The sequence below is a fragment of the Solanum lycopersicum genome, chromosome 1 (assembly GCF_036512215.1).
Source record: "Solanum lycopersicum chromosome 1, SLM_r2.1".
In the NCBI taxonomy this organism is placed as follows: Eukaryota; Viridiplantae; Streptophyta; class Magnoliopsida; order Solanales; family Solanaceae; genus Solanum; species Solanum lycopersicum.
In genome coordinates, this window is record NC_090800.1 from 72,940,618 (window position 1) to 73,012,706 (window position 72,089).

General features: G+C 32.6%; 4 protein-coding genes and 1 pseudogene across 7 annotated transcripts; 4 read left to right on the top strand and 1 right to left on the bottom strand.

The window, feature by feature from the left end:
- The first annotated feature begins 1,554 nt into the window (after positions 1 to 1,554).
- On the top strand, positions 1,555 to 3,844 carry LOC101264756 (acyl carrier protein 1, chloroplastic). Its single transcript, XM_004229146.5, has 4 exons — positions 1,555 to 1,929; positions 2,667 to 2,762; positions 2,988 to 3,110; positions 3,480 to 3,844. Exons 1-4 carry the CDS (start codon positions 1,864 to 1,866, stop codon positions 3,603 to 3,605), a joined length of 411 nt encoding a protein of 136 aa, XP_004229194.1. The 5' UTR covers positions 1,555 to 1,863; the 3' UTR covers positions 3,606 to 3,844.
- A 6,756-nt stretch (positions 3,845 to 10,600) lies between these two features.
- SODCC.1 (superoxide dismutase [Cu-Zn] 1) lies at positions 10,601 to 15,445 on the top strand. Of its 2 annotated transcripts, none has more exons than NM_001247102.2 (8): positions 10,601 to 10,663; positions 11,693 to 11,781; positions 11,865 to 11,966; positions 12,054 to 12,149; positions 12,477 to 12,508; positions 12,590 to 12,665; positions 14,722 to 14,775; positions 15,113 to 15,445. In NM_001247102.2, the coding sequence occupies exons 2-8, from the start codon at positions 11,706 to 11,708 to the stop codon at positions 15,133 to 15,135; spliced, it is 459 nt and encodes a 152-aa protein (NP_001234031.2). In that variant the 5' UTR covers positions 10,601 to 10,663; positions 11,693 to 11,705; the 3' UTR covers positions 15,136 to 15,445. The 2 variants fall into 2 exon arrangements, with proteins under 2 accessions (NP_001234031.2, NP_001298013.1); NM_001311084.1 differs by having other exon boundaries at positions 10,607 to 10,663; positions 11,670 to 11,781.
- A 2,889-nt stretch (positions 15,446 to 18,334) lies between these two features.
- On the top strand, positions 18,335 to 32,942 carry LOC543548 (dehydroquinate dehydratase/shikimate:NADP oxidoreductase). 3 transcript variants are annotated; one of them, NM_001247122.1, is given in 12 exon segments: positions 18,556 to 18,643; positions 18,906 to 19,144; positions 20,429 to 20,485; positions 21,090 to 21,195; positions 21,661 to 21,879; positions 26,905 to 27,251; positions 27,598 to 27,661; positions 27,797 to 27,902; positions 27,984 to 28,121; positions 28,259 to 28,407; positions 32,174 to 32,336; positions 32,425 to 32,942. In NM_001247122.1, coding segments are annotated over 12 exon segments (1,638 nt in total). In that variant the 5' UTR covers positions 18,556 to 18,634; the 3' UTR covers positions 32,466 to 32,942.
- A 12,315-nt stretch (positions 32,943 to 45,257) lies between these two features.
- On the bottom strand, positions 45,258 to 46,148 carry LOC109119711 (uncharacterized mitochondrial protein AtMg00810-like). The gene has a single exon (XM_019212625.1). It carries the CDS (start codon positions 46,146 to 46,148, stop codon positions 45,258 to 45,260), a length of 891 nt encoding a protein of 296 aa, XP_019068170.1.
- A 23,034-nt stretch (positions 46,149 to 69,182) lies between these two features.
- The window catches only part of LOC138347179 (uncharacterized), a 3,720-nt pseudogene continuing 813 nt past the window's right edge, over positions 69,183 to 72,089 (top strand).

A 72,089-nucleotide genomic window follows, 5' to 3' on the forward strand; every position in this document is an offset into this window, starting at 1 on the left:
ATACTAGATAAAAGTTAGCATCCCAAATTTTGAAAGATTGGATATATCACAAGGAGAATATTTTTAACTTTGAGGAATTTTGATTCAAAATTTGAGATCGATTTGGTGGATTTCTTAAGGAATCAAGCACACATGTATATTGATTGTATTCATGTATATTCGAGTGTATCTGTTCGCTCTTATACGTTTATATCAGTATATTTGTGTTTTTTTACGGTGTATATATTATCAAAAATATATTCAAAGAAGTAATTTAAGTGTAGATGTGCCTTGTTATCATAATATATCAAAGTATTTAAGTGTATATGTTACTGATTATAAATTTGTATCAATTTACTCAAGTGTATATGTTTCTTGTTATACTTTTTATATCAAAAATGTATTTGTTTTTGTTTGTACCTTCTATACATTTTACATTTGTATCAATGTATCAAATGTATATTTTTCCTTGTTATTCATTTTATATCAATATATTTGAATATTCTATAGTGTCTCCATCATTAGAATCAAGATGTATTTATATCAATGTATTTAGGTGAATTTCTTTTTCCGTAACAACTGCAAATTTTATATACCAATGTCTTTTAGGTAATAATCAGTTGCTATAAAATCAACGAATAAGAAAATATCTAGTAGTGAAATTCTTTTTTTTTTAATTATGGAAATAGTCTCGCAAGATTTTAAAGTCTCGCTGATTAGAAAGATTGAGATGTTAATTCAGCGTTGCTAAATTATTTTTTTTTAAAAAAGATATTATATTATAATTAATGCAATGCATCTCGTAGCCACTTTTATCAAAAAGATACTTTAAATACATCTATAAATTGTACATATTAATTGAATTGTTGAAATTTTTTTCAAATTAAGTTAATTGTTCAATTTTCAAGACTACTTTTAAATTATTTTTTTTTTCAATTTTACCCTTCATTAGTTAGTATTGGTATTAGTTATAAATTAAAGTTTAGTTATTTTAATCATAATTTAGAATAAGTGTAAAAAAAGGAAAGTTAAAGCCTAATTCATCTCTTAATCTTCTTTTCTTAAAGGTATAAAGCATATGAAGTTCTCAACAATTCAATTAATTTTAAAAATGAAAAAATTACATAAATTGGTATATTTTAATAAATAATTCATGATTTTAACGATACTTTTATTTATTACCATTTATAGCAATATTATGTTAAATCTGCAATATGAATTAAAAGTGAATTATGTATGCAATATATATGAATTATAATTGTTTTTTGAAATTTATTATGTTTATTTGGTAAAAATTTGACACACATTTTATTATAAATGTATTAAAATGTGTGATAAATGTATCATCCATCATTAAAACTTGTATTATGTGTGAATAATAAATTGTTTTTTATAATATGTATTAAACTTGTATTATAAATAAAATAATACTGATCAATTAAAAAAAATTATTGTTGCTATAACTGATAAATATATTATTATTACAATATATTTATGTAAATTTCCATTTTAAAAAAGGGAGTAAAAGACAATAATATAGCTATATATTGTAATTAATAAAAGAGCAGAAAGTCCTTATTTTAGCTAATACTTTAAATATTTCTGGTTTTCTTTTCCAAATGATAATAATAATAATAATAATAATTTAACCAAATAATAATAGTAATAAAATTTAAAATAATATTTTGTGAAGTTAATCCAAATACTCCAAAATTTCGATACTACCAAAGCAGAGCAGCAAGGATCTTCTGAAAACCCAACATGAAAAGCGCTCTATAAAAGCAAACCACTCTTCTACGCCCTTCTGTATCATTTTTTTACTCATTTGCTCTCTTCGTGTTCTCCGCCACTTCCTCTCAGATCCATTTTCTTTAGATCCCATCAATGGCTTCTGTTACTGGATCTTCCTTCGCCATCTCTTCCCTTTCCTCCTCCTTCAACCCCAACAAGGTCTGTATTTTTCGTTTTCACTCTTAAATCTACTGTTTTGGTGGTTTATCTTGTGTTTTCTGTTTGAAATCTCAATATTTGTGATTTTATTGATCTGTTTTAGTTTACTATGGTATAGATCACATGCGTGTTGATGTGTTCTGTTAATTTTGAGGTGCTGGTGTTTAAATCTTTGTCTGTGAAGAAGATTCATTTCTTTCTAGATTCTGAATGATCACCAGTTTTAAAATGTTTCGGATCTTGTTGTCCAGCTTGAGCTGTTGTGTGTTTTTTCAGCGATTTAATGAATTTTTTTCATGATTGATTTAGCTGTTTTTTAGCAGTGATGTGATGTGTGTTTTTAACGATTTAATGAGGATTTGTTTGAAATATTGGATTTTGCAGGTTGAATGTATGATTGTGAAAGTCTGACCTTGTAGTTTGCTTGTGATAGATCTATTTATGATTTCATGTTATAGTTGTGAAGATTCGTGAAGTGGAAAAAACTTTCATTTCCCGTGATTTTGTGAACTTTTTTTCTGTGATGTATCTATTAGTTATATGTATGGTTGATGAAAATTGCTGAAGCAAAGGTGTCTGTGAACCACAAAAGGAAAAGGAAAAGGAAATGCCTATTGGCTTAATTAGAGTGGTTTCTCATAATTTAGCTTAAACAATCCTGTATCGATGTGTTTTACTTTTCCTCTGTATTAGATGTGTTATATCTCTATTGAGCTTGTTCCTTTTGAATTGTGCAGGCATGTTTGAAGACATCCTCCCTTTCTATCAAGGGAATAAGCTTCCCTTCCCTCAGAGTGAAGCCAGCTACTCGTCGCTTCAGCATTAGCTGTGCGGTATGTTTCTGCTTCCTTTTATCAGAGCTAGAATCCAAACTGTTCAAATATTCCTTTTTTTTTTGTGAGGGAGATTAGCATTTCTATTTATAGAACAAGTAATGCATGTTTAGTTGGGCTGGTTTAGTGCTATTTTTGCTTAATTGTTGCAAGATATCAGTGATTCTTCAGTGAATAGTCTTAACCCTATGCTATTTATTAACAATATAAATTGTATATGTGCAGGCTAAACCAGAGACAGTTGACAAAGTGTGTGAAATTGTGAAGAAACAACTGGCTCTTCCCAGTGATTCTGCAGTCAATGGAGAGTCAAAATTTATAGCACTTGGTGCTGATTCTCTTGACACGGTATGCTGAATTTAGAACAAACTTTTAAAGTGCTAGGTCCTGGAATGTTTTGTTGGTTAAAATGGTCCTTGAAACGATTATAAGTGTCTCGATGTGGGGGTTCACCTAACATAATTTGAATTCTAATGATAAGGTGGTATTGCAGGAATGTAAATATAAATTAGGGTGCTTTCTTTTAGAAACTGTAAATCATTTCAGAAATGATCAACCTGAACATCTTAAAATATGACGTTATGCAAGAGACGCCAAGCTTTATTCTTATTTTCTGCATCTAAAACATCCTAAGCTATAATAACGTAGCTTTAACTGCTTGGATTGTGTGAGATTTGCTGTAATTGATTTAGTTATTGATATTGTCATTCCGTGCAGGTTGAGATTGTCATGGGACTTGAGGAAGCATTTGGAATCACTGTGGAAGAAGAGAATGCACAGACTATTGCAACAGTTCAAGATGCTGCTGACTTGATTGAGGATCTCGTCGCCAAGAAATGTTAAGAGAAGAGAAAGTTGAGTTGTAGTAGCTTGGTAGGAGGGAAGGAGGTGTCATTTTGGTTATAAGTTTGCTTTTTATCTATTTAGTCATATCAGTTAATGGTTTATATCGAGTTTTCTATTGCAGTCTTGTTCCAATGAGCTTAATAGGATTTCTTTCATCTGAGAGGAACTCTCATTCATGCTTGTTTGTTTCATTTTCTGTAAGACTGATCTTATTTAAGGACATCCTTTGGTAAGTATCTATGGTTGCTTTTTTCTGTTCTGGTTTAAAAGAAATGGGTAATTTCCATGAGAGTAGTGATTAGTATTTTAACGAAAGAAACAAACAGAAAATGAAGAAAGTGTTGTCATGTAGGTCCAAGAATTATGACAGTTGTTCAAACAACCCTACAAGGTGTTAAAAAAGATCCCCTCCCCATTGAAGATTAAGGTACATAGCTATAGGGAAAAAAACTAGTTTGGATTCAAATTCACTATATCAAATAATATCTGCACTTGAGAATATCAATCCATAAATATGAATTCTCGTATCCTAGTCGTGTGCACCATCTTTTCAAAAGTTGCACTTGATAAAGATTTGGTGACTAAACTTTCTAATTGAACAAACCTGTTCCACGTTGATATCATTATTTGGGATTGATAAAGATTTGGTGACTAAGCTTTATAATTGAACAAATCTGTTGCACGTTGATATCATTATTTTGGAGTTCATGAAAGAAAAGTTTTGATTGAATATGTTTTGTTCTATGTTCTTTTATGGATCCTCTTTTTAATTGGGCTATTGCATGTTGCAGCAGCATCGCCATTCTTTTGATAAAGTTGCATCATTATCATACAATATTGTTGGCTTCACACAAGTACATTTCCGACTTGCTTTATAAAGTGAGTTATCTTTGTATGATTTGATTGCCATCTACAATAATAACTGAATCTTTCATGGGAATAAACATGTATGGATAACATTTTTATCGATAGGAATCTAGAGCCGTCAAAATGGGCTTTGCCCGCAAGGTCGATTCAACCTAATCTTTGAAATAAGTGGGGTTGGGCTTAATATTTTTGGCCCATTTATGAACGAGGTTTTTTAGCCCGCCCCAGAGGCCAGCCCATGAGCTATTAATTTTTAAAATATTTATATATATATTTTTAATAGTGTTTTATTTGTAAAAATTTTATGAATAAATATTTTGAAAAATAAAAAATCAAGTATTTTATATTATCATCTTGCATGGTGAATTATAGATGAAGATTAACTTCTTAAGAAAATAATATCACATGTTGATTCAAATATGATCGATGGTGGAAGTAGAAGCGGAGTTGTAAAACATTAATTAACGAGTCATGTAATATTTAGAAATTTAGATTTATTAAGTATTTAGGCTGCCTTGTGTTGCTGGAAATCTTTTAAACCAACTAGTTTTTTGTGAAAGAAATGCTGGAAAGATAACATTTATCCGCTAAATCTTATGTTAGCTATTATGTATTTTTGTAAGTATTCACCAAAGTGTGTGATTCATAAATATATTTTTGTAAGTATTCACCGAAGTATCTGATTTATAAATGAATTCTTGTATGAATTGATGTCGTGTTCATAGAGGTCAACATTCGATACTTTTTATAAGAGAGTAATATTGTTTATTTTTTGGTTGAAGGGTCAATCCGTCCCAACCTGTGGCTTGCTTAGGACTGGGTTGAGCTGCTATGTTATTGATCCTTTATTAAAATGGTCAACCTGCCCAAACCCATTTAACTCTCTAGTCCATTAGGATTTGATTGAATTAATATGGACCGGTCCATTTTGACACCTCTAGATGAGATGAATGCTCTATATATTCAAAAAAAACTTGATAATATTCATTAGGATAAATATTTAGGAAAAATAACTTAAATACACAACTATAATTTTTATATTCTCTAATTTTCCCTACTTTTTTTTAAATATTACATAATTCCCCTTTTTTTTATTTTAGTGTAAGTTTTTAGATACATTACATTCTCTCTCCTATAATACACATTTACCCATTTTAATGCCTATTTTTTCTCCATTAAAACACTCAACCTCTTAAATCGATTTTTGAATTTTAAATTTTATCCATTTAAACACTCAACCTTTTAAATCAGCTTTTTGATTTTGAATTATTAAATTTAATTAATTTTAAATAAAAGACCAAATTTTGAAATTTTTGAATTTCAAAATTCAAAAAAATGAAATTTAAAAAAGTAAAAATTTCAGGAAGCAGGACAACTTCCCTTAACTTCTACCATTTTGTTCTTACTCCATCAAGTTTCAGTTCTTTTTTTTCCATAATCATCTTCATTCTTCTTAACCCAGCATATTTTATTCTTTTCTTCTTTTTATTCTTAATCCATCATCGTCTATTTCTTCTTAATCTGTAATCGTTTAAACCCAACATCTTTTTATTATTAATCCATCATCAATTCGTATATTCTTCTCTTTTTTATTTTTGTTAATTGTTCTATTACATCATATTAATGGATCCGTTAATTAATAGAAGGATATATGATTCCGACGATGAAAATTGGAAAGAAAATAGGAAAAAGGTGCATGATCCTATGTATCTTTAGAAGGATTCAAACAAAGACTCTGGCGAAACATCAAAATCAAAGGTTGTCAAAATACAACAAAAAAAGAAAAAAGAAGCAGCAAACATTGTTGTTAGGCCTACATTGTCTCGGGTTAGTATTTTGGTACTTAAAACTGTTGTTAAAATTAGTAAAATTTTTAAGGAATCAAGTATGCTTGCTGATACATTTGAATAAGTGTGTATAGTGTTTTAGATGGTGAATTGATACATGAATTTGTTGTGTATCATAATATTTTATATGTATCATGAAGTTTTGAAAATTGTTATAATGTATCATTCAATAAGTTTAGTAAATGCGTCATCAACTGTGCTTGATGATACATATGGAATCAGTGTGTACAGTGTTTAGTCAATGCACTGATACATGTAGTAGATATGTATCACATGTTTTGCATGAAGTATGAATTTCTGAAAACTGATATCATGTATCAGTAAGGTATTAGTTGTTTAGTTGATGTACTGATACATGTTTTGAAAATTGTTATAATATATCATTCACTAAGTTTAATAAATGCGTCATCAACTATACTTGATGATACATATAGAATCAGTGTGTATATTGTTTAGTCGATGTTTCTGATAGATGTATTAGATATGTATCACATGTTATAATATTTTAGTTAATTCACTGATACATGTAGTAGACATGTAGTAGACATGTATCACATGTTTTTCATGTAGTATGAATTTCTGAAAACTGAAACCATGAGTAGAATTTCATGTAGTATGAATTTCACCATTAGCTAATTCTATGCCACTCACCCAAAAAATTCTTGAGTCCTCAATATGAGTAGAATTTCACCTGCACTCATCCCAATCATGGTTTAACTCAAGTCTTAATACTAAAACACCAGCAAAAAGTCCAAGTCATTTTAACACAAAACAATGGAAGGAAAAAAAAGGCTAATTAAAAAAGGAGAAAAACAGAAGTCTTCAAAGTACAAATTTCTTTCTTATAACCCAAGTGTGCTTCCAGAAGAATGAATCCTAAAACTGAAATAGTACAAATTAACACAGAATTTGAGCTCGATGTCGATGAATCACCTATGCTATTCATTTATTATGAGTTGACATTCATATTGTCTGAACAGACGATTCCATAACCTACTAGTATAAGCTCATCTACTGATAATTCTTAGCGACGGTTTATTGATCTACTCCAACACCTCACAGCAAAGAGAGATTAGCCACATGCCAATCCTCCCAAAACTTCAACTTTTACTGCCTATATCTCTACCCTCTTGCAGCACTCTTTCCTTGATACATCAATATCCAACTCGGCTGCAATTGCTACTTTGAGATTAGAAAACGAAATTGAATCTCCAACAACGATTCCATCGATTTTGTAACTTTCATACTGCAATTCGTTCACCCAAATTCCGGAATGTCTCATCAAAATCGAAGTATTCATCTTGAAAAATCCATTGTAACAACAATAAAATTAATGTAGTTCGAAATTTAACAGATTGTTCACAAAAAATGTTTTCAAAATAGATGATATAATCTTTGATTTTCAAAATTTGAAATTAATATCCAATTACGTGCTGATTTTATGGTGATTAATGATCTGTTACCTTAAATTAAGCTGTTTTAGTAACAACATTAATTGTACCGTTTTTTCCCCATTTTTTTCTCAACAGTTTAAACTTATCATGTATCACTAGAGTCTAAAAGTATCACAGAATAACAAATTTAAGGGATTTTTTGTAAATACTAAATTTGTCGGAACAGAATGTAATTATTGAATTACACTATGGGATTCCTTAAATTTTTACTAATATTTATATCATGACTAGCAATTGATTTTCTTTTAATATCTCAATATAAGAGTAAAATTGTATCTCCATATATATCAATTGAATAAAAATATGGTACTTCAACATCAAAATATTTTAAAATATTTTTCATTTCATCAATATTCAAATCAAATTTGTAAAGCAATATGACAGAATCTAATTTTCATAATAACAAAGATAAACAAGTCATTTTTATATTTCACGTATAAAATTTAATGAAGGCGATTTTAATAAGTCAACATTGCTTGATTTAATTCAATTGAAAATTACAGACAAATTTTTAGAATTTGTGTATTCTTCAAGCATTTTGAATCCTTGAAGGACTTTTTTGTATAATTAGTTTTCAAGTATGTTTGTACTAAACAAACAATTTGTTGTTTTAGAAATTAGACTCAAATACTTTATTATAATAGGTTATGGTCCACATACTTTTTCATCTTTTTTGAGATATGTTTATTTGAAGTTGATCTTAATATTAATTTGGAGTTAATACCTCAGATGGACACTCAACTATGCACTCTTCTCTCAGAAAGTCACTCAACTTTCAATTTTCAGTCAAAAGTCACTCAACTATGCACTTTTTTCTCAGAAAGTCACTCAACTATGCACTTTTTTCTCAGAAAGTCACTCAACTTTGAATTTTAACTCAAAAGTCACTCAACTATCCACTCTTTCCTCAGAAAGTCACTCAATCTATTAAATTATTTTTTAATTATAATTTATTGATACTAATTATTTATATAACAAACCAAAAATTTTAAAAAATAAATTAAATCAATTAGTGATCCACCCACCTAACCCGACTCATTAAAAAATATGATATGACCCATTTTATTTTATCTTTAATCCTAAATTAATCCCTCTCTTTAAACCTTGAATTAGGATTAAAGACAAAATAAAATGGGTCATATCATGTTTTTTAATGGGTCGGGTTACGTGGGTGGATCACTAAATGGTTTAAATGGTATTTTTGTTTTTGATTTGTTATATAAATAATTAATATCAACAAATTTTAATTAAAAAACAATTTAATATATTGAGTGACTTTCTGAGGAAAGAGTGGATAGTTGAGTGACTTTGAGTTAAAATTCAAAGTTGAGTGACTTTCTGAGAAAAAAGTGCATAGTTGAGTAACTTTTGAGTGAAAATTGAAAACTGAGTAACTTTTTGAGAGAAGAGTACATCGTTGAGTGACCATATGAGATATTAACTCATATTAATTTATATAACAAATTAATTGATTGGTAAAATTTCAAGTTCACTTATGCTAGACTTTTTTTACCTTAATTAACATCCAAACATACTTTTCACACTTATGAGTTGACTTTTATACCCAAGTTCAATTCGATTATCATGTCCAAATCCAATTTCATACATTGATAATTCAAATCATAATTTAAAAACACGATGTGTTATGAGTGGCACCAAATATCTTAACCCATTTTAGTAGAAAAATTAAATAAAATATATAGATGAACGCATATATCAAGCTTATGTATCAAAAATAAATACTATCTCCATTCATATTAATTGCCATAGTTTTCATTTGTAGAGTCAAACTATAAAAGTTTTGATTAACATTTTACGATATACCTTTTTCATCATATTGATTGCAAAAGAAATTTCAATTTATAATAATTTTTCGTATAGTTTTTGAATATCTAATTTTTTTAATTTAAAATATCAAATTTATGTAATTTAATTTAACTTTAAAATTTATTCAGATTAACTTTTAAAAATTATAACATAACATATAAAAGTAAACGAAGAAAATATTAAATTTTAAAACTCGGTACCAAAAAACTCACCAAACTAAATAAGCACCAATATTAAATAAAATAGTCAAAGATAACATATAAAAGGAATATTTATATTGTAGAGGTAGAGTCTTAAGTATAATTTAAGCCCCATAACTATAGTTTTTACGTATAATGACGAGCTGCTACCATTTAAATTATCTTGTTTATATTATTTGTGAGTAAGTTTTTATTATTTTTTTATGACTAGAGAAATCGGCGATTGCTATTCTTTAGATGTGCACAAGGTAAAATCTTGTTTTAATGCAATAGCTTGCAAATCACACAAGAGATAATTTGAACTAAGCAAACCAGCGCAACGAGCTCGACTCAAAAGACAAACCCTTTGCTTTCGTTGACAAGAAATTTTAAATTTTTAAATAATTATATAAATTAAATCGTACAAATTCTACTATATAAATTTCAAATTGTATAAACTCAAAATTTCAATCCACATAATTATTATTAAATATTCAACATCAATAATAATTAACTGAAATTATAATCATAATTAATAACTAATTAATTAGTATATATATTTGCTTTTTGACTATGTAATTTTGAAGTTTTAATTTTAAAATAAAAATTTGTAGAGTTATTTGTTGTTGGACTTAATAGTCTTACATTCTAGATAGTTCCTAACACGTGATTTGAACGTAGACCAAAGGCACACGTAGAGGTCGTTGGCAAAATGAATACGGCGCTAATCACACACTAGCCACCTACCCACCCCTCAAATAGGTCAGTAGTCAGTCCATTTTTTCTCCAATATAAGCAAAACACTCTTTACAATTATCGAACTCATCATTATCAGCACTCATATTGGACTTCTCTCTCTCTCTCTCTAAGGGTGACCTGAGGTAATTCAATTTTTTTCTTCATCTGTTTTCGATAGTGATTTTTGATTATTCATTTGATTCGCTTTCTCTTGATGCAACTGATCTCTCTTTTATGATGAATGAATGTTGGATTCAACTTGTGATTTTGCAGATCTAGACTTCTTTTTAGGACTTTCGCTTTTGAATCTGTCGCTGTCTGCCTTTTGAGTTTATTTCTATGCTGATTGTGGTGGAGGCCTATTGTTGAGTAGATATTAATTTTATTAGGGAGATAGAGAAAGAGAAGCTTAGGATATCATTTTTACCTTGCTAAGAGGCGGATCTAAGATTTAGTTGCAATTTTTTTTTATGGATTTTTAACTGTACATGTTTATGTCGTTACTCTCATTCCGCCTTTATGGATGTGTGGTTCGATCTAATTAGAGTTTGAGTTTAGAATTATTTGCGTTATCGATTTGGACTAATGCATAGGCATAAATTGTATCACCTGCAAAATGCGTGTGTAAGCAAATCCTGCTGCAAGTATGTGTTTACTGTCTTTCTTATGGGGCTTGGGTGAGAACATGAGGATTTTGCGATGGTTCGGGTTGAAGATAACATTGTTTAGTGTTTTAGGACGAAATTGGTGTTTTCTTTGTTTTGTTTTATTTTGAAAAAAACAACACATTTGGGCTTGTTTGGAAAACTAGAGGATTGTTTTTTCGTAATTTCACAACAAACATGACCAAGTGTTTTTGTATGTTACCTCTTTTAGATATTCTTATATGGTTGAGATGAAGAAATGGAATGCCTAAGGTTTTGGATGTCAATTTTTGTGATCGACTTGTTTTCGAGATGAACTATATATTGCCTGGGTTGTGACTGAAAGACTTTCTTGCTTAATGTTTCTAACTGATTGGCCAAATGCGATTTTCTATAAATCCAAACTTGTATATGGAAATGTTGTCTATCATCTTATGAGATGAGCTGCATGTTAACTTATTAATGTGCTTCGTATATGCTCTTACATGTGTAGCCTTGATAACAGACTCTTGTATCATAATTTTCTAGATCACATACAAAAATGGTGAAGGCCGTCGCCGTCCTTAACAGCAGTGAAGGTGTTAGTGGCACCATCCTCTTCACTCAAGATGGAGATGGTAATTTACTTTAATAATTGTAAAATGGTTTCTTCATGCATCTATCATGGGTGACCGGTCTCTAACTGATGTGATGCATACAGCTCCAACCACAGTTAATGGAAATATTTCTGGCCTAAAACCTGGACTTCATGGCTTCCATGTCCATGCCCTTGGTGATACCACAAATGGCTGTATGTCAACAGGTAATTTTATTTTATCTATTTGAGACTCTGACAAATAATGATTTTTAGATGTTTTGAGTTTTGAATTTTTTCTTGGTTAACTTGCAGGACCACATTACAATCCTGCTGGTAAGGAGCATGGTGCTCCTGAAGATGAGGTGCGTCATGCTGGTGATCTTGGTAACATCACAGTTGGAGAAGATGGTAAGTGTTCCTTGTTTAATAATTTAACTTAATCTGGTTGTAGTTATCCTTATTCATTTCAAATCAAATGTCTGCAATTGAAGATTTTTATCATCATCTATGCCTAGTGTTTTTGGTTTGACATGATGTATAGTTCATTTGGAAAAATTAATTCTCTTGTAGTAAAGGTTTACCCATGATTTTATTGTCCCGAAAACAACAATTATTTTGCATAGTGAAGCCAAAATTTATTTCAGAGAGGTCAATGCTGCTCTCTCCCTCTCTCTCCTTGCGTAATTCCAAATTAGTTAGCATCACTAACGATGTAATCATTGCAAAAAATTTCAGGTACTGCATCTTTTACTATTACCGACAAGCAGGTAAATTCTTTGTTGAACTCTAAGCTTTAGACTTGCTCTAATATTTGTTCCTGAACTAATTGGCAAGCTGATTTGTTGCAGATTCCTCTCACTGGTCCACAGTCCATCATTGGAAGAGCTGTTGTTGTTCATGCTGATCCTGATGATCTTGGAAAGGGTTAGTTTCTCTACTTCAGTGACTAAACTTTAATGAGCTGAGTACGACATGCTTTTATTATTACAACAGAATGTGAAAGATGAAAGAGGATAAGAAAGTAAGAAATAAAATACATATAACCTTGACACTCAACCTTTTATTTTAGTTTGAGACCATCAACACTCGTCCATAGTGCTTGACATATAAAAACCCCATTTCCATTTAATGTGTTTTCTTCAAGAAGTATATCTGGGAGATTGGTGTATTATAATGGAAAGTATTATGGATTGGAGAAGGAAGAAGTCTAGGTGTGATTGTGTCATATCTTATAATTTAATTTTGAAGAAAACGATGAAAGCTCATTTAAATAAGACTAGGTAAAGTGAAAGAGAAAGGGGCTCTGAACCATGACCACACTAGCAAGGATCCACTAGGTTCATTTAAATAAGACTAGGCAAAGTGAAAGAGAGAGGGTTTCAATCTGAACCACGACCACACTAGCAAGGATCCACTAGGTTCATTTAAATAAGAGCAGGCAAAGTGAAAGAGAAAGGGGTTCAGTCCTACCCATGACCTCCCTAGCAAGGAGCCACTTCTATCATTTTCACATCTCCCAAGCACCAATAAGATTTCATTTTTCTTCTTCAAAGAATTTACCATTCTCCGTATATTGAGCTGAAAATTAATGCCTGGTAATTGCTGACTCAAAAATCAAGCGGGAACAGGTGTGTGCATTTCTGAGTGATGTTAAATCTCCTTGAAGAATCAGGATGTTCATATACATTCTCTCAAGGAATGAATAGGTGCTATCTTTTTTTTCTTTTTTTTTTATGGCCATGCAATTCCTGCGGGCTGGTGGTGCAATTGGTGGATAATGGCCTGCCCCTCTACCATTCTCCACTTATATACTAGTATTTTATCCGTGTATAGTTCGAACCTATGACGTGCACCTAATCTACACATCACATGTTGCGCTCTTTCCACTAAACATACCTCTGGGGGCAAGAACGAGTTCCTGTTATACAGGTTTTGTAGTTGAATTCATATCTGGAATAGGACATTGTATGGACTGTCTGTGAGATGTGGGTTGTTGGAGGCTTGGAGCTAACACTGGTCAGTTTGTAAAATACTAGCTGACAAATAGTCTGCAAGGTTTTTTTGGACAATTTGTTCTAGAAATTCTTTCACTCCATGATGCTTGGTTACCTATTACCATTTAATTATGCTTCTCCTCTCACTTACCTTGTCTGTATTTGTCAAAAGTCTCGTCTCTTAAATGCAGTCTAATAGAAAAAAACCTTTTTTTAATGTTTCTGTAAGGGGAGGGACAGAGAGAAATGGACTAACATTTGCAGATGTTGGATATAAATTGATTTTAGCCTGAAGCTGAGACTTGTGATTGATTGATTGTAAGAAAGGTGGACTGAAATCTAATAAGAAAATGCATTACAATGATAAGCTATTGAGTTCTATTTTTGCTTAGAGTTAAGTCATTGTGAGCCCTTTGCTTTATCCATCTAAAATTACTTCAAGATCCTTCAGGATTAAGGCTGGATAAGAGCCTGTTTGGATTGACTTATTTCAAGTGTCTTTAAGCCAAAATAACTTTTAAGCAATTTTGGAGTGTTAGGGTATATAGCTCTTAGTTTTAAACAGGCTCTAAGACCCATAGGTTTTACATATCCTTTAGTGTGTGTGATTGGAATGGTTGAACTGCAAGGAATATGTTCCTCATTGTGCAAATTGTGAGATCTCGAATGCAAATGTTCGAGGATGACCAAGTATCAACTTGTTTCAGAAAATTGAAATTAGGGAAGTGGACTATAGTTGCAAATAATCAAGTGGGCGTACAGTGATATATGAGATTAGGATTATGCACAAAAGAGTTATGCTCTATTTAGCTACGAGGTTTAGTATTCTATTTGCATCCAAACAAATTTGGTGTCTGGTGTAGGAGCATTGAAAATCCTTTCATCATGGAATAAAAATAAGACGGTTAAAATATAATTTACTTTAACCATATTTGTAACCCACTTTCACTTAATCTGACTTGAAATTTATTTTCCTGCTGTTTTAGGAGGACATGAGCTCAGTAAAAGCACCGGAAATGCTGGCGGAAGGATTGCTTGTGGTAAGTACTAATTGTCTTGCATCTGGGACTAGATCCATTGATTTATGTGTCTCATTTAGTCATTTAACTATGTGTCGTAATTACATTGATCAATTGCTGATAGGTTAGTTCAATCTCTTTGATTTCTTTTTCAAATGATTCTTCTGGGCTACTTGTTTTGAGTAAAATAGAAACATGCAAGATTCTTTTGCTTTCTAATCTAAGTTGTCCATTTGTCAATGTGCTTTCAAACGACAAGTTGAATCATTTGCTTTTTGAGAATTATATAGGCAAGCCTGGTTTTGTTCTTAATTATGTTTGTAGTAGTAATAACATGTGGTATTGTCACTCTTGTCAGGTATTATTGGCCTCCAGGGTTAACTGCTCCGGTGAGGTGAAGATTCAGCAACTAGCGGTGGTGTCTGTCTTAGAATAAAGTTATATTGGAGCTGCTGAGCCTTGTTTTCTATGTATTTATCATTTGACGCCTTTTGAATTGGGGTTGAACCATTCATAATACATGACTGTAGTGCTGCTTTTCAGTGGATGTTGTACTAGTTTTTGCCGATCATTAACCATAAAAAAACATGGGCTGTGTTAGCTTTGCTGGTTTCTTAAATTTGAGTGGATGGTTTGAAAACTAGACAAAATTTAGATGAATTTGCAGATTACAGTGCCTGCAGTTTTTGTTCATAAAATTGTATTTCAACTGACTTCTCAGATGGCAGAGTATTTGCAAAATGATCCAAGGCTTACATAAACATTGTGTGTGGAATGATGTTTTGTGAGGTTTACGTCTGAAGATATTGGTGCAGCTACAATCTCTTCAAGCAACAAACATTAGTTATAATGCTAGCAACAATTCTAAAACTATAACTAGATTTGAAAACTCAAAGCATTAAACCAAATAAATTTTTTCAAATGGTTGCTTCTATTACACCTACTTCGTCTGTCTTATTCTATAGAAAAATATAACCAACATGTATATATACCTGCTCCACATGCACCAATATAGGAAAAAAAAATATTTTTTATATTTTTGTGGATTGTGCAATAATATGGAATAACAAACAATAACATCCATCAATCTTGTTGTTTTACATCCCTCATCACTTCAATCTACAACATATCAAAGAGTTTCTACATTTTTTCTAATTATAACCTCTTTCATTCTTTGGAATATTTGAAAAAAACAGAAACAGAAAAATCCAAAAATTAAAAGTACAAATAGAAGTCCGCCGAAGGAAATCAAAGAATTCAAATATGAATAGAAACCAGCCTTATGATTTTTATGCATCTACTTCTTTTGTAATTAATGCACTGATAGAGACGTTAGTGAAACTGTGATCAGTTCCTTTTTGTATGTATAATCCTTTAAAAGACGAATAAAATCCCTTCTTTTTAAGCCAAAGAAAATCATTTACTTCAAAACGTCATTAAAGAAGCTCGAAGCTAAAGTTTTAAAAATCGACTTATAGCAAACTTACTTCATTTCAAGTGAATAATATCTCAAAAGAACTAGAAAGTTCGAGTATGAAATTAGGATAAAATTTGAGCTAGTTATGGATTAAATTGTATGCTTAGTTGTATAAAACTTATGTTTGAAGTTCTATTTGTTGTTGGAGTTGTATAAATTAGTATGAATATCGTATAGAAGTAGTATATAATAATATTAAATTTGTAGAAACCTAACCTACATTTTATATAATATTTATACACTTGACACATATAGCAATACCGTCTATATATTGATTTTATATACAAAATTATGAACAAAAATTTCAAGCATTGAGCATATACACACATTTCATACCATTTTCATAGAGAAAAAATTGAAGTGAGAATTTCACATATATTTTGCAAAAGAATTCCTGATATGTTTTGTCTTATTATTAGGTATATATAGACACATCATTCTCCCAAATTTGAAGGAAAAATTACACATTTTGATAAATAATTATTAATTTTAGCGATATTTTTTTTATATTTATTAATATTTGTAGCAATAAATAACAATATTATGATAAATCTGTAATATGTATTAAAAGTGAATCATGTATGCAATATATATGAATTATAACTGTTTTAAAATATATTATGCTTGTATAGTAAGAAATTGACACGTTGTATTATAAGGGTATTAAAATATGTGATACATGTGTTATTTATCAATAGAACTTGTATTATATGTGTTTTATAAATTGTTCTCTGTAATATGTGTTAAAACTATATTATAAATATATTAAAAATATTTAAGTGAAAAGAAAATATCATTGTCATAAAGAATAAATATTTTCTTCAAATTTGAATGGGTATGAAGTTGACCCATAAATCCTCTAGTTGCCAATAATAATGGTCATTCGTCATTTTTTGTCTTAAATTAGGCCCATTCTCAATCAATTTGGGTCGATGGTCCAACCAAAGACAATTTAATTTGGGCCCATCCTCGATCTAACTAAATTCTCCACCTAAATTGGGCCCATTCTCAATCTACTAAATTCTCACACAAAATATTCAATGCTATCGTGTATTTTTATTTGTCTATTTTTACGCTGTATTTAATTAATATATATATAATTGGTGTATAAATTTAGATCTTGAAAATCATATTGGAAAAAAGTAATTAATGCTGACAATCAAATGGAAAAATAATATAATTATTTTTTCTTTAAAATATTAAACGTGACAAGTGAGAGTCAAATTTTAATTTTGAAATATATGTATAAAACAATAAACGAAGGGAGTATTTTTATTTTTTGACACACTCCTTATGTTTTCTTAAAAATTAAATTACCCTCAATAAATTTGTACTGTATTTCTAAATATGAATATGTTTACAAAAACAAATAAGATATCCTTAATTTTGTAAAACATTACGTATTTTTCTTTTTCAAAATGAAAAGGTAATAAAACATCAAATAATAAGAATCAAGGTTAGTAGTAATAAACATTAAAGGTACATTTTTGCGGTCTATATAGGAGGGCAAAAACAAACTACTTTAAAAAATTATATTCCATATTTGTTTTGAAATATTATTTTATAAAATATTCGGTAGGTACATGCATTAGATTATAGTTGGGGTAATTATTCAATGACATTTCTATATCATTTTTTTAAAAATACAAATATTTTTATGCAATGTAAATAAGTTTGCAAGGTATATAACAAATTTTAAAAATGAAATAGATGGAGAAATATTTTATTTCACTTCGATAATTATAAAAAAGATCCATAATTAAATTCTGTATACTTTAAATTACACATGACATAGTATTTACTTTGAAAAATCTAACTTGTTTAATACGATTCACTCTTAAATTATTAATTAAAATACTTGTTATTAAAAGTTAATATGATATTTCATCTCTAAAACTAAAATCAAATCGCCCATTATTAATTTCATAAGTATTCTGTATATACGGATAGAGAGGCATCTTGTAAAAAGCATATACAATAAAATATAAACACCAAAAAGAATATTCCATGAAACTAAAACTGTATACAAGTGGCAACCTATTGTACTTATTAAAAACATTTAAATAGTAGTAATTATTATTCAATTTTGTACTTTATTTTTCTGATAAATTTTTGAAGGAGAATATTTATAATCATGGAAAAAGCATAAAAATAAAATATAATATAATTTATCCCTACCCTATCCTACTTCCCAATTTTCTATGATATAAATATAAATCTAAATAAAAACCACACATATACTCTTTATCTTTTTTTTTTTTTAAAATTCTTATACATAAATAAAATAATAAAATATAAATACTTGTATATATCTATATCTTTGTCACTTGGAATATTTCAAGCTGGCTGCTGAGGCTACATTTCTGTTGTTTACCCATCTGTGTGCTCTAAAGTTGGTTGCCAATGGAGTTGGTGAGTCATTTAATACTTTATTTTTCAAATAATGCAAAAATAAATAATAAAAAATGATTTAACAATTTGAAATTGAGTTGGTTTTCTCTTCTCCACTCACCAAACTTTGTTAACACTTCTACCAACCCACATTGGGTTTTTTTTTTCCTACTCTTATAAAACTAAAAAAGAACACTTTTTTTTTTCTGGGTTTTGATTCTTGAATTGTGGGTGTTTGAGATTTTTTGTTGTTTTTTTGTTGTCGTGGGTGTGGGGTTGTTAGGTTGTAGATTCTGGAGTGAAGAAGATGGAGGGTGAAGCAATGAGGAAGAATCAAACTCTAATTTGTGCACCAATTATGGCTGATTCAGTGGATCAAATGTTGATTCTTATGCAAAAGGCTAAAATTAGTGGGGCTGATCTTGTGGAGGTTCGAGTGGATAGCTTGAAAAGCTTTAATCCTCGCCCAGATATTGATACCCTGATCAAACAATGCCCTTTGCCTACTCTCTTCACTTACAGGTTTCAATTCCTAATTTCTGACATATCTGAATTGAGTTGTTAAAGTTTGTCCTTTTTTGTTATAGCTAGAAGAATTGTAAGACAGAATTATATAAAAAGTATCCGAGACCACATAATTTGTGTCCTCAAGTAATTTAATCCCCTCATTGTTCCCAAGGTTATGAATTATTTTCACTCAAGATAAAATCGATATAGCTATTATTGGTGTAGCGGTTCCTCAAACGCCAATAACTTCGTCGAGCTCAAAGTCAGTAGCAAATCACACAAAGACTAGAGTTATGTCTGTAAGAAAATGTGTAGAAGAAATTCAGAAAATTCGATGCAGAAAATTGAGAGAAACCAATGACCTCCTGCCACTGAGACTTCTTCATTCTCATCAACAAGGTATCACGCGTGATACCTAAAAAGAAGAATAAGAGAACTACTTACTGATTGGGAATTATAATAAACCTTGATGCAAACTAGGATGACTGTTGCTAGCCTGCATTAAAAAATATCGTTTCACTTGTATATTTGGGGTAAAAACATGTTCCTCTCTAACTAGAAAGTTGCAAAGATTTTTTTGGTTGCTTAATGCCACAGCACAAATGTTAACTTGGTATTATCTCGGTGCAAAATTGATTAAATGATCTTTTTGACTTGTTCCCACAAACAAAAAAGGTGGTAGTGAACCTGTATTATTGATCAAGATATCGACTATTCCCCATCGATCAACCACCTGCTGGTGTGATACTTGTGAGGTGCAGTTCAGCTGGCAACAGTGTGATAAGATCCTTTCTTAACTAATACTACTAACAAAAGAGAGAGCTTACAGTTTTCATCATGGATCCCACATCTTCTTCTTTCGAAACATTGCCTCCAAAAACCACTATTTATATTCAACAAAGGGTAGTATGAACAGTTGCTACTGTGTCTTATCAGAAAAGTCACAATCCATTCAATGTGAAAGGGTACCATTCAAATTGCATCCTTTCTCTTGGTGTCTTTTCGGGAAAAAACTTCATTTCCCATTCACACCTTTTAAAACCCAACAACATTAAGGATGTTGATCAAGATTTATCCCTTATTCCTTGTTTTGCTTCGAAATCCAAAAAATAGGAGAATAAGCCTTAGTTGGTACAACAACAACATACTTAGTGTTATCTCATAAGTGGGACATATCATGGTGATACAAATATAAGGAGCACTGCAACATAGCTTAGACCTTCCTAAGGGCAATTACTTTTTCCGTGGTTGGTCCCTTTTCACTTTCTACTGATACAATGCATGTTCGTCAACCTGCAGCTATGTTTTGGGCGTGGGGCAGGGGATACTGTTAATACGGTACTATAAAGGCATAGGGTATGGTTACTTGCTACTTTATCTAATTTGTCCAGGAATTCAGAAAGGCATTGCATTTTTCAATGGCACTAGGTTCTTTTGTATATAATTATGTTCTGATTGTTTTGTATATAAATTTTGACCTGTTAACTTTCTCAGCACTGGCTTTTTCAGGACACCAGTTGCATGAACTCGAGAAGATATTTGCTATTTTCATCTGGCTTATTATAACCTTAACAAGCCATCTTCTTTATTTACATTGCTACTCTTGTTTGTCAAGAACCTGTGCTTCATTTTTGTGATGCATGTTTTCTTATGGGAATTTTGTGAACCACACTTTAGCAATACAGGCAGGATAAGTATGTCCTGAATTTCGGTGTTATGTCTATTATAAATTTTTGACATAATAAAACAAGGACTCTTCTATATCTTCATACAAGACATCTGAGTTCAACCTTATGATATAATTTATTGCAGTGTCTGTTAACTTGTGATAACAAATATTAGTTCTCTTACAATATAAATGTAAATATAGCTCGACTTTCTGATTTTGTAGTTCCTCTCTTACTTCTCGACATTGGAAAGTGCATTATAAATAATTTCCGAACTTTACCTACTTTGCAAGGCCCACTTGGGAAGGTGGTCAGTATGCTGGTGATGAAAAGAGTCGATTGGATGCACTTCGATTAGCGATGGAGTTGGGAGCTGATTACATTGATGTTGAGCTAAAGGTAAATTTCACGCTAAAATGGCCCTTCCCACCTTATCCGCTAAAAAAGAAAAAGAAAAGAATAATGAGATTTCCCTGAGTGACTGCTGCTAAGTTTCCTCAATGGAATTGATCAAGTATATGTATAAAAAGGAGAATACAAGGCCAATCAATCTAGTTGCTTGATGTACAGATCTCCAAAAACTTGAGTAGTTTTGTATTGTGACTTTGAGCATGACTTTTGAGATGTATGGCCTGAGATGCTACTTGCATGAAGGAATATTACGGTCACAGATTGATTTTGCCAACTAAGAAACCCTTCCTGTTGGAATATTTGATATATAAAGCTTTGCTAACTTTAAGATCAACGTTTCTCATACTGAGTCTTCATTTGTTCTTCCTTTTTGCTTTGACGGATGCTTCATCAATTATCAACAATCATTGCTTTTCTTATGCTGTTTGTTTCGTTTTCCTCCTCCTCCTTTAGGCTATTGGCGAGTTCAACAATGCCCTACATGGAAATAAATCTGCAAAATGCAAACTTATTGTTTCTTCTCACAACTATGAAAGCACACCGTCAGCTGAGGATCTTGGCAATCTAGTAGCAAGAATACAGGCATCTGGAGCTGACATTGTGAAATTTGCTACAACTGCACAGGATATCACTGATGTTGCACGTGTTTTCCAAATTACTGTTCATTCTCAAGTAAGAGGCGTAAGTAGTATAGTCAAGTTGTATAAGTTGTGTTAAAATATGCATGGTGATCCATCATGGTTTTTCCTCAGCTGGATTTGGTGCATAATAATAGTAGCTGCTTGACTGGAATCTAGAAGCTGGCTGCTTTTTGCTTTTTGTATTAACTATTAAGCCATACATGCCAATAAGTTAGGTATAGCAGCACAAACTTATGGCTGAGAATAACTTATTAAAAAATAAGTAATCGAGAATAACTTCCAAATTAACTCTCTCTCTCTCCCGGTGAAAATGGTGGGGGTTTGTTAAATTGTCTTAATTTATCTGATGATTTTTTCCATTGCAAGAAAAATTTGAATGTAGATAGTAGAATTGATGCCTTGGAGACATTTTATCAAATGAATGGCATCCTGATATCACTTGTCAATTAAGGGGCCTTTTAGTACATCATGCGATTAGGATCGTGTTATATGCTGTTGGGTTGTTGGATTCTAGTTAAGGCTGGTGGATTCTTATATGTGTTAACAATTATGTTTTAGTTCAAACTAATTTTCACTGAAATGATTTAGCAAGTAGTGATAAGGTGATGATTGGCTAAAAGAATTATATGTTCTCTTAAATACAAAAGTTCTCAACGAATTATATGTTCAAAAGTAATTTTCACTGACATGTTTTCAGAGATAGCTCTTCCCTTTATGAAACCACTTTGGTTTTTTGGAGATGATCTTTGGCAGTAAATTGGCCAGTCTAGAGTTAAGGATTTTAGAAATAATCTTGGATGATACATTGCACAGGCTAATGAGTCTGAGATCAGAAATTTTTTGAGGGTGATCTATTTTAGGGATCATAATAATACAAGTGCGAGTATAGAACATGGTAGGAGCGGATCCCCGGAAGAAAACCTTGACAGCATTGTGGACTTCAGTAGAGTTGATATCCCAACATTTTTGGTAAAACATTCCACTAATACCATCAGGCCCAGGTGAACTGTCAGGATCAATAAATAGCATGCTTTTAGTCACTTCCTGCACGGTAGGAACGAAACTCAACTTGTTATTTTCTTCCTCAGTGATACAACTTTCAATACAGTTCAGGGCACTGAAATCAGTAGTATCAGAAATTTGAGCAAAAAGGTTCTTATAATAGTGGACCGCTCCTTCAGCAATATTAGTGGTCTCCTTCTAACCAGTTGCCGTGATCATCCTGGATTCTTCTGATATTCAATTTCCTTCTGTTATCTTTGATGGTGGCATGGAAGTAAGCTGTGTTTGCATCATCCTCATTCATCCATCTGACTCTTGTTTTTTTTTTCTGAACATATAATCCTGAATTTTTAGGTATCTAATGAACTCAGCTTTACATTTAGATAGTTCATATCTATTCTCAGGAGTGTTATTAGCAATGCAGTTGTCTTCCATATCCTAATCAATGATTCCAATCTCTTAGGCTCCTTATAAATATCACCAGAGGTTTGCTTAGACCAGATACTGAGAACTTTAGTGGTGTTCTTGATTTTTTGGCGGAGGATGTAAAGAGGGTTCCATATACTTGTTCATCCCAATCCCCAACTGTTTTGGACAGTTTGATGAAAGTCGGGGTGATCTGTCCAAAAGTTAAGGAATTTGAAATATTTAATGTCTTGGATGTCTTCATGGAGGATTTTCACTAGAAGAGGGGCATGGTCCGAACAAGAGCTGGATAAGTGTGCGACAGTGGTGCTGTTGTACTCGTCAAACCAGTTAGAATTGTAGACTAGCCTATCAAGTCTTTTCCGAATAGTATGGTTGGGGGGGGGGGTCCCTGTTACACCGTTTGACTACGGTTACTGTGTATCTGGCATCCAGTAGGCCACATTCGTTATGGCATTCGATGAAATCCAAGCGTTCTTCAAGTCTGTGAGGTATGCGACCAAGTTTTTCTCCTTTGTCAGTAAAAACATTGAAGTCTCCAACTGCACCCCAAGGTTCATTTATGTGAAGGGACACTGTTCTCAAATCTGCCCACAGGTCTTTCCTTAACTCAACATCACATTTGGCATAGACTATAGGGAGCTTGAATGGTGAACTGTTGATGTGATCCACTTTATGAGAACATTTTGTTCTTTATCTTGCAATATGGTAACTATAACATCACCTGTCCATAGTAGCCAAATTTTGTTGGAGCAATTGTTAAAAACATGGTCCACCCCAAGTTTTTTTTTTTTGATAATTCTCAATTTTTCCACTGTCCACCATAAGTTCTTGAAGGCAAATTAGAGGAAATTGGTGTTGGAGTTTGAGTGTTTGGAGTCTCTCCAGGGATCCTTTTGATCCAATTCCTCTAATATTCCGAGATAAAAAATTAATCATTGGAAACTGTAGGGGTAAGGTTGCTTTATTTATCCTTGTAGGATTGGTTGCATTGTCATTAAAGAGGCGTGTTTCTCCGGTATTGTGGCTTTTTCTTGGGGATAGATTATGGTTGTAAGAGATGTTCTGTTTCAATTGGATGTCATGGTTTTGATGTCCTTCAATAGTGTTGTTACCTGATTTTTTGCCTCTGGTAGCCTCATCATCAGAGTGAGATATTTCATAGTTCTCATTCTGACATTCCATAATCTTTCCTGGTACAACACCGTCTCCATCCACCATCTCTATGTCTTGTTGTAACTCTCCTGTGTCGTTTATCCCAAGCTTAGTAGTATCAGGCGGGTCTGGTTCATGGGATAGGGCTCTTCCGCTTGATTGCCTTCCTGTCTTATATCTCCCAGGAGATTCACAATATTACCTCTAATCTGTTCATTGGTCTCTATGACCTTTTCTTGTTGAGTCAGGTTGATAGCAGGTCGTGTTGGTAGAGTATTTCCAATATTTCCATGTTTCTGATTTGCTTCTCCATACAACTCTGTATTTTTGGGGATGAAGACTTTACTCATGAATCTCTGCTTGCTTTTTTATTGGAGCCTCTTTTGGTGTGCTTTTTCCCTGTGGTTGGATTAGTCCCCATTTCTGCGTTGTGCTTGAGATCACTCCTCACTTTTCTGACCCGGAGGTTATGCTGATGTTTCACTCTTTCTCTTGTTCTTTTCATGTTTTGTTGTTATGTTCCTTGTCCCATCTTGTACTTTTAGCTCTGGGCGGGGGTGGTTGCTCCATGATATGTTCATCTGTAATGTCATTTGGTTCAACATTCATATGCAAAATTTCATTATCTGCTAGTTGACTCAACATGTTGGATTCTTGTTGTGTCCTAATTTCAGCGCCCTAACGTTTTCTTCCTTGCCTTTTAGGTTCCTTTGATTTTGTTGTTTTTGTCCAGTAGAATTGGCTTCGCCCTTTTCTTTTTTCTACTTGGTGCCAATCTTCCTCCATAGGATTATTCATTTCAATGGAGTTGTTTTGGATTTTGCTCGTGACATGGTTTACCTCTTTATTTGTTGAAATTTGCTGGTTGTTAATGGCAGCTTTATTATTGGCCTGCTCCTTGTCATCCTGTTTTCCTTTGGTAGCTTGTTTTGAGCTTGTGATGAAAGTATTGATATCTTGCTTCTGTACTTTCTGTTTCCTGAGTTCTTTGTTGATCTTTTGGTGTTTCCAAGTGTACAAATCTGCATTTCTCTTTGGTGTGTCCTTGACTCATGCACTGTAGACAAAAGTGGGGAATGGTCTCGTAATCAGTCTTTTGGATGAAGGATTCTAGCTGACTGTCTGAATTCCTTTCTTCACTAGAATTTCTTTGATCTAAGGTTTAGTGAGATCAAGTTCGACTCTCAATTTGGCCGTGGTTGGTCTAGTCTTTGATTGCGTAGCTCTGTCCATCACTGTTGGGGTGCCGATTGGGCTAACTATTTGGCACAATGCTGCCCATTCGTAGTAGTGCCATGTGAGGTCCGACAAGTTGATCCAAATTGGGCAAGAGTTGATTCAAGATTGGTTTTGAATCTTGTGGACCATCTTTGGATTTTCATTCTATGTCCTTCACTCAGTTGAATGAAGTTGTAAGTGACCATGGTGTTATTAGGCAGATCCTGCTATATTAGTTATACAGAAAGAAAAGAGAGAAGAAGAATCAGAGTTATTGATAAGAAGATATTCTGATATTATGAACTGCTGATCATAGAGTACTGCCTACATGTGCGTATATACACAACGTTGTAGCTCAGTTAGTTCTAGTAAGTTCTAGACTAATGACCTATTAATTAACTAACCAACTAAATCTCGTAACTAATTTCTTGAACAGACTAACTGCTGTACTAACAGTTATTTAACTAACCGATGACTAACTTCTCTCAACACATGGTGTTATAATCCTTGTCGTCCACATCAATAAACACATGTTTGCTATCTTTTGCTCCAATTTTCACATGCCCTTTGGTAGGAACAATTTTGGCAAAATTTTCCCTAATTTTGTCAATCTGGGGCCTGCTTTTATCAACTTTGCCTATGATAGTCCGTCTGCAGGTATCAGCAAGAATGTCGTGTTCCTCTTTTGTGAACACTACTATTGGTTTGCCGTTGATAATTTCACGTCTTCTTGGGTTGAGTTTGATACTTACTTTTTTGTGGTTTGAACCCTCGGTTAGCGCCTCTGCATATGAGGAGAGATCAGTGGATTTGGTTCCCTGTTCGGTGATGGGGTTTTTATCGGTGGTGGTTCTCGCTGTTAAAGGGGGGAAGTTGGTAGTATCTGGTGGGTCTGGGTGTATGCACAGGGGAGAGATATGGAGAGACTCAGTCTGGTCTCTGGTTGAAACTAGCCGTTACCGGTGTGAAAGTTATGTTTGTAATCTGAAAGTAGAAGAGAGGGAGGAGAAAGAAGAGAGAAAAGTCTACATAAGAAAAGTTTGACCTTGCTGCAACTATAATATTATTCATGTGCATACATGGATATTTGTTATTAGGATTTGTAATGCTTATTGTATGCTTATAATTTTCTTCCATCTCCCTTGAGTCTCTGGCTTTCGTTTTCTTTCTTTTGAGTTACCTGTGTGAATATAGTTGCATTCTGAAGTGCTTCTCATGATAAACATTAATTCATTTCCTGCACTTTGTTAAATAGGTTCCAATAATAGCCATGGTCATGGGAGAGAAGGGTTTGATGTCTCGGATACTTTGTCCAAAATTTGGTGGATACCTCACGTTTGGTACTCTTGAAGTGGGAAAAGTTTCAGCTCCTGGGCAACCAACAGTCGAAGATCTTCTGAATTTATACAATTTCAGACAGTTGGGACCAGATACCAAAATATTTGGCATTATTGGGAAGCCAGTTAGCCATAGCAAATCACCTTTATTATATAATGAATCCTTCAGATCAGTTGGGTTTAATGGTGTTTTCATGCATTTGCTGGTAGATGATATTGCAAACTTTTTCCGGACTTATTCATCATTAGATTTTGCTGGATTCAGGTTTGCTCTCAAAGCAGAAACTGTTATTCTATCAGATATCTCATCAGGGTAGTCATGCCAAATTTCAGTGGCCCACTATCCTCCTCCTCCCTCTTTCTCACAGCTTAAAAGAGTCATCTACTTATACATGTGCATACTGCATGCTCACAGGGTTGAATTTACTGGGTTTTTCTTTTATGTTTTTCTTTCTGATTCTCTTTTTCTTTATTGAGATCACCCCTGTCGTCTTTTTCCTAATTTTTATCTGTCTTCCATGCCTAGTAAATATAATTCATATGCATGGTATGTTCTATAAGTTCAATTATATGCATGTTAAGAATTAATTATGCAACTCAATGTTGTGCAGCTGTACAATTCCTCACAAAGAAGCCGCTCTTGACTGCTGTGCTGAAATTGATCCTACTGCTAAGGTATTAGCTATATCATGATCTTATAATACTTTCAGCTGTTTCTGTTTGCTTTGTGTTACAGGGATCAGTATTACAAATTGTTTGGATGATTTATCTTATCACATGCAATTTCTTGGTTTCTTGACTATCCCGCAGGCAATAGGGGCTGTCAATTGTATTATAAGGCGACCTGATGGGAAGTTATTTGGTTGTAATACAGACTATATCGGTGCTATTTCCGCCATTGAAGAAGGATTGCAAGGTCAAAGAATCATTTCCTAGTTGCAAACACCGTTTTCTGATATAGAGCTTAATGTTTGACCTTCATTATTTCCTTTTACAGGTTCACAACCTAGTATATCTGGGTCACCTTTGGCTGGTAAATTGTTTGTGGTCATTGGTGCTGGTGGCGCTGGAAAGGCGATTGCTTATGGCGCAAAGGAAAAGGGGGCTAGGGTGGTGATTGCTAATCGTACCTATGGTTGGTCAACACTCCATTTTTGAAATTCTGTCTAGCTCATGACCATGAAGTTCTTCACACCACGCCTAGTACTTCTACTCTAGTATTAATTGTCAACTATGTTACTTCATACTGATGTTCTGTCTGATTTCTTGAAGAACGAGCGCGAGAACTTGCTATTGTTGTTGGAGCTGAGGCCTTATCTCTTGACGAGCTTAGCAATTTCCATCCAGAAAATGATATGATTCTTGCAAATACCACCTCCATAGGCATGCAACCAAAGGTTGATGATACACCAATCTCTAAGGTTTGCCTCTTTGTACTCATCTAAGATAAAAAGAACTTGTTATTGAGTCCATATCTTATTAGTGGAACAGCTGCAAGTAATGTTGTGTTGAAATGTGACTGTGGTTGTAAAGAGGGTTAATTGTTGTGTTGAAATGTGAACTTTGTCTTAGAAGAAAATAGTTTTTGATTTAAGTGCAACATGAATTTAGTTAGTTCAGTATTTAGGATATTAGTTTATGTAAGAATACATGTATGGCTGAATACATATATTTGAGAAAAAGAGGGATGAATAGAACTAAACGACGATAGATGTACTAAACTAGGTATATGCTAGGATAGTCCAAGAAAATACCTAGATATAATAGTCATTTTTGATAAGGTTAGAATCATTGGTTGAAGCAAGTAGAGTCAAGTAAAGAACAATCATTTCCTTCACTTGTATTCAAGAAAGAATTTGAGTGATTGAGAGTGCTCCTCTTCCTGAATTTCTAACATTTAGTCTCAGAGCTACTTGTCTTGTAGAACCAGTGGAAAATTCAAAATTTTCGAACTTTCTAGTCATCTTTAGAACAAATGGATATGAGCAAGACTAGTTATTATAACTATGAGAATGCCAGTAGGTGGAACTATCAAAATTTTATTAAGTTAAAAAGGTTTTGAAATAATTTTATTAGGGAATGAACCCAAGAAGGGTGTCAACCCTAACGAAGCAGTTGCTCATGGAGTTGTTTCACAAAAATGAATCTTGAATAGAGAGGTAGCAGATGATGTTGCTGCAGAAATATATATAAGAACATCCACTCTCATCTCTCAAGGAATCGATGAAGAGATGTGCGAGATTTTATTTTTGCGAAACCTGAAAAATGAAGATGAGTGACAACTCTGAAGAAAGTGACTCAGATGAAGATGAAAATGATTATAATTGCAAACATGAAGAAAGCATGTTGTTGAATCTAATAACATTAGCTTTGATGAAAATTTAAAGAAGTGATATCTGAAGAAGTAGACGCTTCTAAAATACTATCTATTGTTGTAGAACCTAAAAAAGTTCTTACAATAAATGATAAATTGAAAAATGATGAAGAAAAACTCCTCATGCTACTGGAAAATCTCCAAAAAAGAGAGCACCGATGAAGAGGGATGTTCTGATGAAACTGATGATGTGCCTTTTAAAGCACAATCAGTAAAAATGACAATCTCAATATTAAGAAGGAAATGTTTTCTGTGAAAATGAGGATTTGGGAAGACGAAAACATGAGGATCTCTGAATAAGATAGATGAAAACCATCCAAACTCTCAAGAAGAATGCTTATATGCAATCTTGAAAGAGGTGAGGAAGAAATATTTGAGGAATTGAAGAATATTTTGTGAATTACCTCAATTAGCTTTATACCCAGAATCTGTATGTTATTTTTTTTTTTACGACAAGGGAAACCCGCAGCTGCTATCCTTTTGGGTGCGCACAGGGTAAAACCCCGCTCCTATGCAATAGCTCGCAAACCACATAGGAGAGGTAACCCGCACTAGGCAAGGCTGTTACGATGAGCTCGACCCAGAAGGCAAACCCCTTGCTTTCGCTGGCAAGGGGTTTCGAACTTGAGACCTTTAACATGGAAGTCCCAAGCTCAAACCACTGGGCCACCCCGAAGGGTATGTGTGTGTAATTTTTTTAGATATATATCAAAATCAATCGTCTTTATGTTAAAAAACCAGTTCTTTTAGCCTTTCATAACCTTAGAAACCCGCCTAGTCAACAAATGAAGTCTCTAATTCCATTCATTTTTAAGATATCTTCTGGATAAGATACTTATAGTTCCATGAGTGGTTTAAATAGTTTAAATGAAGTTCTGAAATGTGTAAAGAACTTTGGTGATTTGTTCCTTTTCAAGAAAAACGAAATAAAACATATATGATGTATGAGACCGATTCTATCAGAAATGGACTTCTGGTTAGAAACCAGTAAAAGATCATCGTCTGCTGCTTTCAATCTGAGCTATATCCACTGTTAAGTGCTTATAATAATGCTGCTGACACTGTTAAAATAGGATATGGTTGGAGGGTTTGATATAAGATCTGGGTTGATATTCGACATTTCAAGAGCTGCTGCCACATGAAATCATTTTGTGTATTTATTTTCTATAAGGCAAGATAAAATGCACTAGTTTCAGATTTTTGACATTTCTGTGAAGTAGAAAGAACTAACTTTAATGCTGAGGAATGGGGATGCACTATTTTCAGCTAAATAGCTATAAAATGGATAGAACATATAATATAGCAGATAATCTGTGGCTAAAACATAAATTTATATGTTGTGCTCGTGAGTTGCAGCCAATAACATAAAACTAAAGTTTGAATATCAGTGTAAAAATTACACAAAATGTGCTTTTTAAAAGTTGCCAACATATAACTAAATGATTGATTTTCTTTATTCAAAGTGAGAACTGAGTAAAGGGATGAGTGCATGATTCTTACTTTATAATCCACCTTAAGGTGGCTGTTTTACAGTTTTGTTGCCTTGGCTATCTCAGGACCGTGAAGATTTTGCAAAGTGTGTTTCTCTATTTAGGTTACTTATTTGGACTTAATATATATGACCTTGTCTAGTTGATGCCTGATATGGAATAAGAATAAAATAGTGTCTGTACTTGTTTTAGGATACATTTGTGATCGGCTCGTTAAACAAATATTTCGAGTGCTAATGATGTAGCAAGGAATAGAAATAGACATAGAAAATAATAGTGCTAAGGATTACTAGTTGAGTAAGTTCAGCTATTATAATTTTAAACGACGTACCATAAACTTTCTAGACAAACAAAGAACTTGTTACGTACTACACCACAAGTATGACGCCGTCACTACCATGTTTAGCAAGATCAAAAGATTCAACTATACCAAGAATGTTCAAGCAACTTCAGTCCATATTAAGAGTCTAAGGTTCATTACTATCTCTAAATAGCTGCAAGAAAACCAAAGCTAGTACAGTAGCAAAAGAAAGCAATTGCATAACTTACATCTCAATGATAACCCCAAAGGCAATCTCCTAAACAGAATCCATTCACCAAAGCATATACCAAAACTCAATCAATCACCAGTATCTCCCCAATCCCCATGATTAAGCAACAGAAAGACTGCTCGAGGATTATGGTCGAACAACGTCACTAGATGAGGACCGGGCATTCCCAAACCCTTATCCAACTTCTCACACAAACACAACCTGTTAATCGAAATTTATTCACAGGAAGCTCCTTACATCCTCCATTTGTGGAATGCATGTAACTCTAGAAATGATCTATCTACCTACCTACTAGCCACTCAGGTTTTGGATATAACCCCAATTTTATGATTTTGAAAAGTGAAACAGATCAAATGAGAAACTATTATTGGTTATATATATATTTAAACACGAGCAAGATATATTTCTAGTAATTTGAACTTACTATTAACAGCTATGAGGAGGATGAATGTTATACAAACACTCTTGAATGTTCCGATACCAATTAGCTTTCCATGAGTTTTTTCTTCAGTTTTGTTCTGTTAACTCAATTGCTTTCAGCAATGAACTTCAAAATTTGCCTTCTCAGTGTAAATGATAATTTTCTGAGCTATTCTTTCTATATCTGGGGTCTGCTTTGTCTCTATGAGTTGATAGGTCTAATGTCCATTTACACAATTTCCTAAAACCCGTTATTTCAAATTGATGTCCCTTGATGCTATTTGTAATGAACAAAACATTGTTTTAAATTTGTGTGACTATATTGAACTTCTCTACCACTTCTTAATTACAGGAAGCTTTGAAGCACTACTCACTTGTTTTCGATGCTGTTTATACACCCAAAATCACTAGACTCCTGCGAGAAGCTCAGGAGAGTGGAGCAAAAATTGTGACAGGAGTTGAAATGTTTATCGGGCAGGCATATGAACAATATGAAAGATTTACAGGATTGCCAGGTACGTTTTAGATAAGTCCATTCCTCGATTGTGTGTTCATGGCATACCTGACACTGATTATTCTTTTCTTCTTGTCTTGAAACTCCAGCTCCTAAGGAACTTTTCAAGAATATAATGTCTACATACTGAGAGGATCCCTTTCACTTTTCAATCGGGGCTGCTAATTATTATTACTCCTAAATCTGACATGATTGTGTTAGAGTTTGCTCTATCTACCACTGTTTGTACTTCAGAGGAAGTAATTTTGTCCACGTAAATCGTACTTTTTGCGGAAACAGAGGATGTTCAGACATACCAGTTAATCTATGGCAGGAAAATCCACCATCTTTCTGGCTATGTTAGAACTCTTGATTCTTTGACAAGTATTGTATTTTGGGAGGAAATTCATTAAACAGAGATGTATACATTGCTTCATCATTGTAAAATCATACTTAGAAATTCCTCTTGATTATCATCATCATTATTAAATGTTGTCACATTATTGTATCATACTAAGACAAATTTTGAATTGAGTTCAATGACTTTTGAGTTGTAAGCATGATGCACTGCCAGTTTGTGTTTTAATAAATCCAGGTTCCACTTTACTAGTCCATTTCTCGTGCTTTTGATGGGAGTTTAAAAATGAGTTACTTACCAATATGCATGGGCAACAAAATAGTATATAATCGTGTGTAGATGAAAACTGTATATACGTCTATATACATTGTTTATACGATATTTATACATTGTAGACAAAAATATTTCAATTCCAATCAACTCAAATCTTCTATAAATAGTTCCAAAATTTAGATATGACTTCCTCTCAATGTTCAAGTCTTTTGATATATTATTCACTTGAAACGATTCACGTTTGCAATTTTATGTAGTAAATGATAATTAGTTATTTTTGAATAAGAAATTGACTCAATAGATATGTTGTCTAATTTTTGCTTTAAGAAAATATAATGAAATAAGATAAAAGTAGCAGCATTTGCATTTTGGAGGACATAGTGTCACCTGTAAAACACAATGATAATTGAATTAATTTTTCCAAATAAAATTTTAAGGCTAAATTATTAACAACTAGTAGTAAGTATATTTTTGAATATATGGTAGTTCAAACCATGAGATTCCTAAGGATGAATTCGATTTTGATGATATGATACCATCACTAGAAAACAAAGATTAGTTACAATAATTTTTTTCATAATTTTATTTAGTCGCCAATTAGTGAAGGATTATAGGAAATTAAATTGGCTAGGAGCTATTTAGAGACAAATTGGCTAGGGACTACCGAAAAATTAATTTTTTTAGTTAATTCTATATTTTCTAGCAATATGATGTTCACTATCACTAACTGATATTTGGCTAAAAGAGTGTATTTTTATTATACTAGTGTCTAGGTATGCACGTTGCGTGTGTAATATGTAGTTGGAAAATATATAAAGAAATGTAAACCATTTTGTTCTAATTTTATAAAAATGATTCCATCAAATACAATATAAATGTATTTAACATATATATATATATATGATGGAGTCAGAATTTTCAATAAGGGGGTTCAAAATAAGATTACTGCTCGGAGCAATCAGAAAACATTGAGAGATTAAGATTGCTGCTTGGAGCAATTCGAAGGCTATTGACATAGTAGACGTTTTAACAACCTTCCAGTGAGCTTCAGATGGAGCAGGCATAAATTGAGACAATTTGTTCAATAAGTAAGAATCATCAGGCTTGCTAAAAGACAAATATTTCATTTTGTCACGCCCCGAACGTACACCCTGGACGTAATTAACATTCAAAATATTTCCAAGCGAACTCTTGGCCTGACTCACTACTTAACGGAAAACATTACTAAAACAAAACGTGAACTCATGATGCAAAAATAACTTAATATTTTTTTTATCTTAAACTCAACTAATAATCGATCAAAAATAATTTAACAAGTATTAGTTAAATGCCTCATGAACTCAAAAACATTACAACAACAATGGAAAAAAATGATAGACTCCTCCACTTTTAAACTATCTATGAAACCTCTACTATTACAGAAGTGGAACCCCCCCCCCCCTCCTGGAAGTAAGTAGACTCACCAAAGCTAACTGGAAATCTAAGTGTTCTCAACGGAACATCTGTTGATAACCATGAATACCTATATTTGCATCATAAAAAAATATAGACCAAATGACACAAGTACATTGAATGTACTAGAATGCAATGGGAATTCTAAAGCATAAACATAAGTTTGAACGGATAGAAAAGAAACATACTTACCACCTCTCAAACTCACTCAACTCAACTCAAACTCCACCCAAGGATAGGATACTCAACTCAAGGATAAAATACTCAACTCAAAGGTATGATACTCAACTTGAAGATACTCAACTCAAAGATAGTCAACTCAAAATACTCAACTCAAGGTACTTAACTCAAAGATACTCAACTCAAAATACTCAAGAACAAAGCAAAAATAAAATATGCAATATATAAAAAGCTTTTAAAATACTAGATAATAATTTAGTTGTATGTAAAAATACAACAATAACTCAATTGTATGTAAAAATACAATAATAACTCAATTGTATGTAAATATACTATAGTAACTCTTATTTGGGAGATTCTCTGATTGATAACCATCACTATGAGCTATGTGATGATACATCATCTCGCCTATCTGCCAGAACTGTCCTATACCTTGCTAAGACATCCTCAACTAAGTGGATCCACTAAGCTATGCTAAAAAGCAATAAGAAATCATCTAAAAAGTATGACCCTTTACCCATGTTGGCATACAGGGTTTATGGGGGATGTGAGTTGTTTGAACTCTCTCCCATGTCAGTGATCAATACTACTCTCAATAATATAATCTCATTTGTTTTAAAAAAATTCCCTCATCCTCAAACTTTGAGATTATTACTCAAAATGTTCTCTTAAAAGAGAGTGCTCAAAACTCCTCGTGAACTCATTTAGAAATCAAAGTTTCCTCTCATTTTAAATGTAACGTTACTCTTGGAAATACTTAATTCCGTTATATTCATTTTGAAAATGAAACTTTACTCTCCTCAGCAGTCGCATCATCATGCCAACTCAACTTAAATTAACAGCTCATGAGGAAAATTTCAACAAAAAATGAAGAGATCTAGATAAATTATGTCGTATTGAAAGTCAAATGACTGTCGACGATATATTTATTATGAAGTAGAACTTAATGCTATAAATGATGACGAGGATCTTGAATTCAAATCTGTCATATAATATGGACAAATAAATAATTGGCCAAATAAAATGTACTATTCAAGTACACTTTGTTTCATTGAGAAATCTGATGTTTTTGAAAAATTGATGCTTTTGAACTTATAGTTCATAGTTAAAGATATAATATCAGTGGGGTACAAATGAATCATTATGTGCAAGTATAACGATAAAATATAAAGTATGGTTTGTGCCTCGGGGCATAAAGAGTTTTAACAACATTATTAAATAGAAATATATTTTCGGTGGTGGATGCATTGCGATTTCTTTCAATTTGACAATAGATGAAATACCTAAATATGTGTAATGAATGATTATTATGTCTAACTAGATGATGAAGGTAAAATGAAAATATTTGAAGGATTTTTAAGAGGTCTTAAAAAAATTTCATTTAGTACCCATTGGTTCTGAGAATACTGTACACAGAAAGAATCTTCCGATCTCATAAGAATGATTAGAAAATATCATGTATTAATGCAATTGATGCACTTAAAGATTGATGGTTATGTAAATGCTAAAAAGATTATTTGATCTATATGACGAAAGTTATGTGAAGAGATCGTCATATTATCATACAAGCTATGCCAAGAAACTAACAAAGTAAATGACACAACACATATAGAAGATGTGTCATTCTCTTTGAGAACAAAGGACGAGTTTCAATAAAATTGAAATGATCAATATGAGAGTTAATTTTTTTGATTATGTAAATGCAGAATATTTATTGATCCACATAAATCTTGATCGTTAATGAGATATTTATTTATATGTGGAAGCATAACTATATCTTGACATTCAAATAATCAAACACTAGAAACCACTTCTTTGAAAATCTTGTAGAAATAATATTAACCTATGAAGTAAGTCGGGAGTGGGTTTGGTTGGAATCATGACCTACCATATTAAGGAACTATGTGATTTTCCTTTGAAAAAGAATACTCCAGTCAGCATATACGAAAATAATTTATAGCTCAATTGAAGGAATGATACACTAAAAGGAGATGAACCAAAACATATTTCACAAAAAGTATTTTTCAAACATGATCTTCGACAAAATGGAGAGATAGACTTTCAAAAGGCCCATTCAAGCTATAATCTCGTATAATTTATTCATTAAGGATTGTCAGCATCAATATTTGAGAAGTTGAGATATAAAATTATAATATTTTGTCTCCGAGATATCAGGTAGTGTTTCCATAAGAGGGAGTAAATGTTGAGTTTTAAAGGAAATACGTGTTGCACTCTTTTTTTCTTGGCTTAGGTTTTGTACCAATGGGTTTTGCAGGCAAAGCTTTCAATGAGGCAACAACCAATGCGTATTACAAGCTATACATACTTTTTTTCCTTCACTAGAATTTTTCCCACATGTTTTTTCCTTATAATGTTTTTATGAGGCATATTATCATACATTCAAGAGAGAGTATTGTAATATATTTATGTGGATGTCCATAACTTTAAGGAGTAATTAAATCGTGCTGTATAGTAACTTCCGTACCTCCATAACTTTCCCCCTTGATGTTCATCCATTACTTACTTGGTTATTGTCTCCATAACATTCATGGTTAATGTCATGTTTATAACTAACCTTTCGTATGCCTCTATGTGATACTATAAATAGAGGCATTAGATTTCATATTGGATACACTTGAAGATGTGGTTATCAATTGAATATTTGGAAGAATAAAAAAAGCTTTTTTCTCTTGTCTCCTTACTTCTATTGCTTTCATCTTCTATATTTCTTGTCTTACATTGCTTTAGTTTTAGGAAAAAGAGCTTGATATACCCTTCAACTTTGCCATTTGGTATTGATATTCCCCTCGTTATGAAAGTGACTCATATATACCCTTACCGTTATACAGACGGCTTACATATACCCCTACCGTTACAAAATGAGCTCACATATACCCTTCATTTAAAGGAAGTGAAAAAAATAGTTTTAAATTTATATTTTTGACTTTTAATTTTCTTAAAAATTATTTAGGGGTATATTTGATTCTTCTAGAAATGTTTAAGGTATATTTTAATCTTTTTCATACATAAATTAATTTTTGACTTCTTTTATTATAATTATTTGAGTTTCTAATTCTTATTTTATTTTTTCTTTCATTCCTTAGTGTAAATAAAAAAATTTAAAACTATTTTTTTATGGCTATATCATAATTTAAAACTATTTTTTTGTCTCTATTGTAATCTAATTTTTGTATTTGAATAAAAAATTGGGTCATTTATCATAAGTTTTACAAGAATATTAGTGAAATATAAATAAATTTGACCATCAAAATAATAAATCTAAATTAGTCATTGAAACAAAAAAGGTAAAAGAAAATATATGTTTGAGGAGGATGAAATATACTCATATTAGATTATATTTTTGAAGAAATAATAAAAGATTAAACTGAATTTTATTTTTCATTTCCGTTAGAGGAAAAGGATATATGTGAACCATTTGTATATAAGTAGGGATATATATATGAGTCAGTTTCATAATGAGGGGTATATCAATTCTAAATAACAACGTTGAAGGGTATATCAAACCCTTATCCCTTAGTTATATAACAAAATTTTAAATTTTAGTCCACGTGATACTTTTTAACCATTTATTTGATGAGTAAGAGCTAAAAGAGTTAAATTAAAATTTTATTTAATTTACTTTGATAAATAGGAGCGTAGATGGCGTATTTAAATTAAATTAAATTTATAATTAAGTAGGAACCAAGTAAATTTCAAATTTTAATTCTTATGGTGTTTTCTTAATCATTTCAAATAGAATGTAAGTTACATCTAGATTGTTTTTGAAAATGACATTATTCATAAATATGGATTATCAATATAAATTTAATATAATATACATGAATAATTAAATGATTTGATAATTAATAAATTTTAAAATTTGTGAAATCTTCAGATTCAAAATATCACTAATAACTATTTCAATTAATTAAAAATTGAACATTCTTAATAAAATATTATAGGGATCAGTGTCATGATTTTTTGATATTTCAGGAGCTAAAAACAAATATAGTATGTAACAACACAAAGTCAAAATAATTTGAAAAATATTTTTGACTCTTATAAATACTTATTTAACTTTGATTTGAAGAAGTTTGACCAAAATATGGAGGTCTAAATTTGAAAGTCAACGCACTTATTCTACTACTATTTATGGAAAACTAATAAGAAGAGATCCAAAATATTCTACCACTATTTATGAAAAATTACTCATTCTTACCAAAAAAAATATGATAATTGATCATTATAAATAGACTCGTGGTCTCATATATTCATAAAGTAAAATTTATTTCATGAAAAGAAAGGTTAAGGTCACTAACATAGATAGGATACTAACAACTCCCATTAGAAAAGTTTGAAAATCTTCTACAACCGAGTGAGATCTTGAAGGCATGAAAGAAGTTTAAGATGTGGTGAAGCAACTAACGGAGCGTGTTATTGCATTTCGATATCAAACCCTTAGAAGTACATTGACTCCTCTCGGGATGAGTAAATTTTTTTTGAAATGTTGGACCAAATGGGTTTTATTAAATATATCATTTTTTATGATTTGATTCTACTTTATCAGTATGTTTATCCTAATAATAAGGGATGATATAAATTTATATCATTTATTTTAGTGTGATGATTTTTCAATGTCAATAAATGAAAAAATATTACATACTAAATAAAAGACATAAGTTTTATTTCATTTCATATGAGTACTCAAATGTAAAATTTAAATCATAAATATGATTAATTTAATAAGACCTAGTTGGTCAACATCGAAACTTGGTGAAAAGTTTTACTCATCCTTAGAAGAAGCCAATGCATTTCCAAGGATTTATATGGAAATGCAACACCACACTCCATTTATTGCTTCACCATATCTTCAACGTCGTTCAATTTTTTCTTCATGAGCTAGTTCAGATGTTTTAAATTATTTTTCTTCAATTTTTTTAGCTGGAGTTTTTAGCATCTTTTCTATGTTAGTGACCTTGATTTTTTTTTCCATGTCAAAACTTCTACACTGAGAATGTCATAAAATATGATGTAGAAAAAATTGTTACCATAAGTATAACTATAGTGCTCAATTATCATGTTGTTTGGTAAAGTGAACTCATGTAAAATAAGTAATTGAGTACTATTGTAACTAATATGCACATTGCAATTATAGTTCATAAAGGAACAGATCCAGCAGAAATACCTGAAGAAGAATCAAAGATCTTTTTTAGTTCATTATATAAGTGGAAAGAATGTTCCAACTGAGTAATATTGTAACTAATATGTAAATTGCAATTATAGTTCAAAAGGAAAAAGTTGCTCTCATCAAATGTGTTTAACTGATCTTTATGCTAATAAATAATTATTGAAGCTATCATAACTCATGTTGTATTTTACCATTTAAAGTGAAAAGAATGTGTCGAATAGAACAATTTAAATTACTGTATTAGATAAATGCATTTAATTTTATACAAATTGAAGAATGCTTTTGAAATTTCTCCATGATAATCTTAATGAGGCATATTATCAAACATTCAATAGAGTATCTTTAAGGTGTAATTACATCATAATGTATAATAATTCCCAAACCTCCACAACCTTTCGTCTTGATTTCCTCCATTACTTACATGGTTACTGTCTCCATAACTTTCATGGTTAATATCATGTTTATAATTAATTTTTTGTATGCCTCTATGTAATACTATAAGTAGAGACATTAGTTCGTATTGAATACACTTGAAGATTTAGTTAACAATTGAATACTTGAAAGAATAAAAAAAACTTTCTTCTCTTGTGTCTCTATTATTGCTTTCATCTTTTATATTTCTTGTCTTACTATGCTTTAGTTTTGTAACACGTTATCAGCATGAATCTCTAATATTATTTTCGTGATTACTTTTAACTTCTTCTAGTAAAAGAATAACAAAATATAATATTTACTGCCATCTCCTGGGTACTGTTGTGAATAGTATCTCTAGGCTTAAGATATTGTGCAGTGCAAATTACATGACATTAATCATGGAATATGTTTCAACTTTTCTCTTGTTGATTTATGATTTTTTTTGGTCATCCTGTTTCATGTTAAAATTTATGGATAAATTCTATCTTTCAATTGATGATATGAATATTTGTCGTAAACAATAAATTTGAATTTCAAAATAAAGTATTGGTGATAAATTTTTGAGGTACTCGTTAAAAAAAGGAATAAATTGTAAAGGAATATAGTAATGACAAAGTTGATCACTAGTGAATTCATTTTGGAGTTGACAAATATAATCAATTATTTTGTGTGTATGTCTGTCTCCATTTAATCTATTTATTATTTATTTTGAAAACTATTTAGCATCTTACTGTGTCAATAAGTTGATGAATCAATAAAAAGGTTTGGTGCATTGAATATTATTTTTATTGGAGGATAATAATAGAATATAATTAGTGTGCTGCTCTTCTGATTCCTTGATTATATTTCATATGTTATAGAAATTTAATTATACAAATAGTTACAAAGTGGGGTAGTATTTTAAAGGTTTGAAGGGGAGTTCAAGTACACTTGGTCTATTATATTATTGGTTAAGGATAACAACATAGATTTAAATGTTTTTGCACTAAAAAAAGGTAAAAGATTGGATTCAAGTCTTAGTATAACATGAAAATAATATGTAGGTTTCATGTCCCATTAATTGTAGCATACGATTTCTTTATATGTGTAAGACATCAAGTTTTATGTCCTAATGTATCATAGTGATGATATGGGGATGACTAACACAAATCAATATATTTTTGACTAAAAGTCATAAAATCTGTCCAATAAGTTTGCTCCATTCTCTTATATCAATGTGGTAGTAGTGCATAATATGTTTGAAAGATGACAAGTGATTGAATGTTTTGAATATTAGTGTGGTCAAATGTTAATAATCATCATTGTGATAATTAAAAGGAAGAACAACATGTGTTTTTAAGATGATCCTTCAAATGTGAAGGTAATTTTAAGTCGTCAAAGGGTATGAAATATTATTGGGTACATTGCTGTTGGTGCAATTCAATTTGAATTTTTTTTGTAATTTCTCCATCAAAATAAAGGAATACAAAATGGTGGTACATTTGACCCTTAAAGTGATGTTGAGGCGAGTTACATAAATTTAATAATGTCAAAGCATAACAATGAGTTTCTAATAAAAACTTTTGGAGAATGTATAAATGGTTATGATGCAGTTCTTGAAGACAATGTGACTTGTGTTCGCATTGATAAGGACATGTTCATGTATGATTGAATAAATGTCACTTTTCACCCATGCGTGAGATTTGAGAGGAAAAAAAAAAGTACTTTGACATAAATAGTTATTTGGTCACGTACTTCGTGTACATCATAAATATTGTGGTATATTTTACTATAACCACTAAAGGACAAGAAAGATAATATATTTTTTTCTATAAAGGTTTTGGACATGACCAAAATAAATATTGTTATGTGGCAACACAAATTTGTCGTTAGTTATCAAGAAACAAGTCTTGCCCCTAGTAATTTTAACTATGACAACAGTAATAATTTCCCCCTTGAAGGAGACGGTCACCATAAGAATGATGTTGTAATATTTGTGAGAGTACACAAAATTAATTGAGAATTTGAAAGGACTAAATTTTTACTATCAGGAGGAGTAAAATTGTACATAATATTGAGATTATAGTAAGTCTCAAAAGAATTTTTTATGTTCTGAAGGAATTGAAAAGAAGAAAATTATTATAGTGAGACTATAAATTATGAGAAGATTTAATATCTTCAGATTACTACAACGAAGCGGATTATAATATTTATTTATTGTATACAAATATAGGCATGATGATGGAATCACATGCAAAAGTAAACTAAAACTTTCCGATTCAAATGTGATGAAAAAAAATTAAGAATTCGCATGATTTACATTGAAGAAATAAAGATTCTTCAAAAATTCTCTTGTGCTTCTTCTTCTCATGGTAAAATGGTCATTGTACTAGATAAGGTTGAGATTGTATCTTCAGAACTTATTTGAAACATGTAAAAAGGTAAACATGGATCCGTTTACCAATCATGTGGATCACTTACTATTATGACTTAATAGATACATATATGGTATGGTCACATGTGCATTTGTTATCAACTTACAAGTTGATTTTTGTAAGATTGTTTGCTCGAATTGTTAAATTAAAAACACAGTTCCAAAGTATAAAATTATAATGATAATGGTGGTTGGTTTCGCAAAAATTTTATGCCTCCAATTATAATTAGACCATTGATTATGAGAACAAATATAAAAAATAAAATTTAGTAAAAGATGAGTTTATTTAACATATATGCATCCAGTCAACAAGGTTCTCCCATCACCATTGGTTCAAGGTCAGAAACCAATATTTTTCATCTAAAAATATGATGTGTGTTTAACGACCGGTTTTTGTCGTTATAGAAATGTCAACTGAGAAAAATTGGGGCCTGAAACTTTTTTTAGTAGTATTTGAATTTCCCTAACCTTATATAAATTTGGAGGAAATCGGATCACTAAGTGTAGAGAAATCTGGTATCAATCAGGTGAACCATTTGTAATTGTGATTGAATGAGTCGTTAGATAACTCGTTAAGAAATCCTATGCGACTTTTACGAAAATAAATTCGTACGTGTAGAACTCTGAAAATTAATCTTAGCATAAAGGATATTTTCTGAGTGTCGTGGGTTAGAGGTGTGTTGTGAAATGGAGATTTGAGATTCTTTAGTATGCTCACTGGTTTGGAAATCCCACAATGGCGCCGGATTTTGCTGCTTTGGTGTTGCTGCTGTGGCGGGATAGGTGTCGCTATGGCGGACAGGACGTGAAATAAAGTCGTTAATAAACCACGAAACATCTTTATTATGCACTTTTAAACTTTTAGAGCTTAGGAACGACCACTAGGCGATTTCCAGTAATTTTTTACTCCCTGAATTAGTTGTTTGATCCGTCAAACGTAATAGTATGAGTTAATAATGAAAGGGAAGGGATTTGATATAGATTTTATGATGGAAATAACCCTAAATTGGTTAGTTCGGATCATTGTTTGACCTAAGGTTCATAGAATTTTTATTGTTTTGGATAATTAGTGATTTATTGTTATTGATTCCAGTGTTATCGTGATAGTTTATAGACCAAGAACAAGCGGAACGAATCCGAAAAGGGAAGGATTAAGTTTTTTAAGGTTTCAAGCTTGTTTCGAGGTAGGTGATGATTGTGATTCTATGTTGGTGTGATGTATGTATGTTCTTGCTTTATTGTGGTACTTGCATATGTATGAATGTTGTAATATTGATCACACTTGTTCTAAATGATATAGATGAATGATGCTTGCCATGAAATATTGATGTAAATGTATGATCTTGATGTTATACTTGTGATTGTGAATGTGGTGTGTGTTTGAGATCGGTTGCCACGTTCCGGCATAACTAACTTTGATCAGATTGCCATGTTACTACATAACTTTGAATCGGATTACCACGTTCCGGCATAACTTTGGTTCGGATTTCCATATTTTGGCATAATAATGGATCAGATTTCAATGTTTCAGCATAAATATGAGATCCAATTGCCATGTTCCGATAAGCTAACTGTTTGGGTTTTGGGTTCCGTGAGAGGACCAATGATGTGATGATAATGTGAAATGTCTTGTTGATTTTTCATGATGATAATGTTGTATATGTTGATATATATGCATGTGCTTATAATATTATTTGACTTATTTATGTTACACTAGTGGGATAGCCGTGTGATTCTACTAGTACATTGTGGTTGTGTACTGATACTACACTTGCTCTTATCTTTGTTGAGTATGGGGCGTCTTCACACGACTATTGACAGACCTTGCTTAGAAGATCAGTGATCATCGCTTCGAATTCAAGGGTGAGTCAATTCTTCTGGGTTACCATGTGATTCTCTTTCCTCTATGTTCACCATTTCTAGACTTGGACATTTGTTCTAATTAGTTGAATAGTTTATTAGTTTGGGGATGTATTCTTTCTTGTTTAGATTTATGGATCTTGATTAGATGTTTTGGTACATTGACTTTCAAGAATAATTTATTTACAAAATACTGCAAATAATCTGTCAGATGTATTTCTTGATACAATATTATAATTAAACTGCAAATATTCCAATATATTAATGTGGATGTTCATAACTTAAAGGTGTAATTACATGATAAAATATAGTAACTCTCAAACCTCCATAACCTCCCCCCTTGATATTTGTCTATAACTTACATGGTTACTATCTTCATAACTTTCATGATTGATGTCATGTTTATAACTAACCTTTTATATGTCTCTATGTAAGATTATAAATAGAGGCATAAGAGTTCATATTGGATAGGCTTGAAGATTTAATTACCAATTGAATACTTAGAAGAATAAGAAAAGCTTTCTTCTCTTGTCTCCCTATTTCTATTGCTTTCATCTCTATATTTTTATCTTATTTTGCTTTAGTTTTATAACAAAAATTTTAAATTTTAGTCCTTGTGATACTTTTAACCATTTATTTTATGAATAGGAGCTAATAGAGTAAAATTAAAATTTTATTTAATTTACTTAGATTGATATAATAATGAGTCTTATTGATTAAGGGTTGTACATCCGATATATATAGAGAAAATATGAATAAATAATTACACATGAGTCACATAATTAGTGCTAATTATAGTTACTCCTTATCCCCCCTCAAGCTGATCCACGGATACGAGGGGAAGCTTGGTAGCGAGGTAATGAAACGCAGCCGGTGGAAAAGGTTTGGTAAGTATGTCTGCAAGTTGTTCGGAAGAAGGAACATGATGTGTGCTCATAGTACCAACCATGACCTGTTCACGAACAAAGTGGTAGTCAGACCCAATATGCTTCATACGATCGTGAAGGACTGGATTTTTTGTAACACAAATGGTGGACTCGTTGTCACCGCAAATCTTTGGCCGAAAGACAGGAAGACCAAGTGCATCCGTAATGTCATAAAGCCACATAGCTTCGGCAACTCCAGCCGCCATAGCTCGGTATTCGGCTTCAGTGGAAGAGCGAGATACCCGTGTTTGCTTTTTGGTGCACCAAGAGATTAAATTTGGTCCAAGAAACATTAGGTACCCGGTGGTGGAGCGACGATCATCCTTGTCGTTCGCCCAATCAGAGTCGGAGTAGACGGAGAACTCTAGATTCCCTTTTGTGAAAAGAAGTCCACGACGTAAGCTGCCCTTTAGGTAACGAAGAATCCGTTTTAATGCCTGAAAATTTTGTTCAGTTGGAGCGTGCATGGATTGAGAGACACGGTTGACAGCATATTGAATGTCTGGACGAGTAACAACTAGATAGGGGAGACCACCCACTATGCTTCGATAGAGGGTCGGATTGTCGAATAGACGGCTGTCGGAGGTGGATGGTGGATGGACAGCCATTGGAGTGGGTGCAGTTTTAGATTCAGCCATTCCTGCCCGAGTGAGAAGCTCCTCAGTGTATTTTGACTGATGAAGTAGGAGACTGGAGGAGGTACGAAGTAATTCAATGCCAAGGAAGTAATGTACAGGGCTAAGATCTTTCAGCTGAAAATTTTGATGCATGGATTTAGTGATGGTGGAGATAAGAGCAGATGAGTTGCCGGTAATCACAATATCATCAACGTAGAGAAGAATTATGACTAGGCCATGAGGATGCCGGAGAGTGAATAAACTTGTGTCATGAGTGCACGTTCAGAAGCCAATATCCTGCAGAAAAGAAGAGAAGTGATTATACCAAGCACGGGGGGCCTGCTTGAGACCATAGAGGGACTTGTTGAGCTTGCAGACAAGATGTGGATGGCGGGAATCAACATAGCCAGGCGGATGATCCATATAAATGTCCTCGTCGAAAGTGCCATGGAGAAAAACATTGCTCACATCTAGCTGGTGTAGGGGCCAGTTATTATGAAGAGCGAGAGACAAGACTAGACGGATAGTCTGCTGCTTGACGACTGGGCTGAAAGTTTCTTTATAGTCAATGCCATACTCTTGATGATAACCCTTCGCAACTAGTCGAGCTTTGTAACGAGAGATGGATCCATCAGCATTACGTTTGATGCGGTACACCCACTTGCAACCAATTAGTTTTCGATGTCTGGGTGCTGGCACCAATTCCCAAGTATGCTGATTAATAAGAGACCTGTATTCATCATCCATAGCCTGACACCAAAGGGGGTTGGTGGATGCTTGTTTGTAGGTAGTAGGTTCAGAGGGAGAGGGAGCAAGTGAAGTGGTGGCGTAGACTTTGGGCTTGAAAATGCCGGATTTGGAACGGGTTTGCATGTGATGTAAAGGGGGTGGGGGTGGGGGTGGAGGAGGTTTTGTTTCGGCTGGTGGAGGTTGTTGGTGAGGAGGGTTGAAAGTTGGTGGGATGGGTGGATTGTGGGTGGTGGGTGATCCAGATGGGATGAGAGTGTTGGGATTGGGTGGTGTGTGTATGATAGATGGGTTAATGGATGCCGGTAGAAGGACATGTGAGCTCGGTGTAAAGATTGGAATAAGACCAAGTGGGTTGGACGTGGCAGTGACGGAGCTTAACCGGGGATAGGGAAAGTCCTCCTCGATAAAACGAACATGACGAGAGACATATGTTTTTTGAGAGATGGGTTCAAAACATTTGTATCCTTTTATGGTGGGATGGTAGCCTAGAAAGATGCATGGTTTAGACCTGGGTTGAAGTTTGTGTTGAGTGTGAGGGCGTAGCCAAGGATAGGCAAGACAACCAAATGGTCGAAGGTGAGTGTAATCTGGACGGTGTGTGTATAGACATTCATAAGGAGATGTGTTAGAGAGGGAGGGTGAGGGCATGCGGTTGATGAGATAGTTGGCAGTGGCCAACGCCTCGACCCAGAAAGGTGCAGGGAGATGAGACTCATGAAGAAGAGTGACGACGGTTTCAATGAGGTGACGGTGTTTGCATTCGGCAACACCATTTTGTTCAGGAGTATAGGGGCAAGATGTGTGATGAACAATACCAAGAGATTGGAGAAAAGAGCCAAAGGCATTGTTTAAAAATTCTTTTCCATTGTCACTGCGAAAGATTTTGATGTTGGAGTTGAATTGGGTTTTGACCATGCGTTCAAAATTTACAAAAACCGAATATGCTTCAGATTTGCGTTTTAAGGGATAAAGCCATGTAAATTTACTATAATCATCAACAAAACATATATAGTAACGAAAACCATTAAAAGAGGAGATGGAGGTTGGACCCCAAACATCAGAGTGTATTAATTCAAATGGCGTTGTGGCCTTAGTATTAGATAAGATAAACGGTAAACGACTTGATTTGGCTACATAACATGACTCACAATGGTCCTTGGTGGAAAAAGAAAAACCTAAGACAGACAGAATGGACTTAGTGACTTCGGCACATGGATGATCAAGTCGGCGGTGCCAGGTTGATGAACGAATGGCTTGATTAGCAACTGATGAAGAAGAGATTGACGCAGATAGCTTGGAAGGAAGAGTGTATAGACCTTGCTCACAGCGGCCCTTGTACCAGATCTGTTTGGTTAAATTGTCCACTATCTGAAAATTATGGGCATTGAAAAGAAGAGTGCAGTTATTTTCTTTGGTAAACAGATAGACAGACAGAAGATTGGATGTTAGGGATGGGACGTGATTTAGCGTGGATAATGAGAAAGTACCTGTGAGAGTGTATACAAAGCCAGAACCTGTATTGGAGATGGGTAAAGGTTGGTCATTACCTACAGTGATTGTGTCGGCGCCGGAATATGAAGTCGGATTATGGAGTTGAGAGTAATCAGGCGTCACATGAGAATTTGTACCAGTATCCAGATACCAATCACTTGAAGAGTTGCTTGTAGATGCATGCATCGCACGAGTGCCGCCGTTTGGTGCAGGAGCAGATTGCTAGTTATAGCGGTACCAATATACGCGAGCCACGTGGCCTCGCTTTTCACAGATTTGGCACACGGGCAGTTCACGATTGGAGGATGGATTGTTGCCGCCACCGCGTCGGTTTTCCAGGTCGGGTCTGCTGCGGCCAGAACAGCCATTGTGGACGAAGGGCTGCTGGCGTCCTCTGCCGCCGCCACGGTGTGCGCCGCGTCTGCCTGGACGGCCCCCACCACGCTGTCCAGCCACGTAAAGGGCAGTGTGGATTGGCTGAGCTGTCGAGTCGGCGAGGGCCAATTTGGATTCCATGGCAAGGTTTAATTCTTTTGCATTCAACCAGCCCAAAATTTGATTTAGTGTGAGAAGACCATCGTGATATCGGATATGCTATTTTAAAGAGGAAAATTCAGCAAGCAGGCCCTGAACAACAGCATTGATGACATCTCGTTCGGGAACAACTTCATTAAGGCATCAAGATCAGAGATGATCGTAGCTGCTTCGTCCAGATATTGGACCATGGTGCGAGTGCCCTTGCGAAGGGTGTGAAGTTGATCACGCAACTGAAAAACATGGGTTGTAGATAGGGAATTAAAGCGGGTAGCAAGAGCATTCCAAACAGCCCCAGAAGTAGCAAAACCACGAGCGTACTTCTGAATTTGCGGGCTAATCACAGCGAGAAGGCAGGCATGAATTTGAGTATCGATAAGAGACCACGACATATGATCGGAATTTGGTTCTGTCGAGTTTGTACCATCTTTGTCCGTGACGGTTACATTGACTGGCGGTACTATGCCGGTGCCGTCGACCCAACCAAGAAGAAGATTTGCGGAGAGCACCGTCTTGACGCTATTCGACCAGGCTGGATAATTATAATCGATTAATTTTTCTGGGATGAGATTGTGAAGATTGCGAAGGAACAATTTCACACCTGAGGGAAGGGTGGCAAGGGGATCGGCTCTCATTGTTGATGAAGAGAGGCAACCGAAAAAAAAATTTGTTTTGTTATTGATCGGCAGCAACAAAGAAGAAGAAGAAGGTTAGGTTTTTTTTTTTTAGGTTTTGGAAGAGTTTAACCTTAGCTCTGATACCATGATATAATAATGAGTCTTATTGATTAAGGGTTGTACATCCGATATATATAGAGAAAACATGAATAAATAATTACACATGAGTCACATAATTAGTGCTAATTATAGTTACTCTTATTATAGATGAATATGAAGCTATAGTGTGTATTTAAATTTAAGTCATATGCGGCCCCTTGAAGTTGTTCGCATAATTCACTTAGACACCTCAACTAAGACTATTACCTATTAGACACTTTAATATTAAAGAATATGTATCTATTGAACATAAAACGAAAACTTTTTTTAAAAATATTTTGTGTGTAGTTCACGCGCTTTGACTTAAAAAATGACAAATAAAATTATGACACTTGGCACATGGACCCAATCTAGCAATAAAATGTAATTTTTTAATTTAAAAAAATGAAAAATAGTTTCCCTTTATTTATTAATCACAAAAATATTAACAAAAGAAAATCTCCCCCACCCCCACCTAACCCTTTGACCTTTCTTCTTCCTTTATCCATTCCTCTACCCAGTAACCCCGGCAGCCACCATAACAAAAATAAAAACCTCCCTTTCAAATTTAATCTCCTATCATCTGTTATTCTCCATTTGTTTTGAGATTTTTGTGAAAATAAATAAACGTCAATAAATTGTTTTTAAGATTCATGACCAAGAAAAATTGAAAGTATGCTGAATTTTTTGATATCATCTTTAATAAATTAATGAGTGGCGATGTTTGTTCAATCGGAGTGATCGAAATAGAGATAGACGAATATCGATCAATTTTTAACTCTAATGTTCGAATTTTTCTTCTTCACATATTAAATTAGCAGGTTTTTTTTCCAAAAAATGAAAAAAAAAAGAATGAAACAAAATGCTAAGAATTTTGAAACCATTAGAATGGTGGGGGAAGAAGATAACCACTGATGCTAAGAATTTTAAAATCATTAGAATGGTGGGGAAGAAGATAACCATTGGAGCATGGGTATGGGGGTTGTGTTGGGTTGGGGTTGATAGAAATAGGGAAGATGAAGAACAGATCTTCTTTTTTGTTAATTTTTTTTAAAATTAACTTAGGGGTATAAATTAAAAAAAAGAAAAAATATTATTTTTAATAAATTAACGCGCTCAAGGAAAGTGAATTACACGTTTTTTGCCATGTCAGCATTTTGTGTCTAATAGGAATGACTTTTGAACAAATAAAGTGTTCAATTGGTACAAGGATTAGTTGAGGTGTCTAAATGAATTATGCGGACAACTTTGAGTGGCTGGAGATGACTTAGGTCTTTAATTTATTGTGTAGGAACAAATAAATTTCAAATTTTAATTCATGTGGTGTTTTCATAATCATTTCACATAGAAATTAGGTTACACCTAGACTATTTTAAAAAATGACGTTTTTCTTAAATATATATTATTAATACAAATTTAATATAATACATGAATAATTAAATAATTTAGTAATTAATAAATTTTAAAATTGGTGAAATCTTCAGATTCAGAACATCACGAATGACTATTTTAATTAATTAAAGGTTGAAGGTGATTAATAAAATATTATAAGGATTAGTATCACAATATTTTGCTATTTTAGGAGCTAAAAACAAATATGGTATGTAACAACATAAAGTCAAAATGATTTAAGAAATATATTTGACTCTTATAAATACTTATTTTACTATGAATTCAAGAAGTTTGACTAGAATATTAAGGTCCAAATTTCAAAGTCAAACCACTTATATAAAAGATATCTAAGAAGAGATCTAAAATATTCTACTATCATTTATGGAAAACAAATAAGAAAAAATATAAAATATTGTACTATCGTTTATGGAAAATTATTTATTATACATGAGTTCATTCTTACCAAACAATATGATAATTGATCATTATAAATATACTAGTGGTCTCTGTATTCTATATCACATTTTCTTGCATTCATAAAGTAGAAGTTATTACATGAAAAGAAAGATTAAGGTTACTTGCATAGAAAGGATGATGAAATCTCTCATTAAATTTTTTTGAAGATTCTTGAGCTTCTACAAATCAGTAAAATCTTTGGAAGCATGAAAGAATTTGAAAATGTGGCGAAACAACAAATGGAGCGTGTTATTTCTTTTCCATATCAAATCCTTGGAGGTATGAGTAAACATTTTCGTCAAGTTTCGTTGTTGGACAAATAGGTTTTATGAAATTTTTCATACTTATGATTTGATTTTACTTTTCAGTGTATTTATCTTAATATGAATTGATATAAAACTTATGTCTATATTTGGCGCGTGTTAATTTTTTATTTATTCCAATGTCAGTAAATGAAAAATTAATACATAGCAAACAAAAGACATAATTTTTATTTCATTTCATATTAGAATAACATACTGAAATGTAAAATTCAAATCATAAATATGGTAAATTTAATAAGGCCTAGTTGGTCCAACATCGAAATTTGATGAATAATTTTACTCCTCCTTACAAGGAGCCAATGGATTTCCAAGGATTTGATTTGGAAATGCAACACCACACACCATTTGTTGGTTCTCCACATCTTCAACTTCATCCAATTTTGTCTTCACGATCTCGCTCATGGTTGAAGATCAACATTCTTCAATTTGTTAATGGGAGTTTTTAACACGTTTCTATGTTAGTGACTTGATCTATATTTCCTTGTCAAAATTTCAATGCTGAGATTGAAGAAAATATGATATAGAATATTGATACCATGAGTATAATTATGGTGATAAATTATCATGTTGTTTGGTAGAGTGAACTCATGCACAATAAGTAATTTTTCACTTATTGTAGTATAATATTTTGGATCCCTTCTTATTTGTTTTCTATTATCAAGAATCATAGTCTAATTTTCCTTTTATATACAATAATTTATTACATTTTGCTGGTTACATCCTTTGTATAAGTAATTTCACTTTCAAATCTGAAACTTCATATTTTCTATATTGAATTCAAAGTAAAATTAGTATTTATAAGACTCTAAAATTAATTTTAAATCATCTAAATTTGTTGTTACATAGTGTATTTGTTCTTATCTCCTGAAATATCAATAAATTGTGATATGAATCTTTATGATATTTTATTAAGAACAATAATGTTTTAATTAATTGAAATATTCATTTGTGATATTTTTCATGTGAAGATCTCACAAATTTTAGAATTTATTAATTTTTAAATCATTTCATTTTTGAGGTATAATATTGATTTTTTTATTGTTAATTCATAATATTTAAGAATAATGTAATTTCTACAAACTGTATAGATAGAATATAATTTTTATATAAAATAATTAAGAAAGTATTACACGAATTAAAAATTTGAAATTTACGTGATTCTTACTCATCAAATTAATTTAAATTAAATTTAAATTCACTCTTATGGATCCTACTCATCAAAATAAATGAAATAAAACTCTAGATTTACTCTCTAGACTCTTACTCATCAAATTTAAATATTCCAAGAACTAAGATAAAAAAAATTTAATATCTTTACTTCTACTCGTCAAATTAAATTAAATAAAATTCTAAATTACGCTAATTGGTCCTGACTTCTACTTATCAAGTTACATAGTTCAGAAAATTTCACTAAAATTAAAATTTTACCTCTTAGTTTCTACTCATCAAATTAAATAAAATAAAATTATAATGTATGCCTTTGTCTTGACCCTGCTCATCAAATTAAATACTTGAGAAAATATCACTAAAATTAAAATTCAAAATATACCCTCTTGGTCCTGACTCCTACTGATCAAATTTAATTAAATAAAACTTCAAATTACTCTCCTAACTCCTATTCATCAAATTAAATACTTAAAAAAATACAAGAATTTAACTTTGAAATTTATCCTCTTGGCTTCTACTCGTCAAATGAAATTAATAACATTCCAATTTTACTCTCATATGAATCTACTCACCAAATTAAATGCTTTATAAATGTTAGAAGAACTAAAATTTGAAACTTATCCTATTCACTCCTACTCATTAAATTAAATCAGTTAAAATAGAATGAGAGAATCTACTAATCCTCATGTATCCTACTCAATAAAACATTCTGTATTATCATAAGCTAAATAATTTTTTCTATATATAAAAACTTCTTCACTTGAAAATTTTCCTCTTTCATTTGCATTCTCAAACAAACAAGTTATTATTTATTTTGTGGGGTTCTTTTTCTGATGGTTTGAAGTTTTATTTCTGTATAAGTTGTTCTTTATAGTGATGGACAGCAACTTGTGAATAAATTAAATCAAAATAAAGCAATGAAATACATGCAATTTATGAAAATCTTTATAAAACTGCAAAACCAGCATATTTCGTTAATGAAAATATAATAAAAAACTAAACTTTACTCATATAATAAAGTAATATAGTTTTTGTGGGAGTTTCTTGAACTAACAATCATCACTATGAGTCCAATGGTGATAAAACGTCTTTTCATTACTGTCAGAATTATCATATCATTTGTCGTCATATAGAACTACTTATCTTTGTAGATCCACTAGTTTTTACTAAAATCATCTTAAGGAGTAACTTAAAAAGTATGATTCTTTACTATCCATGATTGGTATACGGAGACGTTGATTATTTGTACTCAAATTCGTTCTCATATCGGTGCTCAATACTACTGTAATATTTCGTAAATCGAAATAGCTAAGATTAAACAAAGAAACTAAGAATATTTATTTTTGGAAAGAATGGGGAAAACTCCCAAGTGTAAAAGTGAGTTTTTGGTCATTTTCAAATGGTCATAACTTCTAGCTTGAGTTAAGGTCAATTCTTTATATGGTTGGAAAACCCTTGGAGAGATCGTTCAGATGCTACCGAGTTTGCACATTTTCAATATTATATGATGGACATATTCCTTTCTAAAGTTTTGTTGTTGGACTGAGGAAAGTTGAATCAGGATTTTTTAGTAAGTGTAAAGTGGATATTCACCCTACTATTTCCTAATTCGTTTAAGGGTTTATTAGGGGTAAAACTAAGTCTTAATTGAGTTTTATAAAAATTGAATACGTTTAGGGCTTGGGAGAAAAGAGAAGAGAAGAGGAAGATCAAGAATCCTTCAAGAACACTAAGATTTTGCGAGTGGAATCCGTCGGGGTGATCTCTATCGAGGTATGTGAGATCTTTCTGTGTTGGATTCGTTCACCTACACACCAACATGTTTATATCAGTGAGTTTTGAATAGATTGAGTGATAAATATTGAAGTTCTTGATGAACACTTGTTGAATTCTTGTTGTGGAGTTATAGCATGCCTTTAGTCGATTTGATTCGTGTTTCCGAGTTTTTCGAGTTGAATAGATTGTTAAATGTTTCTTTTTTATTACAAATTGTTTTACACATATATATTCTTATTTTCTTCTACATTCATTTTAATGTTGATTGAAGAACCAATGACTTATTATTTCGTGAATAATTCATTCATTAGATGTTCTTGAGTTATGTGATAATGAAAAATAATCAAATTCACGTTGAAATATTGCTAATATTTTTTTAAGAACCTATTTTCCCATTATTTTTAATTTATGGATATTGGTAAAAATAATATTTGAAAGTTCAATGCAATTATTATTTATGATCACACAAATCGTGAAAAAGTTACCTAGTTACATGATAATGTATAGTAACTCCCATACCTCCATAACCTTCCCCCTTGATATTCCTCTATAACATACATGGTTACTGTCTCCATAACTTTCACGATTAATGTCAGGTTTATAACTAATCTTTTATATATCTCTATGTAAGACTATAAATAGAGGCATAAATGTTCATATTGGATACGCTTGAAGATGTAATTACCAATTGAATACTTAGAAGAATAAGAAAAACTTTCTTCTCTTGTCTCCCTATTTCTATTGCTTTCATCTCTATATTTCTTATCTCATTTTGCTTTAGTTTTATTACAAAATTTTATATTTTAATCCTGGTTATATTTTTAACCATTTATTTTATGAATAGGAGCTAAGAGATTAAAATTAGAATTTTATTAATTTTACTTTGAAGAGTAGGAGCGTAGAGGGTGTATTTAAATTTAATTTAATTTAATTTATTGTGTAGGAACCAAATAAGTTTCAAATTTTAATTCGTGTGTTATTTTTTTAATCATTTCACACAGAAAGTAGGTTACATCTAGACTGTTTTTAAAAATGACATTGTTTTGAAGTAAATATTACCAATACAAATTTAATATAATACTTGAATAATTAAATAATTTAGAAATTAATAAATTTGAAAATTTGTGAAATCTTCAGATTCAAAATATCAGGAATGACTATTTTAATTGATTAAAAATTGAAGGTGATTAATAAAATATTATAAGGATTAGTATCACAATATTTTGCTATTTTAGGAGCTAAAAACAAATATGGTATGTAACAACATAAAGTCAAACTGATTTAAAAAATTTAGTTGACTCTTATAAATACTTATTTTACTATGAATTCAAGAAGTTTGACCAAAAGAACGTTCAAATTTAAAAATATCTAAGAAGAGATCCAAAATATTCTACTATCATTTGTGGAAAACAAATAAAAAGAAATCCTAAATATTCTTCTACCATTTATGGAAAATTATTTATTATACACAATTTCATTTTTACCAAAAAATATGATACTTGATCACTATAAATATACTATTGGTTTCAGTATTCTACACCATATTTTCTTGCATTCATAAAGTAGAAGTTATTCCATGAAAAGAAAAATTAAGGTCGCTTGCATAGAAAGGATGATGAAATCTCCAATTAAATTTTTTTGAAGATTCTTGAGTTTCTACAACTCAGTAAGATCTTGGAGGCATGAAAGAATTTGAAAATGTGGCGAAGCAACAAATGGAGTGTGTTATTTCTTTTCCATATCAAATCCTTGGAGGTATGAGTAAACATTTTCGTCAAGTTTCGATGTTGGACAAATAGGTTTTCATGAAATTTTTCATACTTATGATTTGATTTTACTTTTCAGTGTATTTATCCTAATCTGAATTGACATAAAACTTATGTCATTTATTTAGTGTGTGTTAATTTTTAATTTATTCCAATTTCAGTAAAAGACATAAATTTTATTTCATTTCATATTAGAATAAATATACTGAAATGTCAAATTCAAATCGTAAATATGGTAAATTTAATAAGGCCTAGGTTGTCCAACATCGAAACTTGATGAATAATTTTACTTCTCCTTAGAAGGAGTCAATGCATTTCCAAGGATTTGATATGGAAATGCAACACCACGCTCTATTTGTTGCTTTTCCACATCTTCAACTTTGTCCAATTTTGCCTTTACGATCTCGCTCAGTTGTTGAAGATCAACATTCTTCAATTTGTTAATGAGAGTTTTTAACATGCTTTCTATGTGTAACGATCCGTAATATCCTTTTTGAAAATTTTAAACTATTTGATAACTAAGGTTATTTATTTAGTAGGTAATTATCATTTTTATTAGTTGATGATTAATGGACTAAGCCTATAAATTATTGAATACTTCAAGTCAGACTCATATATGTAATATAATAATTAATAGGGTTTAGTAATTTTAGAATCATAAGATCGAGACCTCGACGTGTATGAGAACTGCATCGAATTGGATAACTGCGCACTTCAGGTAAAAATTGTAAGCTAAAGCTTAAGTTATTTTCGTTTATTAAAGTCAAAAGAAGCTTTACATGAATCAATATTATATTGATTTGTGGGGGCATGATAAACAATATTAATGATTTCTAAAGGGTTGCAAAGTTGTCAATGTAATGACTTATTTTTGGAAAACTTAAATTATTCGTATAACTTGAGTTAATTTATTTATGAGTAATTATAGATAATGAAATTAATAGATAGTTAGTGGGCTAAAGTGATCAGTTATTTAAGATTTTATAATATTAGGGTCGAAAGGGAAGAAATTCGATCTCCAGGTAACAATTAATAGAGCAATTTATCGCAATTGTTTTGTCATATTGACTCTATGTCAAATGGAAATTTCGTAGGAATTGAGAATTTGATTTAGCGGAGTAGTTAATGTTTTATTATGATTTAGTGTGTCATTCGTGGAATTTTGGGACTACTGGAAGCACCATTATTTTGTTATTATTATTATATATAATTAGTATAGTGATAGTGCTAATAAAGTGGGGGTTAAAGGGGTGATTTGTGATGCTGTGCATCTTTCTAGAGGGTTTGGGAAAATATGATACAAAGAAAAGAAAACAGTGTTGTGGCTATTGATATTATTATATATTATTAGTTTATTAATTGTTGTGTGGAACCCCTGATAAAAATAATTGTAATTAGTTGATTTTTTTTTGAGTATTTCAATGTGTAATGGTTGTTGTACATGTGTGGATGGAAAATAAGTATTCGGAAAAGTGCATTCAAGGGGTATGAGTGAACTATTGGGAACGGAGGTTGTGCTCCTTCCGTGAGTAATCGGTATTTTGGATTAAAATTATTATTATCATCACTTTCTGAGTTAAGTGTTGGTACATGGGGTAGGTAATTAAATATTAGATTTATAGTATCATATAAATACCATTTGAATATGATAATTGAAATATTAATTGACGTCAATAATTAAAAACTTAATTATAAAGTTGGGTGAATTTTTAGGTCAAGGTTAAACACATAATAGTGTGGGTATTGTTAGTTCCGAAACCTTATTGTGAATATATACTTGAATAGGTTGCATCGATTCGGAAGCTCAACGGAAAGGAAAGACTCAAGTCATACAGTGATTATTTGATTGGCTAAGGAAAGTGGATTTCTAAACTCTTGTTAAGCGTATGAAATTCGTGTATTTCCTTGTGTGGTGTTGAGAATGATTTGGAGACTTGTTGCTTATTTGTTAGTGTTGTATTCCTTGCTGTAAATTGTTCTTTGTTATCAAAACGGTTATCTCCTCATTTCTCATTTGAGCATGTCAATTGCATTGTATCTGAGACATGATTGTGATAAGAGGATGTACTATTCCGAGGGTCGTATCGAGCGCCGCGATGGTATTATATTTCGAGGGATGTATCGCGCGCCGCAATGGTTACTATTATCGAGGGTCGTGTCGTGCGCCGCGACAGATGCATGGACAGATATGTCCCCCATGGGTCCCGGACTGAGAGACAGCGGGTGTGTATCGTTAGGGAATGCATGCATCACTATACTTGACATCGCATTGCACATTTTATTATTGATGAACTTGAACACGTGTTTTGCTGATCTTGTGAGTATTTCTCTGTGAAGCTTGTGACTGTTGAATATTGAGTTGTTATTGAGAATGTGTAAACTGATAGAGTGTGGTTATTGATTTGTGTGTTTGGTAAACTGTAAACTGTTAGACTGTAGCGTGGAAGTTTAGATAGGGTGTAAGGAGTGCCCGTATTTTGTTCACTTAACTTGTGTTTAGAGGTTTGCTTGTTGGGTACCGCGTGGTTTGGTACTCACCCCTTGTTTCTACAAATTTTTGTAGGTTACGAGCCCGGATCTTCGTGATACCTGTCATTCTTTTTGTTTCCGATGCATCTTGTGGAGGATTGTGAGGTAGCTGCTTGTCATCTCAGCGAACTTTCCTACTCCAGTTTATGGACTTTGTTTTTACTTGAAAGACAACTCCATTTTAGACTTTCATTTTGTAATAATTCTAATATTTACATTAGAGGCACGTGACAACCTGGTTTTGGGGATTGAATTAATATGACTTGGTTTCATAATAGAAACTGTTGTTGGATTGTCATTTACTTCCGCACTTTGTTAGATATTGGGTTTTAGGCTGACTTGTCTTGGTGGGATAAAACGAGTGCCATCACACTCATTTTGGATCGTGAAAGTCAAAAAGGTGGGGTAAAATTAATGGGGGTAATCATGAGTTTATGATTGGAAACATAATGTAATTGTGAAATAAAGTTATTTAATGACTTTGTTTGAAGGTCACGTACTGAATTTGTAAAATTTGATTAAATTTGGATTTTTCTTATAAATTAAGTTTGATATTTTGAGATAAATAATTCAATATTAGGTGTATAATATTTATGAATATTATAAATGTTAGTTTATTTGGAGGAATGAAGATCTAATCTTACGTTTGAAACTTAGAAAAAATATGAAAGTTGACATTTAGTTGACATCAAAATTTAGGAACTTGATCATGAATTTTAGTGAGTTTTGTATCTAAACTAGACACATAGTTATATGAGTGGTGTTAGTTTAAAAATCTTATTGTGGTTATGGAGGCGTTAAATTCTCTGAACTCAAACTCGTCCCCATATTGATGCTCAATTCTACAGTAACATCTCGTAAATCGAAATAGCTAGGACTAAACAAAGAAACTAAGAATAGTTATTTTTGGAAAGAATCAGAAAAAATCTGGAAAATTTCCTAAGTGTAAAAGTGAGTTTTTGGTCATCATGGTCATTTTCAAATGACAATAACTTCTAGCTTGAGTTAGGGTCAGTTCTTTATATGGTTGGAAAGCCCTTGGAGAGATCTTTCCAACGCTGCGGAGTTTGCACATTTTCGATATTGTATGCGGGATATATGCCTTTCGGAAGTTGTGTTGTTGGACTGAGGAAAGTCCAATCCGAATTTTAGTAAGAATAAAGTGGTTTTTCACCCTACTATTTCCTAATTCGTTATAAGGATTTATTAGGGGTAAAACTAAGTCTTTATTTAGTTTTACAAAAATTGAGTACGCTTAGGGCTTGGGAGAAAAGAGAAGAGAAGAGGAAGATCAAGAATCCTTCAAGAACGTTAAGGTTTTGCAAGTGGAATTCGTCGGGGGTGATCCCTATCGAGGTATGTGAGAACTTTTTGTGTTGGATTCGTTCACCCACACACCAACATGTTTAATTCAGCGAGTTTTAAATAGATTGAATGATAAATATTGAAATTCTTGATGAACAGTTGTTGAATTCTTGTTGGTTGACTTGTAGCATGCATTTAGTCTATCTGATTCCTGTTTTTGGGTTTTTTTTATGAGTCAAATCTATTAGGAATTGAGGTTATTAGTGATCCTAAGTGATTGGGTGATATCCATGGAAGTTTAGATGATTTAGAGATGAAAATCAAAGAAGAATAAAATATCCCGTCTGACATGCCCAGGGGAGCCGCTCCAACCAGATCCCCCCTAGACATACTCTGTCCGACAGGCTCTGGCGTGTCACGCCATCCAGAGCGCCTGAGGACAGTGTATGTCCATCAAGCCTTGGTGCCCCGCGCCTCTCAGAGTGGCAAGTCTTCGTGGACACCCTGTTATTTCCCTATCTTTTCGTACTAGTTCCTAAGTGATGTACCTACAATTCCTAGTCGATTCCATTACTCTAAGGTACATCTAAACAACATGAAATCATCCATAAACATAAATAATGAACCTTGAATCCATAATTCAATTCAAGAAAATTTAGTATCAAGGTCAAGCAAGTTAAGAAGTCAAGTCTAAAACTATGAAGGAAGTTAAAGTGAAGCTCTTAAAATTTCCAAGAGTCTTATTTAAACATTTTAAACTTCGTTTTAAGTATCAAGTTTCGAGTTAAATAAAGAGTAAAAGTTGAAGTCTTTCCTTCAAAATATATAAGGGAACTAAGTATTCCCTAAAGAATCGATTAGGATCAAAAGTTTCAAGTCAAGTGAAGAGTAAAAAGCTGAGTTAATTTCTCAAACGATGGAACCAAGTATTCCCTAGAATATTTATAAATGTTTTTACATTTAAGTTAATAGGAAACTAAGATTTTCCAACAGAGTTTTGAACAAGAAAAAGGAACATTTATTCCAAGAGAGTCTTTTAAAGCTAAAAAAGAGTTGAACAAATTATCTTAACCCAAAGGAAGGAAGTTATTTCAAAAGCATGAGCTAAAGTATATTTTGGAAGTAGTATTGAGCACCGATGTGGGGATGAGAGTTCATATTAACTCAAGTATCCATGTAAACCATATAGCCATCATAGGTATTATTAGCGGGTCATAATTTTTAGATGATCACGTAAGTTAAGCTACTGGGTCCACTAGGTTGAGGATGTCCTATGCGACGACGAAGTATAGGATAATTCTGGCAGCGTAGGCGAGACGCTATATCACCACTTAGGCTCTTGATGGTGGTTGTCGTTTAGAGAACCTCATACAAAACTATATTAATTCCATATATAAGTAAAGTTGAGTTTGTTATTGCATTTTCTTTGATGAGCTAAGTTGCTTTACTATTTTACAAGCTTTATATATATCGGATGTGTTTTAAATTGCTTTATACATTGAGTAGAGTATCTCTTGAGTTGAGCAGAGCCAAGGTAAGTTCATCTTATCCAATCAAGCTGAAGTCTTTGTTAGCATTCCAACGCACATACTCGTATATTCAATGTATTGATGTCAGTTGGCCTGTAACGTCTTATGATGCAGACGCAGGTAACCAAGATCAGCATCCAGCGCATCATTGATCCAGTTTGAGCACTCAGAGTCAATGGTGATTCTCCTTGCATTTCGAAGGATTCTTTTCATGTTTTCTGGTCTTTAAATTTCATAATGTTGCGAGGTTTGTCCCAACATTTCTCATAGTATTTTTAGAGGCTTCATAGACGGATAGTCAGTCAGTTCAGTTAAGTGTCTTTTATTTCAGATATTATGTTTGAGCCTTAAGTGTCATTTTGGCCAAGACGTTAAATTAAGTTAATTATGAGAATGCTCTCTTTTTACTAATGAGTTAAGTCTTCCGCTAAGTTAAGTAAGTCATGCCAAGGGTTCGTTGAAGGTCAGCAATGGTAAATGGGTGTCATCCACGTCAAGGGTGTAGGCTCGAGGAGTGACAAATACTCCCAAAATATATTTTAACTCATTAGTTTGTAAGTAAAACTCTTTCTTTGGTTTGAGATAATTACTCAAAACATAGCTTAGAAGTTCTCCTGGAAATCTCAGTTTCCTCTTCATTAAAAAACTAGCTCATAGGTTTTTTGGAAATCAATGTTTCCTCTTTAATGAAAAACTAGCATAGAGACTCTTTCTAAAATCTCAGTTTCCTTTCTTGTTTGAATGTTAAAACATTTAATCTTTTGAAATACATAGTCCCGATATACACTTTTGAAGAAGTGACTTCAATTTCTACTCTTTACTCAACTCAAACTTAAGTCTTAAAATAAATTTACAACATATGTAAAAGACTTTTGAAAACTTTATGAACTTCTCTTGACTTGACTCTTAGTTTCCTAGAATTGAATTATGGATTCAAGGATCATGATTTGTATTAGGGAAGACCTCGTGATGTTTAGAAATGATTTTAGATATCTAAACATAAAAAACGGTCAACAAATCACCGTCTAAGAACAAGTCCGTGACGCGGAGATGCTTTTAAATAATTAATTGTGAAATTTAATTTTGAAATAGAGGATTCCGCGTCCTCTCCGCAATGCGGAGAGAAAATTTTCCTACTACCTATTCCTTGTCCAACTTTTTCCTTCTACGTTTTCCAACCCCAATTCACTTAAACTCGATATTCTTCTCAACTCTTCTTTAGATTTCGATACCCATCATATATACCCATGAATCTCTCTTAAAACAACCTCTAAAATTCGAGGTAAAGATCTTAGAAACTTCTAAAATTCATCCCAATTCAAGAACGAAAAACAAATTCATGAACACCATTCAAAATTCATCAACTTTCAACTTTCCAGAACGAAGTTCGCTGAAATAAACATGCTTGGCGCGTGAGTGAACGAAACGAATGCAATGAAAGACTCACATACCTCTTGAGGGATCAACCTTTGTCAAAATTCACAAGCTACACCTTCAAGAACGACAAACTTTGCTCTTTCTCCTTTTTTTCTCCTCTTGCATTCTTTCTCCAAAAACCCTAGCGTAAATCTCCAATTGCCTAAAATGAACCAATTCAGTTTTAAACTTTAATTAATTCACCAAAAACCAATTAAAATAATAGCGTATGAAAAAGACCAAAACACCCTTTAAAAATTCGGATTGGATATTTTCTTATTTGAACAACCCAACTTTCTAAAAGAGATATAACGTGAATTTATCATCTAATATAACTAGGATTCGTTGTTGTATCACTTTAGGAATCATAATTGTATCGATGCCTATATATACTCTTCATCAGCTAATGAACAAAATAGTAGTCTTCTCACTCTCTATCTAGTCTTATATGTTGTTTATGATATCAGGGCTCTAAAAGCTCACACGAGAACGATCTCAACTCTTTTCTCTTCTAACCCTACCTGCTGCCTGACGCAAAAATGGCCCCCAATACCACTGTTGATAACGCAGATAGCACAACCAGCAACACTGTCATCATGCAGTTTAACCTTGCCTCTCTTAATTACCCATCAAACTTGCCGGCAGCCATAACTTCACCACCTGGAAGGCACAGATGTTGATGCTTATGCAGGGACATAACCTTTTTGGTCATCTTGATGGCACAATTGTTGCTCCTTTAATCATATTTACAGCAAACAATGAAAGCACTCTAAATCCAGCTTATACGAACTGGTTTCGACAAGATCAGGTTGTCCAAAATGCCATCTTAGTATCGGTGGAACCTACACTTGCATCAACTGTTGCAACAGCCATATCGGCACACAAAGCTTGGGAATCCCTGCACACGGCCTTCGCCAATAAATCACATACACGAATTACCAGTCTCCAAGATCAACTATAACCAAAGATTCTAGGCTTGTCACTGACTATCTACGTGACATATGTTGAATTGCTGATGAACTTACAATCGGTGGAGCACCAATCACTGATGTGCAACTTACAGTGAGAATCCTCCAGGGCCTTGGTCCTGACTATAACACTTTCTCCTCTGCCATCAGGTCACGTGAAACAATGATCACCTATGAAGAATTTTATGAGAAACTGCTTGACCATGAGATCTTTGTTAAGTATGAAGAAGCCAAACGAACACCATCAATTACTGCTGCAATTGCTCAAAGAAACAGTCAACCACCTTCAAAGAACAACAACAACCGAAAGCAGGTAGGTAATACCTCACAAGGTAGCCTACAACGGCGTTCCCAGAAAGCCCGAGACTCATCAAATACCTAGATTTTGTAATGACAACAATACATCTATTGAATTTTTCCTCTTAATTTTCTTGTGAAGGATCTGACTACGGGGACGCCTCTGTTGTTCGGGCATAATAGAGATGGGATGTACGAGTGGGCGCAAGAGACTACACACATATCTCAACCTCAAATAAATCTATTAGTTCGTTGGCTTTTTATCGACTTTTGGCATCGACGATTATGGCATCCAAATTGTCATAGTTTATACAAAATGTTAGCAAAGTTTTCAATTCCATTTTAAATTAAAAAACTTCTTTCAGTCTGTAATTCTTGCAATTCAAATAAAATGCACAGGTTGCCCTTTTCTGAAAATACATTGCATAGTCAACAACTACTGCAAATTATCTACAGTGATTTATGGGGACCTTCCCCGGTGTTATCCATTGATAAAAAGTGATATTATGCATTGATTGTTGATCAATTTTCAAAATATATGTGGATATATACTCTGAAAAATAAAGTGAAGTTCAAGATGTTTTTAAAAGTCTACATCCATTACTTGAACGTCGCTTTAATACAAAAATTCTCTCAATTTACACTGATGGTGGTGGTGAATTTGAAGGATTATCTCCCTTATTTAAAAACACATGGTATTGAACATCTTGTTTCACCTCCTTATACACCTAAACGTGTAGCTGAAGCTTAACAACATCATAGATATGTTGTTGAAACCGCCAAAACCTTAATTCATCAAGCCTCATTTCCCCCAATTTTTTGGAGCTTTGCGTGCCGTCGAGCAGTTTATCTCAAAAACAAATTACCCTAAACGATAAATGTGTTAGGTTGTGGAGTCTGATTAATATATATATAAATTTTAGGTTTTACTATTTATTCTCTGTGACAAAAAATACTCTGATTTATTAGTATAAATATACCTCACCGCCGTGGAAGTTTACTCACGGGTGTTACCACGAAATATTGGGTTTTCTCTTTCTCTCTCTAGATCTCTCATCTCTTTCTCTTGAAAGTTGTTGTGTTCTTCATTCGTAAAGTGTGTGTGCGTGAATTCAATCCTAACAAAATGCCCTCATGAAATACTTGTTCAAGACACCCCAAAATTTGATTCAATAAGAACTTTCGGGTGTTTATGCTATCGTTGGCTTCGACCATATGCCAAAAATAAGCTTCAGCCCCGTTCAACTCCATGTGTACCAAAAATAAGCTTCAGACCATATACCAAAATACTTCTTCAAACATTAAGAATACCTAGGTTTTTCCAACAAATATTACTGGCCACCAGTGCTTTGATCCAATTTCGTCAAAAATATTTTTGTCGAGGGATGTTTATTTTTTGAAAATAATTTGCCTTTTCAAAATATTTTCTCTCATTTAAAAAAATTTCAAATCAAATCATGGGATAACACTATGAAGGAAAATGATCAGAGTTTCACATGTGAAGTTCAACCAGCTATTGCATGTGGAACTCGTTCGGTGAAACTTAAGAGAGGGGCCTAATAATTTTTTTTTTCAATGTATATATTTTTATTTAAAATCTATTGCTTTATAATCAATCTGTTTTAATAATTCCTTTTCAAATGCTAATATAGTTAATTCATTCGAACTCTCTTAAGATCTTAAAGAAGATTTAATGAATTTTAATTTCAAAAACAGCTTCTTTCAATTGAGGCAACTGTGTTTCAGGAACTGTTAATATTATTCTATAAAGAATGTGTATTTGAAAAAGAATCAAGTCTTTTTATTTGATTGAGTATTTTCGTTAGATCATTATCTTATACTTATATTGTTTTCCTCAACATTTTTATTTCAAAAATAAATCTAAACAATCAATATCAGAATAGCTATTACGCGTTAAAGAAAATTCAAGGTTAAGACAATATTTTTTAAATTCCCATTATCTTGTGATCTCAATATTTTATCACTAAATAAGAAATCAAAAGAAAAATTCACATGCTTCAATTGTGTTTGAATCTATTTAGAAGTGAAAAATTAGTTTGATCTACTCTACATATATATATATATAAAGCAATCAATTCTAAAAAATTCTTCAAGAACTTTGTGATTTCGCTAATCATATTTTCATCAAATTGTTTCATACAAAATTCGGGTTTATTTTCATCTCATATGAAATTTTTCTTCGTACAAATCATAATACTCATAGTACATATAATTTTATTTTTTTTAAAATAACATATATATGTAAGTTTTTTTTCAAAAATGGGGGCCCCAAGTAATGGCTTTAGTGATCTAGGGGTTGAGACGACCCTGAGCGTGAACCTCACAGGAATATTGCTATCCAAGCTGGATTTGATGCCCTTGTGAGAAACCATACGTGCACTTTGGTTCCCAACGACCCTTCTAAGAATGTAGTAGACTGCAAGTGGCTCTTTCGCATTAAGCATCACCCTAATGACTCAATTGATAGGTACAAAGCTCGATAAGTGGTCAAAGGCTTCACTCAGCGGCCTGGACTGGACTACCATTCAACTTTTAGTCCAGTAGTCAAGCCTACAAACATTTGCTTGGTTCTCGCTATCGCTGTTTGATGCAATTGGTGTTTGCATCAAGTTGATGTAAATAATTCATTCTTGCAAGGTCATTAAGAGGAACAAGTTTATATGCAACAACCTCCTGGCTTAGAGCATCCAACTTTGTCCAGTCATGTCTGCAAACTTAACAAAGCCATCTACAGTCTCAAACAGGCACCTAAAGCTTGGTATAACGAGCTCAAGAACTTTCTGGTAACGCAAGGTTTTGGTAAATCAGACTCTGACACATCTTTGTTCAACTTTCACAATTCAGGATTGACTATTTACATCCTTGTGTATGTGGATGACATTATTGTTACTGGAAATAGTGATCGTGGTGTTCGACAAATCATCAACGCCCTCGCTCAACTGTTCTCTCTCAAGGACCTGGGCCACTTGAACTATTTTTTGGGTGTTGAAGTTCTGTCCGCCTGCTGTTGTCTCAACAGAAGTATACAAAAGACCTTCTCCAGGAAGCGAATATGCAAGACAGCAAAGGAGTTTCCACTCCTATGTCTGTCGCTACTGTTCTCAATGTAAACCTGGTTGATCCTAATGTTGATTGTTCTCTCTTTCGGACAATTGTTGGCAAGCTATAATATTTGAACTATTAATTCATATTTAAGAGCAATGTAATTTCTAAAAACTGTCAAGATAGAATGTATTTTCTATATAAAATGATTAAGATAAAATCACAAGAATTAAAAATTGAAATTTACTTGATTCCTACTCATCAAATTAAATTAAATTTAAAATTCACTCGTATGGCTCTTAGTCATCAAATTAAATTAAATAGACTCTAGATTTACTCTCTTGACTCCTACTCATCAAATTTAATGCAAAAACATGACAAGAATTAAAATTCAAAATTTAATCTCTTCACTTCTACTCGTCAAATTAAATTAAATAAAATTCTAAATTACCCTTCTTGGTCCTTGCTCCTACTTATCAAGTAAAATACTTCAGAAATACATCAAAACTAAAATTTAAAAATTAACCTCTTGGCTCCTATACTCATCAAATTAAATTAAATAAAAAAATTAATTTACCAGTCTTGGTCCTGGCTTCTACTCAAAGTGGCGGAGCAAGAAGTTTCACCAAAATTGTTCAAACTTTAAAAGAGTCGATAATTTTTTTAAGCAAAGTGGGTAAAAAAAATTTTTGCTGATGAGTGAGAAATTAAATTACATATCACTTAGTAACTAAATCATAGGAAAACTATAAAACTATCAACGGAATAAATCAAAACTAATGGACAAAAACAATGTTTGCTCTGAATATACTCCCTCTAGTTCATTTTAAATGAATTGTTGAGACTTTTTTTGTGATTCAAATAACTGAATAGTTTAAAGTTAGAGAATTATCGAAAGTTTTTTTCCGTATTTACCTTTTTTTTTAGTAAGATTCTTAACTATTTTACATTTTCTAAAAAGATAGTTTAGAAATAATGAAAAGTATAATAGTGGATAATAATTTTTAATTATATCTTTTAATTTATTTATTTTTTTGAGAATGTATATACTTAATAATTCACCTAATACAGATCGAAAATATATAAAAAAAAAAAAAACAATATACTTACCACCAGAAGTCCAGACTAATAGACTTTGTCATATCTTAGGGTGTTCAATTAGTTATATATCTTAATATTACACAGTATTTTATCTACACACACGGCATAATTTTCCGGCAAACTCATCAACTAAATCAAATAAAACTCAAAATTACTCTCCTAGCTCCTACTCGTCAAATTAAATATTTAACAAAACGACAAACTTAACTTCAAAGTTTACCCTCTTGGCTCCTACTCATCAAATTAAATTACGTAAAATTCCAATTATACTCTCACACCACCTACTCACCAAATTGAATGCTTAAAAATATCATAAGAACCAAAATTTAAAATTTATCCTTTTAAGACTCCTACTCAACAAATTAAATCATTTAAAATGTTGTAAAGAATGATAGAAACTACTAATAATCCTCTTGTATCCTACTCATCAAGACATAATGTATTACCACAATCGTGAGAATTTTCTAATGAATTGGGTTTTATAGCTTCAACACAAATATGGGGTTCTTTATCTTATGAATTGTGGTGTGGGTTCCTTGATAGAACCATGTATGTGCATTTATGGTTCCATGAGTGAACCTGATTTACCTTGTATGATAGGATGTATGTATGTTGGATCCTTGACTGCTTCGAGTTACCTGAAAGGTGATTTTATCTTAGGTATGGCTTGCATGAAAGGTGATTTTATCTTAGGTATGGCTTGCATGTGACAATGTGGAACATGTTGCGGGTTACTATTAAGTTGGAGTCTGGACTATGTTAGGCTTTTGTTGCATCGTGGAAGTGCGGGGACCGATCATGGTTGTTAGTGTTTTTAGAACTTACATGATAATGAGGATGTGAGTCAAGATGGATGTGTTGGTCTAAGGCGCTGAGTACACTATCCCGAAAGGGCCAAAGTTGACATGAGAACTTGAGAGAGAGTAGTAGGTTGGTTGATAGGGCTAGTGGTGATCTTGTATTCGTGAATCTCTATCTTGTAGAAGGGTTAGTCTAGGACTTGATATTATGGTGGTATAAAAGGGAGGCAGGCATCAAGGTGCATTAGTTTATAGGCAATATACCTGAGAGGGTCAAAAAATGTAAATAGAGACTTAAGGTGGGGTAACTTTCATATTGCATGCTTCTTCTGAATGTCTACTTTATATTACGTGGTAGGTTCGATCAATCGATGATGTCTATCAGATACATTATGTGTGTTTTGTATCGATATTGTTCTTGTTATGACAGTTGGTATAGTTTGGTTGGAGGGTCTGTGATGTTTCATAGGTGAAAACGATGATGATCTCCAACAACTTTCATTTTTCCTCTCTTATGGTGGGAGTTGTGTTCTATTTTCTTGTATAAATTATACTCTTTTAGTAGCTCTTATACCTAATTAGACTAGTTCCTTAGGGAGTGTTTTGGTCTAATGTGAAAGGTTTTATTAAAGTTTAAAGTGTTAGAGAGCTTTTATAGTAATTTATTTTCTTTTCGAGTGACCTAATTTATTTTTGGGTGAAAGGATTTTCCAATCTAGGTGTTAGAGTAGGTGTTTGCATGGCCTGGTGAATTAGGTCGTGAAAAATTAATATGATAAAAGACAACAATGAAATTCTAAGTTATATATAACAGAAGTTTAAAGCATGAATACAAACATCATTTAGGAATTCGTAACTATATTATATCTGGTAAAAAATAGAAGTCATGTGAATGATACTACTGTCCACAATTTATAAGACGAAAAGAAATAGTACTGTTGTGTGAAACTTAAAACAGATTGATCTTCTAATAACACTGCAGTTGCTCTGTTTCTGTGGTCGTAAATCGAAAAGGAGTTGTATTTGATGAGGAGCAACTTATACACCCTCGGTGGCCTGAATGCTCTTGGTTAAACCACTGAGGCACTACTTTTTTTGTTCTTGATCCAAATCCTGTGTTGAGTAGGGCTCTGTTGTTTTGTCTTCTTTTCTGTGTCGCTATGAAGTTTTGATGTGAGCTAAGTGAATAGATTGACTGGTATGCTACGGTTCACTCTGTTAGGATTGAATTTACGCATACACACTTGATGAATGAAGAACACAAGAACTTTCAAGAGAAAGAGATGAGAGATCTCGAGAGAGAAAGAGAAAACCCAATATTTCGTGGTAACACCCCGTGAGTAAACTTCCACGGCGGTGGGATATATTTATATTAATAAATCAGAGTATTTTTTGTTACAGAGAATAAATAGTAAAGCCTAACACACTCGAGAGAAGAATGTTTGAAAATTACTATATTTGATCGAGAGATATTTGTGGTAAGAAAATATTTATGATCAATACAGTTTAGTTAAAATGTTGAAGTTGTTAAAAGGGATGAGGGTAGATTAGTGTTATCATAAAGTTAGTTTATAACCAATTGTCAGTTAGTTTGTTAGAAGAATTTAGTTACTAATACAAGATGCTGAGCTATATATAGCACCTCTTTTCTTTGTACTGAGTAGTTTTTGAATATCAAGAACATTCTTCACTCTTAGATATTTTTCTTTTTCTAAATCTGAGTTCCTGATTCACAGTTTGTTCTGGTGGTTGCTGGAGGTTGATACTCGGTACGGTGCTGGTAAGCGCTTCCCGAATAGATTCCTTTCTCTTCCCCGGACACCGAACAAAGGGAACCCTGGCTTCACTTGTCGTAGTAAGACCCCCCCCCCCCCTCTATAAGCTTTCCCTATCACTCTGATGAACCTCTTTCCGCCTGTTCTCTAGAGTTCAATCCACTTTTTGTATTCTTTCTCTTTCCTCCCTTATTCTATAAAGGGAAAAAAGAGAAAAGAGGGGGAGAGGGATTTATCACCAATATTTGATTGGATCTCTAATTTTCTTCATTCCTTCCCATGACAATAACTAGAATGAAAAAAAGGGGAATGTCAACGCATCCGGGAAAAAACGATTAATCTCTATCAATAGACCTGCTAAAGCCCCGAACCATAGCGTACTTAGTACTGGTGCCACAGAGAGATATGTTTTTAGATCTCGCATTGAAAACCCTCCTTCTTTTGTATTATTTGTTGGAATAGATAATACATATATGATCAGATGCATATGTAGTTAAGGGCTTTGTTCAACCCAAGTGTTGGAGTTCCAGAGCACACTCTACCTTTGCTTCCTCATTCTTCTGTGCCAAGAATGATCCAATTGAATCTTCTGAAGCTGATATGTAGATTGCCTAGTATATCATTGCTTGATTGAGGCTAGAATCTACATTTCACAATTGTTTGTAGTATTCTCGTCTTGAGAGAAAGAAGAAGTTCTACTATGAGTTTGTAGAGGTCTTGTCAGACTATGCTGATGCTATTGGTGTGCGTGTTTCATACTTGGTTAAAGCAAAAGGCTTCACATGTCTTTTTCATCGAGCTGGAGACCCATTTCTAGTTCCTGCAAATGAGATGCTTAGATTCTCTCATAGAGTTCCTTCTTTTAAGATGACAGGGATGATGTTCTTGAAGGAACTTTTGA

Coding starts and splice junctions, on each gene's coding strand:
- LOC101264756 (XM_004229146.5), top strand. CDS start 1,864: ATGGCTTCTGTTACTGGATCTTCCTTCGCCATCTCTTCCCTTTCCTCC. Junction 2,763..2,987: donor GCTTCAGCATTAGCTGTGCG/GTATGTTTCTGC, acceptor GTATATGTGCAG/GCTAAACCAGAGACAGTTGA. Junction 3,111..3,479: donor GTGCTGATTCTCTTGACACG/GTATGCTGAATT, acceptor CATTCCGTGCAG/GTTGAGATTGTCATGGGACT.
- SODCC.1 (NM_001247102.2), top strand. CDS start 11,706: ATGGTGAAGGCCGTCGCCGTCCTTAACAGCAGTGAAGGTGTTAGTGGC. Junction 12,666..14,721: donor TCCTGATGATCTTGGAAAGG/GTTAGTTTCTCT, acceptor CTGCTGTTTTAG/GAGGACATGAGCTCAGTAAA. Junction 14,776..15,112: donor TGGCGGAAGGATTGCTTGTG/GTAAGTACTAAT, acceptor CACTCTTGTCAG/GTATTATTGGCCTCCAGGGT.
- LOC543548 (XM_010322290.4), top strand. Junction 19,145..21,089: donor CCTACTCTCTTCACTTACAG/GTTTCAATTCCT, acceptor CTACTTTGCAAG/GCCCACTTGGGAAGGTGGTC. Junction 27,903..27,983: donor CATTGAAGAAGGATTGCAAG/GTCAAAGAATCA, acceptor TTCCTTTTACAG/GTTCACAACCTAGTATATCT.
- LOC109119711 (XM_019212625.1), bottom strand. CDS start 46,148: ATGCATCAAAATTTTCAGCTGAAAGATCTTAGCCCTGTACATTACTTC.